The sequence below is a fragment of the Hyperoodon ampullatus genome (genome assembly GCF_949752795.1).
Source record: "Hyperoodon ampullatus genome assembly, chromosome: 13".
In the NCBI taxonomy this organism is placed as follows: Eukaryota; Metazoa; Chordata; class Mammalia; order Artiodactyla; family Ziphiidae; genus Hyperoodon; species Hyperoodon ampullatus.
In genome coordinates, this window is record NC_136926.1 from 26588526 (window position 1) to 26658544 (window position 70019).

The window sequence follows — 70019 nt, forward strand, 5'->3', positions numbered from 1 at the left end:
CCCTGGGGCTCCACAGCCTGGGGAAGTATCCATATTGTTGGCCCCCCTATCCTGGGAAGCCCAGGGCACAGTTACAGGGTGCAATGCCCCAGGGGCCAGAGGAGGGGGAGATAACAGAATCACTTGGTTGCACTAAGCGAGCGGGGAGCAGGTTTCTGCCCCACTTGCCCATGGCCCTGGAGCTCTGTTGGTGCTCTGAGGCTGTGGTCACGTGTGCCACAGTAATAAGTAGCCTCGTCCTTGGGCTGGAGACTGGAGATGGTCAAGGAGGCTGTGCTGTTGGACCTGGAGCCTTAGAAGTGGGGAGGGACCCCTGCGGGCTGACTGCTATCTGAGAAGACCACCAGCGTGGGGTCCCCGCCCAGCACCTGCTGGAGCCACCTGGCATAGTTCCTGCCAAGGTTGTTGTTGCCCCCAGAGCACTGGATGGTGACCGTCTGTCGCAGAGTCCCCGAAATCGACGCTGGCTGGGTCAGCACTGACTGCGACCAGGACCATGGAAGGAGAGAGACAGAAAGCAGTCACCCTGAGCTGAGAGCCGGCACTGAACCCAGGAGGAAGGCAGGAGAGGAGCCCACGTGCCCTGCCGGGCTGTGACCTGAGACCGCATCAGCCGGTCACCTGGGAAAAGGGTGAGGAGGGTGAGGGGGAGCAGAGTGGTCCAGGCCATGGTGGAGGGGCCCACGGAGCTCCAGTTCTGAGACCACAGCGGAGGCTGGGTTCCCGGGTCCCTCTAATACCTGCTGACACCTTCGTGGGGGCAGAGATGCAGGAGGATGCTGCTTCCTGATTGGCCCCCTGCCGGCCCAGGGCCCTGCTCTGGGCATTGACTGCATGGGGTTGGGGAGTGCTGGCCTCCTGCAGCCGCCTCTCTGGGGAGGAGGGGCGCCTGGTCCCATCGGGACCCCGCGGGTCCTGGCAGAGCACGGCTGCGGTCAGTCACACCCGGGTGAAGGCCCTGTTGGCGCAACTACCTTAGAGTCCCCTTGGGGGTTCGCTGTTGGGAGGTCCCCACCAGCTGTCCCTTTCGGACAGCTCCACGGTGCCCCCTGCCGGCTGCAGATGCGCGAGCCCCAGCACAGGGCTGAACTTGGGGGCGATAAAATATATATCGTTATTACAGCTGACCTCTAAAATTCATCATTTCCTTCATTTGTGAATACAGGCAAAAAACCTCCACAGTACTGGCCATACCTGTTTGTCACCAACAGAAATAGCAGCTCTTTTCAGATCACCAACCTCCAAATACAGTTTACACTTATCACTGCATCCAAATTCTGGTAGCTATTAGATCAAACCTGCTGCTACACTATCATAGATTTGTTCATTCTACCATCGTGATGAGTGTGCTTCAGGACAATTGGATTTGTTTGTAATCCTGTGCATTTGTCAGTATTCTCCAGACAAAGACATCCAGGACACACCTGCAGGCAAGTGAGGTTGGGTTTCTGGATTCACTGCACTGTGGGAGCCGTGGGGTGTCTCTGTAGGAGGGTGTTAGGAAAGAATTATTAGGGGATTTGGACTTGTGTTAAGGAATTTCAGGGAAGGTACAAGGAAGCGAGGCTTTGCTGGTGGTTGGATGCTGTCAGGAAGCCGGGTGATCCTATCACTGGGTACTGTCCTCCTTCTAACACCAGAGGAGGGAGCCCAGAGGAGGAAGCCCAGAAGGGGGCCGAAGCTGTAGCTGGGAGAAAAGTAGCACTCACTCACAAGAGCCAGCATGGGGGGATGTTTGGTCATTTTGTGGTTTGAACAATGCTCATGTTTTCCTGTGTTCATATACGACTGTGGAGTGGTCTTATTTTGTCTTGATCCAGCAGGGTCCCAGACTGGCCTTGTCTGAGGCTGGCTTTCTGTGAAATTATGCATGTTCAGAGGAGCTGTAGGGGCCAGGCCAGCTCCCAGCAACCCAAGACCTGGCTGCTCAGACCGGCTGGCTCCCAGCTGTCAAACGCCATCTTCCCTCTCTCACATACATATCTTAAGAAAATGATAGTGGTTTTATGAGTATTTTTTTAACATGCATCAGTCTAATTGTTCTGCAGTGCCCAAACTATTCCTCACTTTCTTTTGCTTTATAACATGTGTGGAGATCTCTGTGTTTACAGCTGCATACTACTCCATCACCTGCATGACACAATTTGCTTATTAATTCCTGACTGTCTTGGTTTCCAAACTTGGTTGCCATTAGAATCACCTGGATGCCTGGGTCTCACCCATACCTATGAAACCATAACATTGGGGGCAGAGCGTCAGAGCCAGGAATCAGTGCTTTTTTAAAGATTCCAGGTGGTTCCAATATGCTGCCAAGTTTGGAAACCCCTGCTCTTTGCAATAGTTCTGGAAATCTTGCTGCTTGTTAGAATCACCTGTGGGGCTCTTTCTGTTGTCCAAGAAGTGGAACATTGTTTTGTGTTCTATTTCTTTATCTGGGTGTTAGTCACCCAAGAGTGTTTGCCTTGTGAAAACTCATCAAGCTGTATGCTTGTGGTTTGTGCACTTCTCTGTACATTAAACCTTCTCTGTCCCCTCTGAAGATGTCAGCACAACACATGCTACACCTGAAGACTTTTTTTTTTAATTCTATTTTATTTATTTTTTTATATAGCAGGTTCTTATTAGTTATCCATTTTACACGTATTAGCGTATATATGTCAATCCCAATCTCCCAATTCATCACACCACCACCACCATCCCACCACCACCACCATCCCACCACTTTCCCCCCTTGGTGTCCATACATTTGTTCTCTACATCTGTGTCTCTATTTCTGCCCCGCAAACCCATTCATCTGTACCATTTTTCTAGGTTCCACATATATACACCTGAAGACTTCTGACACTGGATTTTCTTCAGTGTAGGGGAGGGGATTGGAGTTCTGGGCAAGAGCCATGGTCAGAGGAGGGTGCAGTTAGCCTCATGCTACAAATTCGGAGGTCACCACAGGCTGCTTCCTGCAGTCCATGGAAGTTTCATCTCTTCTGCAGAGAGTAGGAGGATAGTACTCAGAAAGGGTCCCTCTGTATCTTCACCCAAGGTGTTTCTTGCACCTTAAAGTCTAAACATTTACTATTTCTGTGGCCTGACATGCTACGGTTGGCACTCTGTTGAGCTCCGTGGGAAAAGGGATGTTAACTTTGAAATAGAGTGATTCAGGATCTCTGAGGCCAGCAAGAAACCAAAATGAAACCCAGAGTTGCCTGGGCACATATCTGCAAAAGATAAAAACTCTAATTTCAAGAGATACATGCAACCCAGTGTTCATAGTAGCAGTATTTACAATATCCAAGACATGGAAGCAACCTAAATGTTCATCGACAGATGAAGGGATAAATAAGATGTGATACACACACACACACACACAAATATTACTCAGCCATAAAAAAGAATGAAATAGAGGCACAAGAGAGAGGGGTCCCTGCCACAGCTGCCAGTGCAGGAGCGGGGGCCCTGGTCCTGAGACCCAGATCCAATGAGTAGCCTGATCCTAGACCCTGAGAAGAGGGAGGAACATTCCTGAGACCTCACAGATGTGTGAATGGGGTGGCGGTACCCCACTGCCTTTTCGCCCTTGCTCAGGATAGGGGAGGGGTTTTCATGTCAATCATCTCCCTGATCCTTGACTGCAGTCCTGCCTCAGGCCCAGGCCTGGGAACCCTGAAACCCAAGGCCCACAGCCACCTTCGTGCCCGCGCTGCGAAGGCCACCGCTGGGGAGAGTGGGTAAAGGGAAAACCCCCGCTCACGTTCCCGTGGCGAGGCGCGCCCCGCCCTGCCGCCCACGTGATCTCCCCTGAGAGCAGCAGGCCCCGCCCATCTGCCGCGCGCAAGGCGAGGGGCTTCTCTCGTCCACGTGAATCACTGAGCTCTTCGCGCTCGGCCTCGTATGTGAAGCACGGAGAGTCGTGCAGTCGCGCGGGCCTCAGGAGGCCTTGGGCTGCTCCGGTCAGGGCCTGTCCTCCTTCCCCGAGGTTTCTTCCCTCAGCTGCCCCGCAGGGTCTGGGGGCGTTCAGGCCTGAGGCCTGGCGCGGCCGAGGCCTCAGAGCGTGGCCCCGGCTTCCTGTGCTCCCGGTCGGCCCTGACTGGGGCCCAGAGAGGTTCTGAAAGGAAAGCTGGAAGCGCGGCGTGGGTGAGTGAGGACGCCGGGCGGCTAGACCTCGTCGAGCTCAGGCACGGGCCATCGTTACGCCCTTGCGCGCCCACCCTCCTCAGGCCGCGGACGGTGCTGGGGACGCCGTCGGCTGGGCTGCAGCAAAGGCCCGAGGAGACGCAGGCAGGCTCTCCGGGGCAGCGGGGGAGCGCGGGCCGGGGCCGGACCCCCGAGCAGCAGGTCTGAAGGCGGTGGACTCCCCCCGCCCGCCTGGGCCCCGAATAATCTGAAATCCGCGTTCTCCGTCGGGCTTCGAGGCCCCACTCAGAGCTGGGCGCCCTTCCTTGAACGCCCTGCCGAGGCTGCTCGCCTTCCTCGCGCTCCCGCAGTTGCCCTCCAGGCCTCTGACTGGGCTTATCCCGGCAGCGCTGGCAGCGCGCGGTGGCTGTGCTCAGGCTGGGGGTGGGGGGGTTGGGGAGGCATTGCGCCCCGAAGATGCTGCCGGGCCTGGCCAGGAGTTGCCCGTTGGGGGGCGTGGGGGGCTGCGGTATGAGGGTGCTCCGCGAAGGGGCCCAGACGTTGAGATTGGGGGGTGGATTTGCTGATGTGTGGGCATCCTTCAGAGGTAGAATGTTGACCATCCTGTCAGGGACCTAAACAAGTATAAGTGAACTTGCTACAAGGATGGCTTCTGGAAGTGTGCAAAGAGCAACAGCCAGTGCTAAGTGAGGTGGAAACTCCAGGATTGTTGGGACAGGTGGCAGCGGAAGGGGAAGGGGCTCACGGGAGGTGGCAGGCTGGCAAAGACACACTTTCTGCGTAACATCAGAAAAACCAACCAAATGGTTATGCTGCACGGGAAGCCCCAGCAAACACACCAGTTACCAAGGCCCTCGGAATATGCCGATGACAGGGCCAGCAGCCTCACTTGACAGCTCGGTGATGGTGCTCCTCTGTAGGCCAGGGCTGACAGACGCAAAGAGCGGCTGTTACAGGATTAGACTCACTAATAAAAATGGGGATGATAGGACCCTGAAGCAGTTGGGGTCAGGTGATGGCATTTCACATCAGAAGCTGGGTGGACTCAGTTACTGTAATGAGCCATATGGTTGGAGTGGCAGCCAAGGCACCTGACCCACAAAGGGTTATGGACATAGTTTAAAGAGCACAGCGTCCTGTGCATCAGAACGAAGAGTAGGCCCCGCTCACAGCAACTAGAGAAAGCCCGCACGCAGCAACAAAGACCCAACGCAGCCAAAATAAAAAAATAGAATAGTGTCCTTAAGTGCAAGATATCAATAGAAGGACCGCCACCAAGAGTAATACTCTTACTATCAAAAGAAATCAAGGATGGATGATCGGGTGGCTGAGGGCAGTCAGCCCAACAAAAAGGCATACTCCCTTGCCAAGTTTCTAGATCTGAGTCAGTTTTCAGGCCTGAAACCCTTTGGTTGAAGAAAGGGACTAGTAATTTCCTCAAAGGAATCTACATACATTTATTCAGCGTATTAGTTACCTGTTTCTGTACAACAAATTACCCCAAAACTCAGCAGTGTAGTTTGCTATTATCTCGTATGGTTTCCAAAAGTCAAGAATTTGGTTTCAGCTTAGCTGGATGGTGCTGGCTCACAGTTTCTCATAAGGATGAAGTCAAGATGTCGTCTGGGGCTGGAGTGTACGCTTCCAAGGTAGCTACTCTCATGCCTGGCAAGTTTTTGACAAGAAGCTTCAGTTGTTTGCCACATGGACCTTTCCGTAGGGCTGCTTGGGTGTCTCCATGACACCAAAGGAAATGATCCAAGAGAGAACAAAGTGGAAGTCACAGTATCTTTTATGACCTAACTTTGGAAGTCACACCCTGTAATTTCCACCACCTCCTATTGGTTAGCACAGACCTGGCTTATTCATTGTGGCAGGGGACTTCACAGAGCATGAATACCAGGAGGCAAGAATCATTGCAGCCATTTTGGAGGCTGGCTACCACACTCGGGTAAGTGTAAATAAGGGGAATTGGAATATACAAGCAATTTGAGGATTGGACCAGGGAAAGGGGAATATACAAACAATTTGAATATTGCTGGACATAGTGTCAGAGTTGACGCTGATATCTGGAGATCCAAAACATCATTGTGGCCCACTGTTAGAATGGAGAGCCAGGTAATAAATAGAATCCTGGCCGAGATCAGCTCACAATGGGTATACTGTGTCATTACCCAGTTTGCAAATATGTAATTGGAATAGAACATTTGGAAGTTGATGCTATACTCACATTGGGTCTTTCATCTGTGGGGTAAGAACTATTGTGATGGGGAAGGCCAAATGGAGGCCTCTGTAATTGTTCCCACTCCTGGTCAAGATAGTAAATAAAAAGCAGTACCACATCCTAAGAGGAATGATGGAAAATTGTGCCACTCTTAGGATGTAAAGGACTCATGGGTGGTGGTCCTTGTCATAGTTCCATATAATTCACCAATCTGTCCTTGCAGAAACCAGATTCATCCTGGAGGTTGGCTGAGACTTCTATAAACGTACCCAACTAGAAGCCCCAGTTGAACTGATGTGCCAGATGTGCTCCCTTTCCTTGAGCTCCCTTTCCTTTAGTTAGAAGCATTGTTATAGGAAGTTGTTTATTCTTTTTCTTTGCATCATCAAACAAATCTTGCAGTGGTTATAGGCATGTTGCTATCCTTGGAAAGACACGGAGACTTCATTCCATCGAAGGACACTGCTCGAGGATCATATTCACTTGTGCCCGTTGGAAAAACTGCAGCAAATTTTCCAAGTGTCCAAGGTGATGGCTCTGCCTCCTCTAATCTTCTGCATCATCATCATCTATGTGGGATTTTAGCAGATCTTCGCATTCCTTGTTGGTAAGGGTTTCTCTGTGCTCTTCCACATGTTCCTCAACATTGTCCTTGATCATGTCAGAGAAGCCTCCCCTACCAACTTCCCTTGCACCATTCAAGATATGCTTGACTTCCGTATCAGTAATGGGGAATCCCCTGAGATGGTTGATTTACCTTTCTCCATCATGGATCGCAACATGCATTGGCTGTCTTGGCCTTCAAGACGTCTGCAGCCTCTGCAGTAAGCACAGTTGTGGAGCTCTTCCATAAATCCATGATGCTGCAGGACTTTCCTGGTGGTCCAGTGGGTAAGACTCTGCTCCCAACGCAGAGCTCCCAATGTTATATCTTCTTCTTGGATTGATCCTTTGATCATTATGTAGTGTCCCTCATCTCTCTTAACAGTCTTTATTTTAAAGTCTATTTTATCTGATATGAGTATTGCTACTCCAGCTTTCTTTTGATTTCCATTTGCATGTAATATCTTTTTCCATCCCTTCACTTTCAGTCTGTATGTGTCCCTAGGTCTGAAGTGTGTCTCTTGTAGACAGCATATATATGGGTCTTGTTTTTGTATCCATTCAGCCAGTCTGTGTCTTTTGGCTGGGGCATTTAATCCATTTACATTCAAGGTTATTATCAATATGTATGTTCCTATTACCATTTTCTTTCTTGTTTTGGGTTTGTTTTTGTGGGTCTTCTTCTTCTCTTGTGTTTCCTGCTTAGAGAAATTCCTTTAGCATTTGTTGTAAAGCTGGTTTGGTGGTGCTGAACTCTCTTAGCTTTTGTTTGTCTGAAAAGCTTTTGATTTCTCCATCGAATATGAATGAGATCCTTGCTGGCTAGAGTAATCTTGGTTGTAGATTTTTCTCTTTCATCACTTTAAGTATATCCTGCCACTCCCTTCTGGCCTGCAGAGTTTCCACTGAAAAATAAGCTGATAACTTTATGGGGATTCCTTTGTATGTTAATTTTTGTTTTTCCTTTGCTGCTTTTAATATTTTTTCTTTGAATTTAATTTTTGTTAGTTTGATTAATATGTGTCTTGGTGTGTTTTTCCTAGGGTTTATCCTGTATGGGACTCTCTGTGCTTCCTAGACTTGGGTGATTACTTCCTTTCCCATGTTAGGGAAGTTTTCAACTATAATCTCTTCAAATATTTTTTCAGACCCTTTCTTTTTCTCTTCTTCTCCTGGGACCCCTATAATTCGAATGTTGGTGCGTTTAGTGTTGTCCCAGAGGTCTCTGAGATTGTCTTCAATTCTTTTCATTCTCTTTTCTTTATTCTGCTCCTCAGCAGTCATTTCCACCATTTTGTTTTCCAGCTCACTTATTTGTTCTTCTGCCTCAGTTATTCTGTTATTGATTCCTTCTCGTGTATTTTTCAGTTCAGTTATGTGTTGTTCATCTTTGTTTGTTCTTTAGTTCTTCTAGATCTTTGTTAAACATTTCTTGTATTTTCTGAATCTGTGCTTCCATTCTATTTCCGAGATTCTGGATCATCTTTACTGTCATTACTCTGAATTCTTTTTCAGGTAGATTGCCTATTTCCTCTTCATTTATTTGGTCTTGTAGGTTTTTACCTTGCTCCTTCATCTGTGACATATTTTTTTGCCATATCACTTTTTTTTTTTTTTTTTTTATGAGCAGGATTGTGTTCCTGCTTTACTGGTTGTTTGGCCTGATGCTTCCAACACTGGAGTTTGTAGGCTATTGGGTAGAGCTGGGTCTTGGTGGTGAGAGGAGGACCTCCATGAGACCTCACTCCAATGAATAGTCCCTGGGGTCCGAGGTTCTCTGTTAGTCCAGTGGTTTGGACTCAGGGCTCCCACCGCAGGAGCTTTGGCCCAACCCCAGGCTCAGGAACCAAGATCCCGAAAGCCGCGTGGGGTGGCAAAAAAACAAAACAAAACAAAGTAAAAAATAAAATAAGACTGGGAAACTAACAGATATGTTAAAAAGAACGTAAAAATAAAAATAGAGGTGAATCAACAACCGGAAGGTACATCAGTACCACAATAGTAAAAAAGAGGAGGAGGGAAAAGGAAAAAAAAAAAAAGAAAGGGGGGGAAAGGCCTTGGCTGTGGAGGGCGGGGCCTAAGCAAGGGCGAGGTTTGGGTGGTTGGCAGGGCCAATACTCAGGACCCACAGGGCTGGAAAAGGCCCTGGGAGCTGTGGGGGGTGGGGCTTAGGCTCAAGGAACAGAAGGGGCCCAGGCGTGCCTCCCAACCCTGGTCTCAGAGGGCAGAGGGCCTCACCTGGGAGCCCAGCAGGCTTCCTGGACTCGAGTGGGAGGGACAAACGCCCTCCTCTACTCTCCTGCTCCTCTGGTCTGGGGTCTGGGAGGGCCCCTCCTGATCTCCCTGGCCTCAGGGGCGCTGATCCTGCCTGGCCTTCACTTCTCCTCCCCCCTCAGCGCCCTTACGTCCTACTGGTTCACTCTGGGGTTCTTCCCGTCTCCTTGGGCGTCAGGGTCCCCCACCAGCAGCCAGCAGGTGCCCTAGTTGTGGGGAGACGCTAACTCCGCATCTTCCCATACTGCCATCTTGACTCTGCCTTCCCTTTATTTCTGATAAAATAATTTGTCTCTCTGTTCTTTGGGGTGTGGAATCCGTGTCCTCCCCTCCCCCACCCCCTGCATCACCAGGGGGCCTGAGATATTGGCAGACAGGAAACCTGGGGGCTGGTTGATCAGGCCCCAGGGACAGCCCCACCAGGCCCCTGCTGCCCCAGGGCATGGGCCTGGACTCTGCCACTGTTCTGCCCCAGGCCCATGCCACCCCATAGAATAACACCCAGTGACATTCTCAGACGGAAATGGACAGTTGGGTTGGAAATGGGAAAAGATGGAGAACAACCCAGTCCAGGGGAGAGTGAGACTTAAAGGAATAACATTAATAAATTTACACCCATAAAATTGACCACAAAGATGAAATAGACAAATTCCTTGGAAATCAGTTTCCCAAAAGTAACAGAAGAATACATAGTAAATCTAAAATGTCCTATATCTGCTAAAGAAACAGAATCTCTGGGACTTCCCTGGTGGCGCAGTGGTTAAGAATCTGCCTGCCAATGCAGGGGACATGGGTTCCAGCCCTGATCTGGGAAGATCCCACATGCTGCGGCGGAACTAAGTTCATGGGCCACAACTACTGAGCCTGTGCTCTAGAGCCTGCTAGCCACAACTACTGAAGCCTGCGCACCTAGAGCCTGTGCTCCACAACAAGAGAAGTCACCGCAATGAGAAGCCCATGCATCACAACAAAGATTAGCCCCCCGCCCGCCGCAACTAGGGAAAGCACACGTGCAGCAACGAAGACGCAATGCAGCCAAAAATAAGTAAGTAAATAAACGAGAAATATTTTTTAAAAAAAGAAATAGAATCTCTAAATTTTTCAGTTTTCCCCCCAAGAAAACCCCATGTCTAGATGGCTTCCCTGTGAATTTCCCTAAGCATTTAAAGCCCTAGCACTAGGCCTACTGAGGCCCCACTGCTAGAGGTGAGCAGCCCGGCTCACCTGCCCCCCCAGTGAAGAGGGGAGGTCCTCTCTGTGCAGATCAGCTCCCCTCCTTAGCGCCGGGCCCACCCTCCCTGCGTTCTGTCAAGATGGCCCCGCGAAGGGTGACCTGGGAAGGCACTGGAAGGCAGCCTTGGGTTCCTGGGGCACTGAGCATCGGGAGGCAGGAGTTGGTGCCCCTGTGCAACAGCCTCCGCGTCTCTCAGGGACGTGCCCACAGCGCCCCCTGATGCTTACGAAAAGGTATTACAGGCACTCCAGCCTTCCCTGACCCTGAATACACACACACACACACACACACACACACACACACACACACACACACACACACACACACACACACACACACACACACACACACACACACACACACACACACACACACACACACACACACGGCAAATTCAACCCAGTAGCGTTTAGGAGAGAGTACCTATTAGAAATCACACACACACACACACACACACACACACACACACACACACACGGCAAATTCAACCCAGTAGCGTTTAGGAGAGAGTACCTATTAGAAATGTTCCTTGTCGGAGGGATAAATTAGGAGTTTGGGATTAACATATATACAGTACTATATATAAAATAGATAAATGACAAGGACCTACTGCATAGCACAGGGAACTATATTCAGTATCTTGTAATAACCTAAAATGGAAAAGAATCTGAAAAAGAATATATATAGGTCCAGCCAAACTGACTTCCAAGTATAAAAGTCACAGTGGTTTATGGTATATCAATATACCATAGTTAGCCACGGAGGCAGACATGCATGTGGAGCTGACATTAGTAAGATGTGAGCACAAGAAACAGGAAAATGCCTTCTGGGATTCAGCTGCCTAGTTTTGAAACTTGGCTCTGTCATTTACACCTGTGTGACCTGTTTCCTCATAAAATCAAGATAATAACAATATCTAGTCCCTAATGTTGCAACGAGAATCAAATGCGTTAAAAATAGAGATGTGCCTAGAACAGAGTAAGCATGGGGTGGTGTTGACTTTTTTTTTTTTTTTGACTGCGCTGTGATCCTAGTTCCCCCACCAGGGATCGAACCTGCGCCGCCCACGTTGGAAGCACAGAGTCTTAACTACTGGACTGCCAGGGAAGTCCTGGTGTAGACTATTAACAGAACTATGAAGATCATGGCCCAGCCTGTGTCCAATTGGAGAGAAGAAAGACCCAGGAGCTCTCAGCCATATCATCCACCACACCCAGCACCCATGCATAAGTGAGGAGGGTCTAAGGGTCCCTCTGACTCTGACTCATTTGTCCATGTAAAGGTCACCAGGACAGCCTGACGGCAGCTCCCTGGGAGGTCTGTGGGGAGGACTCAGCTGCAGGGCTGCCCAGGCACAGAGCACAGGCCAGCTGCAGTTTCTCAGAGCTGATGGAGACCCCCAGGCTTCCAGAGCTGACCACTCAGGGCCCCCTGTGGGTCCAGGCCTCAAGTCCTTCCCCCTGCTCTGCAGAATGAACCCCTGAGCTGGGTTAAATTATGGAGCTCTGGTTTTGCCTTTCTGCCAACTGGTGGCACCCGGGATCCAACATTAGCCCTGGACTCCCTAAGTGGGGGCTGTGTGGAGACAGACTGTAAGGTGGCAGGGTCGGGGCCAGGAGAGAGGTGGATCAGGATGGTGGCAGCCAAGGCAGGAATGATTGATAGGATCTCAAATATATTTTGAACATAGTGATAGATAAGGGGTGAGAAAAAGAGAGGAATCCAGGATGCCTGCAGGCACTGGGCTTGAGCAACCAGGACGATGGGGTTGCCATTTTGGAGATGGAGAACCTGCCAAGGAATGGGTTTGCACCAGGAGTTCTGTTTTGAAAGTGAAATCTCAATTTTTGAGACTCAATTTTTTGGCATTTCTCAATCTTAATTTGTAGAATTTTTCTTTTTCCAGACTATAAGGTCTAGTCTTCCAATAAAGGCAAGTTGGGGGAAATGTCTAAGGTAGCAAAGGAATTGTGTGCACGCTATTATTTAAAAGATATTAAAATAAAGCCATGAGGGCTTCCCTGGTGGTGCAGTGGTTGGGGGTCCGCCTGCCGATGCAGGGGACGCGGGTTCGTGCCCCGGTCCGGGAAGATCCCACATGCCGCGGAGCGGCTGGGCCCATGAGCCATGGCCGCTGAGCCTGCGCATCAGAGCCTGTGCTCCGCAATGGGAGAGGCCACAGCGGTGAGAGGCCCGCATACCGCAAAAAATAAATAAATAAAGCCACGAAAATTACTTTAAACCTTCCACAAACCTATTGCTATAACACAAAAAATTACTTTTATTTTCCAATTCATCTTCCAGATATGTTTTACATAGTTCATTCACTCATTCCACAAATGTTTATAGCATTGAAAGAAGCCTGCTATACACACATCTGTAGTTTTTAGTTTAATTATTAGCAGTATATATGTTTTCATGCTTAACATCCAGTTTTCATCTTTGTAGGTAATTATTATTGCCTCCCCGCGGCGAGGAAGAACGGGGTGGAGGGCTTGGGGACCCCGGCCAGGGTGGGGTTTGGGGACCTCTGGGGACCCAGGCGGGGAGGGGTCAGGTGGGGTTTGGGGAGCTGTGTGGGCCCCGCGTGCTAGGGCCGACTGGAGGAAGTGCCCCGGAACGCGCGAGCCTCGGAACCTGTGGACGCGGGTGTGCGGCGCCGGAGGGCAGAGGGGGACGCCGTCCGCAGACGGACACGGAAGCAGGTCGCCTCCGGCCGCCGGGAGCGGGAGGCGGAGCGGAACGGGACCCGGGACGCGGGTGAGCGGCGGGCGGCGGGCGGCTCGGGGTGTGGGCCCAGCCCCGCCGCTGGGAGCTGGTACCGGCCGGGCTCTGCATTCTCGGCGCCTCCCCCCGGGCCAGTGGGCTCGGGGAGTGACCGGAGGGAGCAGGCGCTGCGGCTGGAGCCCCTCCGCGCCGAGTCCCCCGCAGCCCCCCAAGGCGGGGTCCGCGTCGCAGGCGGGGACAGAGGCCGCGCCGCGTCGGGCAGGGTCGGGGTCCAGGCGTCGTCCGCCGCCCCCGGCCCGGTCCGGTCTGGAGGGCGCCGGGGTGTGTTTCTCTTGAGTAGTTGGTGTAGACGCGGGGGGTGGGGCGCAGAGGGCACTTTTGTGGACAAATTAGCTGGAATCCTGGGAAGTATTTTCTTACAGTGGCCTCGTCTTCCTTCTTTGTCGCTCAGCCTGTGAGAACAGGACGTGAGAAAGTCACCCCAACGCGGGCTTGGTGGCCAGGGAGCCATGGAGTCCCTAGAGACTTGCCAAAGATCACTGACACTAGTCTGTATTGTTCTGAACCTTAGTCTACTCATAGTTTAAAAAGTTACAGCACAGGCTTCGTAGGGTTGCTAGAAAGATTAAACAAAGTAGCGTTTACAGCTGTAGCGTGCCTGCAAGGGAGGAGCTTAAGAAAGGGTTCTTTCCCTGACTCCATAGGTGTTTGCTAAAGTCACTAAGGTGGGAAATCCTAGGCCTGTAAATGCTGTGCGGACCACTGCTAGGCCTCCACTCCCAAGCTGAATCCACCTGTGTATAAGACACTGACATGGAAGGACTTTATCCACTGTGTCTCCCAAGGATACGTACCATTGTGGTATTGCTGGTGAGTTGATAGGCTAACCTCTACTCTCCTTGACTTTCAGCCCTCTTAATTACAGCCCTAATTTGGGGTGTTTGCTGTCAACATCCTCTTAGCACTTGCTAATCTCCCTTTTTGAAATAAGGGGACAAACTTCAGGCTCCGAGCTTTGGCAGGCAACAAGCTCAAACTTGACAGACCATGTAGGTTACTGGAAAGAATCTAGTTCTGGTTATTGATTACAGGCTTTCAGCTCCTAAGAGGCTATGAAATTTCCCTTTTTTATATATTTAAGCTTTTTCTTCAAGGCAGAAACTTAAGTGAATAATAATGTTGGTAAGGCAGAGGTATTAAGATGGTGTATAAATGAAGTTTGCAAGCCACTGCACTCAGCTTCTGTTCTCATTGGCTTCCATTTTGAAATTGGAGATGTGCCTTAATGGAAAAATAGGGAGGCCCCAAGATTATCACAGGCAGTTAATCAGTTAAGACTGCCAAAATCTTTTAAAATGTGGAACCTGGTGCAGTTTAAAAAGAAAAAAGAAAAAAAAAAAAAAGTACCTGGCTGGAAGTAAGGAAGCATGAGTTTCAGCCCCAACTTGGTAAATTTCCCAGCTTACCTTTGGAAAATCGCTTTCTCTGGGTCTTTGTTCTCTCTTGAGATGGTTGTACTGGATCATCACCAAGACTCCTTCCCCCAGGATTCCAGGATTCCATGATTCCATATCCTTAAAGTGATTTTTCCCCCTAATAAAGCAGTGGTACTCAGGAGGTTACAAAGTACTCATGCAGTAGTGGAGTATAAACTGTTAAACCAGAAGCCCTGTTTCTTTAGAGCCAGAGCTGCTGGAGACAGGCCACATATCAACTGTGGAATAGCAACTACACAGTGACAGGTGGACAGGTGCTCTGAACTTGGGACTGATGCTGATATGACTTCTGTGACTGTCCAATTGTATCCCTTGTCCTGGATAAATGAGGTAATCCCTTTGAAGATGCTAGGGCAAAATGTCTCTAAAGGGATCTTTACAGAAGAATATGTTAATTATTTACTGGAAGAGTATTTAGGATCCTTAGGTATGAAGGGGAGTAGTGAAGATGTAAAACTTCCAGAAACACCATGGAAAAAAGAACACTGAGGGGCTTCCCTGGTGGCGCAGTGGTTAGGAATCCACTTGCCAATGCAGGGGACACGGGTTCAAGCCCTGGTCAGGGAAGTTCCCACATGCCGTGGAGCAACTAAGCCCAAGCGCCACAACTACTGAGCCTGCACTCTAGAGCCCGCGAGCCACAACTACTGAGCCTGCGTGCCACAACTACTGAAGCCTGTGCGCCTAGAGTCCATGCTCCATGACAGAAGCCACCGCAGTGAGAAGCCCGCGCACCGCAACGAAGAGTAGCCCCCGCTCACTGCAACTAGAGAAAGCCTGCACTTAGCAACGAAGACCCAATGCAGCCAAAAATAAATAATTTTTTTAAGAAAAGAAAAAAGAACATTGAGTAGATGAAATGTTTGCAATACTCTTACAGATTTAAAGTCAGTTTTTCAATTTTAGACATTAAAGAAAGTATTTTTCTTATTCACTTTGCAGGTAAAATTGCTCTTTTATTTATTCAGTCAGTATTTGCTCATCGTCTGTTACTTGTCATTAGAGTAACAGCCTGTCCTCTTGGAGTTTACGTACGTTCTAGGAACTGTGAGACAAAAAAATAAATACGTAGCTGGAGAGGCTCTCAGGTATAGTGGTCGGTGCTGTAGGGAAGCAAAGCAGGGCTGCCACTCCGCCCAGGGTGCTCACAGAGGCTGGACAGGATGAGGGCTGCGCATGTGTAAGTCCTGCCGCTTGATCTCTGGTCTTCCTGACCCTACGATTCCTGCCGTGGGGCAGCACAGCACCGCCACCGAGGGCACTGGCAGGACAATTACACCATAATTGCTGGCTGCTCTTGTGATGCAGAAGTGAGAAAACCTAAGGGAACGTTTTAGGATAAGTCCTTCCTACTTTGGAAGGGATGGGAAACTCCCTTTGCTGCCAGTTTCCCCTTCTGGCCTCTGGCTTCTGTGGGCGAGAGAAGGGGAGACCCTGGGCCACCTTGAAACTCTGCCCCCGGACACTGCACAGCTCATGCCTGCCCTGTGCCACCCCTGCTCTGCTCTGCCCCTCATGGCACAGGGCGACACACTGAGCGTGCAGTGGGTGCTCTGTAAATCACGTGGGATCCCTGAGCTCGTCCCTGGATGTGGGACTGCTATGGCCACATGCTCGTAGTTTTGAGAGATGTCATCAAGTCGCTCCGGTCAAGTTCCACCAGCCACGTCCGGGTCTGCCTGCCCCCCAGCCCCACCACCTGCAACCCTTGCTGGTGACATAAATACAGGCCTGTTCTAGCTGTACTTTGCTTGGGGGAATGTTGTGGACATCAGGTCATACCGTAAAGAGCTAATTTCCTCATTATCTAAACGACTCCTAAAATAAGACAGCAACTCTCTTGGAAAAAATGGGTACAAATATGAATAAACAGCTCACAGAAAAGGATCCATCCTGTCTTTCCCTAAAAGAGGGAGAATCCTTTAAAGAAGAGTTAGTGCCTGAGCTGGGCCTTTGACAGTAGAGCTGCCTTCCCCAGGATCCGTGGAACATTCCAGGCAAACAGATGTCTTTTTTTCTTTAGACGACAATGTCCAATTTAACCGGCCAGACCCTGGCCTGCAAAGTGAGAGGTGGGGCAGGGCAAGTGGGGAGGTAGGTCAGAGCCTTTTGCGAAGGGTCTCTCGAGCTCTGCTGGGGGCTGGATCTCCTGGCCCGTGGGTCTCAGCCCAGTCGGGAGTCAGGAGGACATGGGTGTCCAGCCTGGGCATCTGCATTGGGTAAAGTGCCCAGGGCACCCTCATGTTCAGCCAAGGTGAAGATGCCGTCTCAGCCCTGGGGGTAAACGACGGCTCCACGGGAGGGGGGGCCAGGCCCAAAGGCCCCCAGGGCTTCCTAGCGTGGATTTGGGGACAAAATCTGTCTGGGGTCATGGGGCCACCTCATCTTTTCAAGCAAAGCTGTGGTCCCGATCCAGTTCAGTTGCCCTAGGCAGTTGTCTGTCAGGTGCCTTCAGGTTTCCCTGAGTTTCTTTTTCTTGCCTCAGGTTTGTTTTGTTCTTTAAAGTGAGAGGTTCCACTGGAAGCATCGTTGTTTTCTGCATGTCTTTTCTCTTAGGAGTTGGCATGGCAGCAGCATGATGCTGCCCTAGGGCAGTGTGTGAGCTGTTTCACTGCCATTTCCCTGAGAGCGGAGTGAAGCAGGGTGCTGGCAGCCTGAGACGAGATGAAGACGGTGCTCATGGTGGCTGAGAAGCCGTCCTTGGCCCAGTCCATCGCCAGAATCCTTTCTCGAGGTAGGAGGGCAGCCCCAGCGCTCTCAACGGCTTTGATCTGTGAGCATGGGCGTTCCTGCTCTGCAGGTCAATCCTTTCTTCTTCCTAAGCAACCCCAGCCTGCTGGAGTCAAGTCTGTTCAGGACAGCAGGCGTGGATGAAGCCCTCGGTCACTAAGTCACTTAGTCCCTGTGGGGTACGATTACTGCCATGCTGAGTGTGAGCCGGGGCTCCCACAAGGTGCAGGCGCAGCTGGCAGCACGTGGCAGGCAGGCCACTGGGTGAGTGCTGTGCCGGGCAGGGTGGTCAGTCACGAGCAGCAGAAATGAGCCCTGCTGACTTGCACAGAAAGAGTCCACTGGAAGGACCCCACCCGGCCTAGTCTGCTGAGGCCATGCCGTGGGTGTCGGCACCACCGCCCTGTGGACGCCCTGCTGCAGCTGCACCCACGCCCCACACGCCACTTGATGGTGCCACGAGGCTGAGCCGTGCCCCTGAGACCCCAGGGCACTGGGAAAGAGAACACCTGCCCTTGCCTCACCCCAGCCCCTGGGTGATTAGTGGGTGCTGGGGACCCAGAGATGGCAGGTGTCCACCTTGACCTCCCCTCAGTCCAGTGGCTGAAGGAAGAGGAGACCCCAGGGCAGCAGGCTGAGAAGTCATCTGAAGAGGAGGGGAGACCCTGGAAGTGCCCAGTCCCCAGAGGCCAAGAAAGTTCAGGGAAGGGGCCATTGGTTGGGAGTGGAGAGGTCACGCTGGAGTTCGATAGTTAGGGGGTCTCTGGGGAACCTCTGAGTAGGGTTTGAAAGGGGCAGAAATCAGATTCAGGAGTGAACACAGAAATGCAGAGAACGACCCGAGAGTGTTTGCTCTTGAGCGTCCAGAGGGGGCGCTCTCGGCCCCCACACACACAGCCAGCTCTGCGTGTTTCCCCTGAGAGCCGCTAGATCTCTCAGCACCCGGTGACTGCTGCGGCCTGAGGAATGTTGTCACTGACCGCTGTGGGGAGGGGACCCCGGCCCTCCAAGAGGCAGCGTCAGGACCCCGGGTCCCCGCATGGCTGTGCTTCTCCTGCAGGGAGCATGTCCTCACGCAAAGGGCTGAACGGGACGTGCTCAGTGCACGAGTACACCGGGACCTTCACTGGCCAGCTGGTCCGCTTCAAGATGACGTCTGTCTGTGGTCATGTGATGACCCTGGACTTCCTGGGTGAGCCCCTGCCCCCCTGCCCACCTTCCATTGCACTGAGGAGCCCTGCCTTGTGCTGCCCAGGGTCCAGTTGGAGCCCAGGGCAGGCTCCGGGCAGAGAGGTTTGTCCAGAACCCATGAGTCCTGAGGCCAGCAGACTGTGGAGAGCTGACCTGGGGTCCCTGTCCCAGTGGTGCCCCTTGGTCACTGCGAGCCCTGCACCTTCCTGTGCAGAGTGGAGGCAGTGGTCCCCACCTGAGCAGGGGCCTGGCCCGTGCAGGCATTCCACAGAGGGCTGCTGCCCCTCCGAGTATGACCTTTGTCCTGCAGTCCATCAGTGGTGATTGGAAGACCAGCATCAGTGACCCAGTGGGGCTGGGTGCAGGGTCGCAGTTGATGTGGGTCTGACCTGGGCTCTGACCCTCGCTCCACCAGAGCTGGGCCTCCGTGCATTTCTGCTTCTCGTGTGTGAAGGGTCTGAGATCAGTGCCATCGCCTCCCAGGACTGTTTGAGGCCCCAGTGGGGCGGGAGGTGCAGCACTGAGCGCGGGCCACTCACAGCAGAGCCTCGGCAGTTCTTGCTCCCCTTGGGGCAGGGCATTCGGACCCTGAAGTCAGGGAGCTGGGGCTTGAACTTGGCTGTGTCTGACCAGCGACGCCTAGAAGGAAGCCTACAGGCTGGGCATTTGAGGCCCGAACGCCAAGTAGAGAAGTGTGGGGGATGCGCTGGACGGGGGGCCTGAGGACACTGAGGCCCCCCAGGATCTGCTGAGCACCTGTCGGGGGCCGGCCAAGTGCTGGGTGGGGAGAGGGTACAGAAACCAGCTGGAGGAGGAGACAGCGCATGAGTGGCAGTGAGACCACCAGGAGTGGTGCCCCCAGCCATGGAGAACATCCGGGAGCAGCTCCCACACGGGGCTCAAGTGTGTTGCCGGCTCACAGCTCAGGCGAAGGGAGGCCCTGCTCTGGGCAAAGGGTTCTCCGAGCCTCCCCCTCCCCACCCTCCTCCTGGGGTCCAAGTCCCAGGAAGCGTGAAGTGTGATCTGGACGTCCAATGCCTGTGTTTGTAGGAAAGTACAACAAGTGGGACAAGGTGGACCCCGCCGAGCTGTTCAGCCAAGCCCCAACGGAGAAGAAGGAGGCCAACCCCAAGCTGAACATGGTGAAGTTCCTGCAGGTGCGTCCTGAGTGTGAGGGAGCACCCCCAGCCCGCCCCCCGAGGTGCCCTTAGGCCCACTCCTCCCCCACAGTCAGCCTGGGCTCCCCGGCGCCCGGGGCAACATCCTGCTTTTAAAATAGTTTGGTGGGGGTGATTTCCTAATTTTAAAACAAGTGCATATGTGTGATGAAAATTAGAAAATACAAGTAAGTAAAAAGAAGAAAAATTAATTATAATCTCACTATCCAAGACAACTACTGTTAATACTTAGTTATTTCATTTTAGCTTTTTTTTAAATGCAGTTTTGGAGGTTAAGATCACGTGGCATTTATAACTTTTTTGTCCAAAAAACAGCAGTTCTGAACTAAATTCTTTGCTGAGAGGCTAAGCCAGCCTGACTGTAGCCAGCTCCTTGGCTCAGCCTGGGCCCTGCCCTGGGCTCCAGGGCTCAGGGTGATCGGGGCCGGGCTCTGCTCCGCCAGCCGGGCGGGGGCACCATGGGCAGGCACTGGGGGCCGAGGCAGATGTGATTCCCCATGTGCTATGCTCAGGTGGAGGGCAAAGGCTGTGATTACATCGTACTGTGGCTGGACTGCGACAAGGAGGGAGAGAACATCTGCTTCGAGGTGAGGGGGCTGGGGGTCCATACATCGGCCTTCCCGCCGCTGTCATGCCACTCCTGGGGCTGATGCTGCCAGGGGAACCACGGCACAGGCTTAAATTCTGCTGATTCTGTAGATATTTTAAGATGCACGGGCTCTACCCAGGGGAGGGAGTGTCCCTTTGCCTGAGGGGCACATTGTGAGGAAGCCACGGGGCAGGATTTCCTAGATGGAGGACTGCCTGGAGGAGAGGGTGGGTTCTGAGCATCGCACCCTCCCAGAGCCATGCAGGGACCTTCAGCCAGTGCTGCTTGACACCCTTTCACCTACCTCCTCCTTCTCCCCCTGCCCCCCAAGCTGTGCCCTCCCGCCTCCCGTCTCTGCCAGCCCCCAGGCGCCCCCCCTCAGGCTGGAAGCAGGTGGCAGCTCCCAGGCCTGCCTCCCACAGGAGCCCCTCAGGCTGGAACACCCCAGCTCTCACCTGGGACCTGGCACCTCAGGGAACTGTTCCCAGACACCCCTTTCCTGACCCCTCCCCTGCAGGGCTGCTCCTCCCCAGGGACCTTTGCGTCTGGGGTGGAGAATGTTGGCAGCTCACGGGCTTTCTCCCCTCAGAAACGGAGCCACTCCCTCCCCATAAGGAAGCTGCATGGCCAGGCTCCAGCGGCGACTCCCCTCCCGCTGCACGGCCTTCACTAACTCTTAGTGAGTCTGGGCTCCAGGCCCCCCACGTCCCCCACCCTGCTCTAGCCCTGAGATGCACCGGCCCCCACTCCTATCCACTGCGTTTTCTTCTTTTCCCTTCTCTGTCTTTCCTCCAGTCCCTGGAAAGTCTCCCAAATCCCCTCGGCCCTCCCAGCACTCCCTCCTCTAGAAGGCGGGAAAGTGGGTGGAGCGGGGTGGACTTGGAGGCTAGGGTCCCTTGTGTCCCCTGCAGTAGCGCCTCCTGGTTTGGGGGTGGAAACAACTGTAGGAAGAGAGAGGGTAGCAGTAGGAAGGGGGTTTGAACACAGCGGTGGACAGAAGGAAAGGAAGCGCATGGCAGGGGGCCCGTGGAGACTGAGGCTCCGGGAGGAGAGGGCAGTGGAGGGGGCCTGGCACCCAGGTGAGGTGAGGTGTGGGCATTACAGCCGGCCGCCTCCCCAGGTCCTGGACGCGGTGCTGCCCGTCATGAATCAGGCCCACAGTGGCGAGAAGACAGTGTTCCGGGCCCGGTTCAGCTCCATCACGGACACAGACATCTGCACTGCCATGGTCCGCCTGGGTGAGCCCGACCACAACGAGGCACTCTCAGTTGATGCGCGGCAGGAGCTGGACCTGCGCATCGGCTGCGCCTTCACCAGGTGCCACCCACCCCCTGGCCAGGCCACTGCCTCGCCTGGCTCCCGGCCTCCCCCCAGGCCTGGTCGGCAACAGGAGATTGTCAGCATTTTTAAATCCCCAAGAAAACTGTCTCTTTAGCTGACGCAGACCACAGAGGTCCCTTCTCGACAAGCAGGGTGGGCAGGTCTTGAGGGGGTGGAGGGGTACGGAATAAAATAGGGCTTCCGGCCAGGGTGGACAGAGCCTCTGCTCTTCCCTTTCCATCTTTTGAGCAGGGAGCTGTTGCCTTGGCCTCCTCCCACACCGACCAGGCAGCCTCCTGCCCCACTCCCACGGGCAGCTAATGATGGTATTTGAGTGAATGTGTGACCAAAATGTCCTCCTCTCCCCCCAACCCCCTTTATAGGTTTCAGACTAAATACTTCCAGGGGAAATACGGCAACCTAGACAGCTCGCTCATCTCCTTCGGGCCATGCCAGACCCCCACGCTGGGCTTCTGTGTGGAGAGACATGATAAAATCCAGTCCTTCAAACCGGAGACCTACTGGGTGCTGCAGGCCAAGGTTCACTTCCTTTTCCTGTTCATGCTGGGTCTTTCCGGGTTTGGATATGGATTCTGAGAGCCTCCATCATCATTGTCATAGTCCCCAGGCCAAGGGCACAGCTGTGGGTGGCTGTCCCACCAGGAAGTGGTTGCAGGTGCCCAGGGAAGGGCCCCCAGCCTTCGTGGAGGCCGCAGGACAAGGCCAGGCCTGGATGCTCTGGCAGCTCAGGGTGAGGTCACCCGCCAGGCCCACGGTTGGGGTGGTCAGGTCCAAGGACTGGACTGAGGGCCACAGGCTGCTGACTTTTGAGCTTCTAAGAAGTCTTGGAACCCCTGCTCCAAGTAAAAAGGAAGGTTTTTCTAAGATTTAGAGCATAATACAGAGCTGCTTCAGTCAACACAGGGCTGGGGTCTCCTAGGTGGGGCCACATCTAGTGCCAGCGGGGCTTAGGGGATGAGAGGTGGGGGCTCCGATGCTCCCTAAGGACACCTCAGCCTCGGCTTGAGGCTCCCCTCCTGAGGCCGTCTGGCTGATCTCAGCAAGGAGGCTTTGTGTCAGAGCAGCCTCCACTTGGGGAGGGGCTGGGCCTCAACCTGCACACCTGCGGCTGTGCACCTGAACAGGTACAGCCGAGAGACTTTAGCGGCAGGGCCCAGGCGAGGACCAGCTCGCTCTGCCCCAATTCTCCCTGCTGGCGCTGGCTCACCTGGATGCTTTCTCTCCCGGCTCTCCTGTTCCCCTCCTGCAGGTGGATGCCGATAAGGACCGATCCCTCCTTTTGGACTGGGACCGAGTGCGTGTGTTCGATCGGGAGATCGCACAGATGTTCCTGAACATGACCAAGCTGGAGAAGGAGGCCCAGGTGGGCTGCTCCACCCACATCAGTCCCATCTGCCTTGGGGGGAGCCTCAGAAGACTCTGCTGACCTAGGCTTATATCTTTCTCTGCCTTTCTGGAACACAGACACTTTTTAGACAGAAGAATGGTTACTCACGACACGCTCCCCCTAAGAAACTCCTGCCCAGGCCGTAGCTGCCGTGCACCACTGCTCTGAGCCCTCCATGTGCCCTGTGGGCATTACCTCCTTTGGGAGGATTCCACCCATATGTCCCTTTTCTGTGACACCTCAGGCTAACAACTAGAGGCCCCTACGCACATCAAGAATCCGCCCAGGTCCCACAGCCAGCACGGGCATCTCTGGGTCATCAGCTTTCGTGGCCTTGATGTGCTACGCTTCTTACTCAGGTTTTCACAAATTGGAAAGCATGGGCTGCGTGGCTGTTAGGAAGAGGTTGATGCCACCTGGCAACTGGCTGGCCGCATGGGTGGGGGCATGTCTGTGGCTGTGGCAGCTTATGCCTTGCAGTCGTGACGGCCCCTGTGGTCACTGAGGCTTGCCTGGCCTCCTTCAGCCGCCTTCTCTTGTCCTTCCTGAACCTTCCTGGGCGTCCCCTTGCCCAGGGCAGTTGACTCAGGCTCCAGAGCTTCCCCTAAAGCTGCCCCGTGCTTCTACCCACAATGGCCACCCCGTCTGAGTGCCCCCTCCCCGCGCCGGTGATCCAAGCTGCCCCTGCTGCACAGACACCACTTGGCCTCAGTGTTAGCCCCACATCTGTCCGGAATTCAGGGGGCACAGCCCTGGCCAGGTCCACGTGAGGTTGGCAGGGGCGAGGGGTGGCATTTGAGAGGTTTGGATTGTTTTTGCCACAGACAAAGCGATCATCTCTTCTGACAGCAGCTCAGCCCAGAGGCTGACGGTGATTACTGACCACCGTTTTCCTTAAAGTGCGTGGTATTTACCAAGTTCCAAAGTGGTTACCCACTTTCAGAAGTTAGGAGATTTCACATAAAAAATCCCAATTTCCAGCTTCTCCTGATAAATTGGCAGGTGTAGCAACACTAGTGGGCGTAGTGAGGGGTAAGCAGCTGCCCCTGTGACGAGCCCTCACCCCACGGCCCCCTGGGCGCTCCGCCAGCCCCGCAGCCTGGCAGACGCTGGCTCCTGTTGGGTTTCAAATATGCAGCCCCTTCTCCTGACTCTTCCCCTTTTCTCCAGGTTGTCTGTTTTCCCTGGAACAAAATTTTCTTTCATTTTCCCTTCCTGGGCCTGAACAAATGTTCATTCAAGTCCTGAGTCCTCTATGAAGAGAACTGGAGAAGCTGGGAGGGTAAAAGAGTCTAGACCCTTGGCCACATGTCCTGAGCCTGTCATGGCGTCTCCCTGCACCCATGTGTGAATCTATTCTGTCCCCCAGGTGGAGGCCACGAGCAGGAAGGAGAAGGCCAAGCAGAGGCCGCTGGCCCTGAACACCGTGGAGATGCTGCGTGTAGCCAGCTCTTCCCTGGGTGAGTGTGGACGTTGCCTCAAAGCCCCCAGGAGACTTCTTGGGGCAGGCACATGGTGTCTTGACAATAGCGATTGTGACGATGGCTGCTACCTGAGGGGGACAGCTGCAGTGGCGTCCCTGGTGCAGGGAGAGGCCAGGTGTGGGCGGGGCACTTGACAGGTGTGACAGCTGTGACGTGGCCCTGAGCCTCGTTTCTACCATAGCGAGGAGGTTGTGCTAGAAGGTTGGTCTGGAGCTGGCAGCCTCCAGGCATTGGTGGCCCCTCTGCAGCCTCAGGAAACCGTGGGCACCATCCTCTCAGGGCAGCACCTCCAGGATGCTCGAGAGGCAGCGATGACATGGAGTGACCGCTCGCTGAGGCCAGCTTCTGCAGGTTGGGGAGGAGCAGGAGCACGAACCCCATCAGTGCCCTGCAGCGCTGTGAGCGCGGACGCACCCGGGGGCTCAGGACGGAGGGCGCGTGTGGACCATAGGGCATGGGTGTGACCCCAGGCCGAGTAGGACACAGGCGCTCTGAAGGCCACGTTCAGCAGTACGGCTACCAGCGTCTCGAGGGTGACCCGTGGTGTCCCTGCCCTGGTGGGGGAGCTTGGCCTTGGATCGGGCCGTGTGGCCCCCACCTCCCAGGAGCCTGGGCACCTGGCCCGGGGGTGCCTGCTGTCCCGGCGTCCAGGCTGCTGAGCCTGCATGTCCGGCAGGGATGGGCCCACAGCACGCCATGCAGACCGCAGAGCGGCTCTACACGCAGGGCTACATCAGCTACCCGCGCACCGAGACCACCCACTACCCCGAGAGCTTCGACCTGAAGGGGCCTCTGCGGCAACAGGCCAACCACCCCTACTGGGCCGACACGGTGAGGCCAGGACCCCACGGGCCAGGCCAGGATGGGCAGCCGCTCCTCCCGTGTGGGTTGGCAGCCTTGCTAGGCTCATGCCTTGCTCTGGGCTTTCCCCTCAGGTGAAGCGTCTGTTAGCGGAAGGTATCAACCGCCCACGGAAAGGCCACGACGCTGGCGACCATCCCCCCATCACCCCCATGAAGTCTGCCACGGAAGCTGAATTAGGTATGGGGGCTCCCCCCAGAAGTTTGCGCACACATGAACACACACATGCACGCACACGCGTGCATTTCAAGCTTCCCAGGAGGGCCAGGTGAGGAGCTTTGGCTACATGGCACCTTTGGACGGGGTCAGGCCCCATCAGCATTGTGGGCCCCCACCGGCCCCGGCTGCAGTGAAGGGGCCACCTGAAGGTTGTGCTCTGTCGCCATGGACGGGACAGGAGTGAAGTGGTGGCGGCAGGTGTGTGATGTGCAGGCAGGCGCTGGAGCAGGCCAGGTAGGAGACCACAGATGGAGTGGGATGAGACCGGGGCAGGGTGACAGGCTCAACCATGGGGCGCCCTTACTTCCCACCCTCGAGGCCCTGCTGGTGGCCTGCGTGCTGGGAGAAGGCAGGAGAGGGAGACAGGAGCCCCTGTGCACAGCCCCAGTCTGAAGCGATGGTGGCAGGTCACTTATGGGGTAGTGTGCCTTGAAGCACAGTCCCACCCAGAAGCAGGGCCTGAAAGAGCCACCGAGGCCTGGAGACACTTGCGGTCCTTCCTGTTGTCCCCTCCCCCTTCGAGGGCTTAGAGCAGGCCAGCCCTGGCGCCCAGGCCCTGCTGCTGGAGCACAAGTGCCGGGGCTGCTTGGAGCCAGAGCCCGGCACTGAGCAGCCGTGCCATTTGCAGGCGGCGAGGCCTGGCGGCTGTACGAGTACATCACCAGGCACTTCATTGCTACGGTCAGCCATGACTGCAAGTACCTGCAGAGCACCATCTCCTTCCGGATCGGGCCTGAGCGCTTCACCTGCACAGGCAAGACCGTCATCTCCCCAGGTAGGTGGAACCAGGCGGGCGCCTCTCCCACCTCCGCGGACATGGCCACCGGCCCTGAGTGTCAGTGCCTGGTCTCCACAGGTTTCACGGAGATCATGCCTTGGCAGAGTGTGCCCCTGGAGGAGAGCCTGCCCACCTGCCAGAGGGGCGACACCTTCGCCGTGGCTGAGGTCAAGATGCTGGAGAAGCAGACGAGCCCCCCTGACTACCTGACGGAGGCTGAGCTCATCACGCTCATGGAGAAACACGGCATCGGTGGGTCCGGGCCCAGGGCTCCCATCCCAGGGCTGGGGCCCAGTGTGGCCAGCTGAGCCTGCAGGGTGGCCGCGGGCAGGCCCTTGCCGAGGCCTCCACCTCAGGACCTGGCCTTGCCTGTAAAGGCCAACACACACCCTTACAGGCACTAACTACCACCCCCAGAGCTGAGTGTTGGCCCAGGTTGCCAGTGACTCACCCACAGGGAGGACACAAAACTCAGACAAATCCACAAGGCGACAGGAAAGCCAAGTTCCCACGGCACTGCTTCCCTGCGCGGGGAGTGGACGTGCCCCACCAGGGAGCTTGTGAGCTCAAAACTGGGGTCGCTGATGCACATGTCTCACGGGTGAGGGTCTCTCCCAGTCCCCAGGCCCAGGGGCTGTGACCTGAGGCCTCACACCCCGGGGGATGGCCTTGTGCCGGTGCTGCCTCCCCAGGTGGTGCTTGCTCCGACGGGCGCTGCCTGTTCCCTGATGGGCTGCCCCAGCTCACCGGGCCCCTCACAGTTGACAGGCTCTGGAGGACTGTGGACAACCAGGCCACAGTATCTGGACTCTGTTCCATCACTAACAGTCCTGCGGGTGCCTTGCCAGGGAGCCTCTTACCTGTGCCCGGGGTCCTGGTGACAGCGGTGGCCTTACCAGGAGAGCTGGGCTGCTGCTTCTAGGGGCCTGGGTGCCTGCAGTGGGTCCTGGTGGTCCTCAGCCTGCTGCGGGTGTGGGCGCCGCTCACCCAGCACCCTCTGTCCCTTCTCGTTGACGGGACGTCCGTGGCTTCTCGTGGCCGCACACTAGACAGTGTCACGGACCCCCCGACAGCAGTCAAGGGCGGCCCTGTTGACCAGGGGCCCCGGGGCTGTGCTGAGTGCAGGAGGTGCCGCGGGAGTGTGCGGTGCAGCACTGCAGAGCTGCATGGGGCTCAGAGCCTGGCCCACCTCATCCTGCCAGCCATGGACCTCGGGGAGCAGTAAAGGCAGCATCTGGCAGTGCCAGATGACCTTGATGTCTTTGGGGCAGGTGCACCCCGCAGCTGGGAGCCTGCCCTGGGGGCTGATCACGAGGGACCGGGAGCCAGCAAGTGGGCAAACCCGGGCAGGTTTTGGAGGGACAATTTGTCAGGGAGGCTCCTCTGCATTTGGGGGGCTGGGGCCTTGGTTCTGGAAAGGTGTGGGTGCCACAGGGTCAAGACAGGGAGAGGCCAAGGAGGGCACATTTCCAAATGTGGGGAGCAGGCGACCGAGCTCTGTGACTTTGGCGGAGTTCCTTAGTCTCTCTGAGCTGGGAACATCGACGCTGGGTTCACAGGACAGCCCAGAAAAGGCCTGTGGTGTGGTGCCCAGGGGCAGGGCTGAGAACCGGGGGCCACGAGGCAGGCGGGGGTGAAGGGGGAGCCAAGTCTGACAGGGCCCTGCTGTGTCTCAGGGACGGATGCCAGCATCCCCGTACACATCAACAACATCTGCCAGCGTAACTACGTGGTTGTGGAGAGTGGGCGCCGGCTCAAGCCCACCAACCTTGGTATTGTACTGGTGCACGGCTACTACAAGATTGGTGAGTCCAGCTGCCGGGCGCCTCCCCTCACAGACCCGGCCCTGCAGTGAGCCCACAGCTCCCACCGCAAGGAGGCCGCTCTGGCCATGCCCAGGACCTGCCGTAGCAGGGCTGGTGGACACGTGGGTGTGTGTAGGGTCCAAAAGGGGGGACGTGGGCTCTTCCCTGCAGACTGGGCCCTGGGGTCCTTGCTGCGGTGCCGTCTGTCTGTCCTGAGGAGTCCTGAGGGGCCCATGGGAGATGGAGTACAGACCCCACCCAAGCAGCTTCGTCCTGTGACACTGTCCTGGAGGCGGGGTGTCCTGGCCACTCCACACGGGGTGCCGGGGGAGATCACAGGTGGGGGCAGCCCTGGCCCCGTGGCACGAGGGCTCACAGTGCGTCCCCTGCTCCGCAGATGTGGAGCTGGTGCTCCCCACCATTCGCAGTGCAGTGGAGAAGCAGCTGAACCTGATCGCCCAGGGTAAAGCCGACTACCGCCAGGTCCTGGGCCACACCCTGGACGTCTTCAAGAGGAAGTTCCACTACTTCGTGGACTCCATCGCGGGTGAGGCCCGCCTCTTCCCTGCTCCTGGGCCAGAGGACCCTGGTCAGGGCTGCCGCCTCCGGCAGCGATACCAGCTCCCAGATCAAGGCTCTGGGCTCCAGGCCATTGTCGGGATTACAGAGCGAGTGTAGTGACAGCACATGCAGCACACGCGGCTCGTGTGACAAACAGGGCTGCCGCTTGCCGTTCAGTTACTGACGCAAAGACCCCCACCCTCAGGGGTGACCGTATTTACCCTCAGACTCTTGGCCACGTGCAGTAGCTCCTTCAAGCCTGCCCAGTATACCGGATGTCGTAGAGGTGGGCACCCTGGGGTCGGGGTGTGAGTCCCACCCTGCTCACTTTCAGGCATGGATGAGCTGATGGAGGTGTCCTTCTCGCCCCTGGCGGCCACCGGCAAGCCCCTTTCCCGCTGTGGGAAGTGCCACCGGTTCATGAAGTACATACAGGTAGGGGGGAGGGGCCGGGGCGCACGGGGCAGGTGTGCACAGATGGGCAGTCTTGCCACCCCGTGGGTCTTGCTCCAGCTGCCTTTACACGGAGTGACGGGGCGGGGGGGCCTGGGCAGCTTTGCCAACAAACCCCCACCGCTGCCCCCAGACCCCAGCAGCACGTAAGCCATTAGGCCACTGAAACACGCACTGTCCATGTTCTCTTGACAACATGTTCCTTGCTGTCACGGATACTAATGTACGTGCAGGGATTTTAGCACTGCCTTTGTGTACGTGTGGAGCAAGTGTTCTGAGATTCAGTGACCAGGGATCCTTGCCTGAGGTCCTGGTGATATTCCATACTATGTGCTACCTACACATGTTATGCATTAGCATCATGCGCTATGTGTTATGTGTTATAGGTGTTACACATTATGTTTTACATGTTACGTATCCTATGTCTCAGGGAGAATGAGGGTGGGCAGGAGAGTCGGCAGCCCCAGCAAACCTGTGACCAACCCCCCGACTTTGCCACAGGCCAAGCCAAGCCGCCTGCACTGCTCCCACTGTGATGAGACCTACACCCTCCCCCAGAACGGCACCATCAAGCTCTACAAGGAGCTCCGGTGCCCGCTGGATGACTTCGAGCTGGTTCTGTGGTCATCAGGCTCGCGGGGCAAGAGCTACCCGCTGTGCCCATATTGCTCCAACCACCCACCCTTCCGAGACATGAAGAAAGGTGAGCTGTTCCCTCCCTAGCCAGCTCACCTGTCTCCCGGGCACCTGTGGTCCCTCCTCAGCACCAGCCCTGCTCATGCCATGCTGGACTCTGAGGGGACCCCACGCCTACCATTCCTGAGCTCCCTGCACAGGGCCCCAAGGACCCAGGTGTGCTCGGGCACTGCTCAGGGCCCAGCCGGCCAGTCTGCCGCTCTCTGCCTAGTCGCAATTGGATGGTTGACCATAGTCAGATCACTTGTGATCTGGGCAGTGGGCATGCTCCTGGGCTGGGGGGAGTGAGAGGATGCAGTGGGAGGGAGCCGCCCCCGGCAAGGGGTGAGCCCTCAGTCACCACCTTTCTCAGGGAGACCCATCCCTGCCCTCCAGCAGTTTACAGGACAGCAGATGGCCCCACCTGGGCCACAGAGAGCAAAGTAAAGGCGGGGTGGACTTGGCTGGAGGCCGTCCGGAAGCTGTCTGGAAACCTCAGAGTGGGGGGGACGTCAAAGGTCAAGGAGGTCTCAGAGAAGAAGAGCCCAGGGCCGGCATGCACGGGGCGAGAGGAGCGCAGTGTGCTGGGATGAGGGTTGGGGTGGAGGTCCCAAGGGTAGGTGGGCGGGCAGGTGGGTGTGCATAATGGTACCCCCTGCACTCCCCCAGGCACAGGCTGCAACGAGTGCACACACCCCACCTGCCAGCACTCGCTGAGCATGCTGGGCATTGGCCAGTGCGTGGAGTGCGAGAGCGGTGTGCTGGTGCTCGACCCCACCTCAGGCCCCAAGTGGCGGGTGGCCTGCAACAGGTGCAATGTGGTGGCACACTGCTTCGAGAATGCCTACCGCGTGCGTGTGTCTGCCGACACCTGCGGCACCTGCGAGGCCGCCCTGCTGGACGTCGACTTCAACAAAGCCAGGTCCCCACTGCCGGGCGATGGCACGCAGCACACGGGCTGCGTCTTCTGCGACCCTGTCTTCCAGGAGCTGGTGGAGCTGAAGCACGCAGCCTCCTGCCACCCCATGCACCGAGGGCCTGGGAGGAGGCAGGGCCGGGGCCGGGGCCGGGGCCGGAGGCCAGCGGGGAAGCCAGGCACCAGGAGACCCAAGGACAAGATGTCGGCCCTGGCTGCCTACTTCGTGTGACGGCCCTGCCCAGGCTCTGCATGGCGTCCTCTGGGTCACAAAAATCATTAAACACATTGTCTTCTCCAGAACGAGCAGCTCGTGGGACCTTGCCTGCTGTCAGAGGGTTGTGCCTGTCCCCCATTGGCCCTCCGGCCCCGTCCGCTCGCCTCTCCCTCGTCCTGCACACGCCCACTTTAGTGCCCGCTCTGCCCGCGTCCTGCAGGGAGGCCACCACACACGGAACGGGGAGCAGACCCAGTCCGAGGCTCCTGTCACGTTCTAGCGCATGTGAGACATGGCACAGTAACTGTGTGCATGCCTCGGGGGTAGCCCAGGCGCCTGGAAGGCAGGAAGCCACCAGCTGCCCACCACCAGCTGTCCTAGGTGGAAGGAGGCGGCTGGGAGAAGCCTCCCTGGATGTTGGCCCTCACTCCCACCCACTGCCCCGGGCCAGACCCCCGCTCCCCACTTGGTGTCTGGGAGCGGGTCTGAGCATGGGGCCTGCACCCTTAGGGCCCATTCCCATTTCAGTTCTAAAACACCCGTCCTCTCAGAGGCAGGCAGCAGTTTACATGAGGGAATCGCCCACGTGCCAGGTGGAGAAAGTACCCCACAAGCCACACCGCCCTGCGGGCTGCCTGCCATCTGCCCCCTTCCCAAGCCTGCTCTACCCGAGGGGCACTCAATGTCAGGCCTCCACACTTTGGGATTTCACCCCCTGCCCAGGCTCCACCGCAAGAAGAGGCTCCATGAAACGCCTCTCATAGCCTGTGCAAGGGGCAGTCAGAACCGTGCTGCCCACACACGGACCACTACCTCAGTTGTAGATTCACCCTAGAGGCTGGAACGCAGGGGCCGGGTGGGCTGGGTGACATGGGGAGGCTCCTTTCCCAAGAGCAGGAGCGGAGCCGGGAGCTGAGGCGGGATGGAATGTAGCGGGGAGGGATTGACAGAAGCCACAGGGCACCAGCCTGTCCTTGGCCCAGCACCCACCAGTAGGAGGCAAGCTCTTGGCCAAGCGGCGGTGTCTCGCTTCCCCATCATCTCCCAGCACCAGCCTTGAATGGAATCAGTGCTCTGAGGAGTCTAGTGTGGGCCCCGCTGAGGAAGCCCATGGGTATGTCAGCGTTCATGGGCTTTGCAATATGGAGTCCTGTCTCACGACTGCCTCACCCACACTGTGGTTCTCAGACTTCACCCTTTACTCATTCTGATGCAAGTGGTCCTGGGCACACTGAGAAACACTGAGGCAGGGTCACACAACAGCCCTAGGAGATAGGTTGGTTGCTATCGTCCCTGTTTTTCTGTTAAAGAAACTGGGCACAGGGCAGCTAAGGAACATGTTCAAGGTCACAGGTCCTAAGAAGTAGCCGCGGGCCTTAGTGGGGTCACCATGGTGATGGACAGGTTACAGGATCTAGGAAGGTGTGAGGAGGAGAATGGGATGAGCAGCACCTGCTCCACCCTGCTTCCTCTGCCCAGGCACCCCCTGCCTTCCACACCCACCCCTTCCCCAGACAGTGTCCTTTCAAATCTGCCAACTGCTTGTTCTCCAGACCCTCCTGTTAGTAAACCTTAGTTCCTGGGATGGACAAAAACCATGTGTGGGCCTGGAGGTCAGGTGGGCAGGGCCCCAGTGGGGCTTCTGAGAGCTCTTCCTCCATAAAAAGTTTAAATTATGCTTTACAACTGCATTGATATAAAGATGAATATATTAATATTATATACTAAGACATTTTCTTTGACCTAAAAGTTCATTTATCTTTTCTGGCATTAAAACATTTTCTGGGAATTCCCTAGCGGTCCAGTGGTTAGGACTCTGTGTCTCCACTGCAGGGGGCATGGGTTTGATCCCTCATTGGGGAACTAAGATCTCACAAGCCACGTGGTGCAGCCAAAAAAAATTTTTTTTCCCCTGGGCTTCTAAGGTGGCAGAAAAATGACCCCCAAAGATGTCCAGGACCTTGTCCCTGGAACTGTGCTGTTAGATGACGTGGTGGAGGGGAATCGGGGCTGCAGGTGGGATTAAGGTTGCTCATCTGACTTTAAAACAGATTATCCTGGGGTCATCTGGGTGGCCCAAGGTTATCACAAGGGTCTTTTCGGTCCTGGGTTTGAAGGTGGGAGGGGCCATGAGCCAAGGGGTAGGGCAGTTAGAAGCTGAAAAAGGAGGGAGAACGTTCTCCCCTAGAGCCCCCAGAAAGGAAGGCACCCTGATGACTCTTGAACTAGCCCATTGAGACCTTACGGGCTTCTGATCTCCAGACCTGTAGATATTAAATGTGTGTGAGTTTGTGGCCATTGGAAGCTAACCGTCCCTAAAAGTGTCGTGGGCCCTGGGCAGTGTGGGCTCGCATCCCTGTTCTGCTGCTAACCGTCTGTTGACTGCGCAAGTTGCCTAACTTCTGGGCACCGCCCCATCTACACAGCCACCACAGGTAGAGACCTGCCGCAATGGCCGGGATACAGGCCGCAGGTGCGCTTGCCCTGCGGGTGGGCCCGCCGGCGCGCGCAGCGGGCCGCCAGGGGGCAGCAGAGGCCGGCCCCGCCCGCCTGGGCCCGGCTGCGCCTGCGCGGCGCCCGTGGCGGCCGGACGGGAAGTGGGCGGGGTCGGCTGCAGCGGCTAGAGGGCGCCGGGCGGCCGAGTGGCAGGTGAGCACTGTGGGGACCTGGGGTGCCGCGGGGCGCTGACGGCGCCCGGGGAGGCTCCGGCGGCGCCGCCAGGGGTGCAGGGGCGGGTTGGGGAGCTGGGGAGGCCGAGATGGGGAGCCGCGAGGGGCTGGGAGCCGAGTGGGGGCTGAAGAGCGGGGGCGGCAGCCGGGACCCGGGGAGCCCAGGGCAGGCCTGGGGGCTGCGCGCCCAGGGTGCAGCGGTGGGGGTTGGGCCCGCGGGGGTGTGGCCGAGCCGGGAGGCCGAGGGCCGTGAAGCAGGATGCGGTGCTGAGGGTTGACGTGCCCCCAGTGCTTGGGGTTCCTCCTTCCCCTCCGCCCCCACGGGAGCATCTGGCCGGGCCCCTGCGCAGACCTCTACCCCAGAAGCCCCCGCACCTTTGTCGGACTGCAGCTCTGCCCCAGCGCCTCCACCCCTGGCCTGCCCCAACCCGGCCCTCCCCCAAGCGTATTTAAGGTGTTTTAGTTAAAGCCAGTGCTTGGGCTACAGCAGCTTTAGCGAGACGCGTATGAGATTGAACCTCCGGTAGGGAGGCCATGGCTCCAGCAGTGCAGCTGTGTGACTTCAGGCAAGCCCCTTAGCCTCTCTGTGCAACAGGGAGATATGGCAGCTGATTGTAGGGATTTTAGTGTAGGGCTTAACATAGTGGGGCCTAGTCAATGGTGATGGACTCCTCCCCGCAGCCTTCCGCTCAGCTGGACACATGTCTTGGGTGACACGTCCTGAGTGACACATCCTAATGACATTCCCTGGCGCGAGTTCTGTGGGTTAGCTGTGCTCCCACCATGGGAGATAGAACATGAAGCTCACTGCTGGCTTTTGTGCCATATCCGGCCTATTGTCACAGTTCACTCTTCCTCCTGCAACTGAGCTGGAAATGACAAAGGCGTGGGAAGACCCCACCTGATTCCGGCTTTGCCATTTCCTGCCTGTGTGGCCTCAGGTTGCTGACCTTCCCTGAGTCTGTTTCTTCATTGCAACCTGACTGAGTCCAACAGCGTGTACTCAGCATAGTTGTGAGAGGTAAACAGGATGCAGACCACTCTGCAAACCTCCACACGTTCATTCCTAGAATTCCTTTGTGATATGGCCTGAAGCCAGCCCTGCCCTTAGGACCTGTTTGCTGCCCACCACATTTAGTAGAGTGTCTTTGCTTCCTCTTTCAAGGGGCCAGGCCTCACGCTGCACCTCCCAGCCCACACCATCCGCAGGGGGGTGTTGGGAGGAGGCCGACACCTTCCCTCTGCCCACACATGCCAGCAGCCGTGCACAAAGGGCCTTGCACGGAGGGCCGTGGTACAGCCGAGAGACCGGGTGTGGGAGTACAGCTTATAATCTTGTGAGAAGTCAAGCCTGTAAAAACTGGCATTTGCACGACAATGTGAACGTGCTTAATGCAGCAGAACTGTACACTTAAAAGGGTAGAATGATAAATTGTATGTTATATATAGTTTACCATAAGTGTTTTAAAAAGAAAAAAATACATATGTGGGAAAGTATCTGGAAGGGTTTCTGCCATACTCTTCCCAGGGTTTGTTTATGAACGAAGGAATAAGGCTCTATACTTGCAGAAAAATGTTTAACTGTGAATAGATACTTTTGTAACAGTGATGCAGTTTCCCTTCCTAAAGATTGCTGTTTCTCTTTTCACTCCTGTTCTGAAATCAAACAGGACTTGACAAGTATCTTGTCCATACCGCCGAGAAAAACACAGTTGTACAAACACATTGGTTGAGCTTTGAAGTCAAAACGGTTAAACTGGAGGATAATAAATATTCTAAACGGAAAAAAAAAAAAAATGGGCTTTTACAAGTCAGATGCGAGCAGAAGTGCTATAGAGCCGTGAAGACGGCTGTGCCCCAGGTGTGGGGATTTCAGCAGAGGCAGGGCCGGAGCTCTCAGGGCTGCACCTGGGCGATGGGCGCAGAAATGAAAGAGGGGCCTGGGAGTGGCCAGCCCCAGGGTCGGCGGCCCATGAGGGGTGGGCGGGGTTCCATCCAGTTAGCAGCCGGGCTCTGCAGTCCCACCTTGGCCTGACTGGGACCCTGGCTGGGTAACTTGGCCCTTTCACTGACGCCTCGCCTGAAAGGTGAGGATAATAACACGGGGTATTGGGGGGGCGGTGTAAGAAGAGATGGCAGGGGAAGTGCGCTCAGAGGGTGGCGGCCCTGCAGTCCCCTGGCGGGTATTAGCCGCAGCACCGTTATTCCTGCTGATGAGCAGTGCAGAGGGGCGTCATTCCAGGAGCTGGAGGACCTGGCCTCGGGCCACATTTGGCCAGACCGGTGGAGCAGGTGGCAGTGGGGGCTGGCGGCCCAGTGTCCCTCTCACGCCCCCCGCCAGGTCCTCATGCAGCAGTCTCCCCCCCACCCCCACCCCAGCCTCTCACCAGCTCCCTGGTCAGGACCCCCACACCAGGCCCAGCCCCGCCGCATCCCCCCATCCCACTGCCTGCCTGCTGGCCTCCATCCTTCTTGACCGGCTCCTCAGTTGGTCCTGGGAGAGCTCAGGGCTATGGTCCTGCCCTTGCCCCTCCTGACCCTCCCAGGGCTGCCTCTAGGCCCCTTTGGGCAGGAATTTCTCCCTCCTGCTGTCATCTTGGGCCCCGGGCGCATATCAGCTGGGGTAAGTCACAGATCCAGGAGCTGGTTGAGAAGAAGATGGCAAGGAAGGAAGTTACTTTTGTCCCTTACCCCAGCTGGCCCCAGAGAAGGAAGCCATGTCCCAGCTCATTTCCTGGCCCTTTGCTCTGCCAGGCTATGCGAAAACAAGCCTGGTAGGTCCTGGTGATGCCCACCTGTCAGCAGAGGCGGGGCTGGGCCAGGCCATGAGAGTAGCAGCCCGCATCCCTCAGGTGCAGTCATGCCTGGGCATGGGGCGGTGGGCACAGGAGCACAGCGGAGACCAGGCCTTGGTGCTGCAGAGGGGAGGGGCTCCCAACCCCCAGAGAAACAGACTCGGGGGACTGGGGTACAGGCCCAAGGAACAGCATCCCAAGGCTGGGAGGCAAGAAGGAGGCCCCTGCATCCCAAAAAAACCCCACCACCATCAGCGAGGTTGAAGGTGAAGGGCCTGAATTCGGTGCTTTGCTTTCGGCTGTGGGCCCTCCCATGCGCCCTGGGAGGTCAGTGAGCACCATTTGACCCTAATCACATATCTGATGAGCATGCTTTGGGCCACCAGCGATTTCAGGGCCTCTATTTGTTTGGACTCAGAATTGCAGGGGAGCTGGGGCCAGTGTTGCCTGGGGCAGCTCTGCATCACTCACATTTCTCTCCTCTATGCGACAGGCCAGAGCATTTCACAGGCAGAAGAGGCAGCTTGGCCTCTTTCCCTGCCCAAGGGTGTCCGAGCTTCCTGGGAAGTTCACGCCACCTTCCACCTTCCTGTTGTTTATCGTTGGCTCAGGCCGGCCTGGCTACCTCCTCCCTGCCCTTACCACCCCCACGGCGCCCGGCCTGGCCCCCCATTTCACAGTCTCGGACCCTTGTGTTTATAACGCAGTGTCTAGCTTGCTCTCACCTGATTGTTCTTTATCTTACGTCCTTCATTTGTTTCCCTGTTTGTTTTTTGCGCCCTGGAGCTGTGTTGTGTCACTCGTGAGCAGACAGGAGGGATGGCCATGAGTGGGAGCCTGTCCCCAGAACCTTCCATCACAAGCGCCCCAGTTTCTGTGTTATTCATGTGTGTCTACTTCAAGAAATTAACTTCCAATTCTCCTTGCTGGTAGATGAGAGAGGTTTTGTGTTTCTTTCTTTCTTTGGCCGTGCCACGTGGCTTGTGGGATCTTAGTTCCCCGACCAGGGGTCGAACCCAGGCCCCAGCAGTGAAAGCGCCGACTCCTAACCACTGGACTTCCAGGGAATTCCCTGTTTCTTAATTCACCTCCCTTTAAGCTTCACCCTTTGCCCTCCAGACCCTCCACTGATGACACATCTTGCTTCCCCTTCCCCCTCGCCCCCATGCCTGCTTGTCTGCTGTGTCCCATCTCTGTTCTTCCAGGAGACTTGTGCTGACGTAGGAGCTCTGATCCTCAGTGGGCAGTGAGCCCCCTGTATCCCCCATCCTCCAGCCCATTTGAAGCCCAGGACGGTCGGGGTGTTTGTGGACGTGGACAAACCTTTTAATCTCAGGAGACCTGGGACTCCTCCTGAGAGGACTTATAAGGCTTGACCATGTCCCAAAGGCCCTGACTCTCCTGGGTTAACCCTCTGCTTCCCTCCTGCCCACACGCCCTCTGTACGATGTCCCTGCCACCGTGCCGTCAGGTAGCCCTGCCCCCCTCTGGGCATGACTTCCAGGCTCCCAGGCCCAGTGGCATCACCTCCTCACCTCCCTGCTGCCCGGGTCCGGGGTCAGGTGGAACCCCTGTTCTGGCCGTGTCCACCTGCCTGCATGGCCTGGCCCTGGGTCCCTCTCCTGCCTGCCTCTGGCCACACCGGCCGTCCTCTGCCAGGAACATGCCTTCCTTCTCCTTCAGGACATCCCTCTGCCCCCGGGCTCTGTCTCCTGAAGCCACTTCTCTGGGCTCCCCCAGGTCCCCTCTCAGGGTTGTCCCTCCCACGTGGGCCCCGGAACTGTGTGTGAGGCCCGGTAGCCCCGCCTTTCTGCCTGGAGCCCCGGGCTTGGTGCGGCGCCTGCCCCTCCATGCTTCAAGAGGAAGCAAAGAAAGTGAGGCACTCAGCGCTGTAGGGAGCCGGTCGACTGTATTCTTGCCAACCCTCACGTCTCTCCCCAGAATGAAGACCAGCGACCCGGCAGCAGCCCCCCAGGATGCTCTGGGCATGGCCTCGGGAACCCCACAGCAGAACAGCCAGAAGGCAGAGGAGAACCCCAGCTTCCTGGATGTGTTCCTCCGCGACTTCCCAGCCCCGCTGGGCCCGGAGAGCCCTTTGCCATGGAAGGTCCCAGGGACGATGCTGAGCCAGGAGGAGGTGGAAGGCGAGCTGGCTGAGCTGGCCACGGGCTTCCTGAGCAGCAGGTGAGCGGCGTGGGTGCCGGGACAGGGGCCCAGGATGGAAGGGGGAGGGGAGCACAGGGCACGACCCTGACCCTGGCTGCCTTCACCCCCTGCTTTCCGCTCCTGTTGTCTACGGTCTGCGCAGAACTCCCCTGCCAGCCCCGTGGGTTTCCCAGGGCTGCCACCACCAAGCGCCACAGACCACGCAGCTTAGAGCAATAGAAGTGCCCCGTCTCATTGTCCTGGGGGCCGGAAGTCAGGGCCGCTCCAGGCCTTCCTCTTAGCTTCTGGTGTCGCCTGGTCCTGAGTGTGCCCTGGCCTGTAGACACATCACCCCAGACTGGCTGTTGTTGTCACCAGGCATCCTCCTTGTCTGTCTGTGTCTCTCATCTTCTTGTAAGGACACCAGTCCTGTTGGATTAGGGGCCCTGCTCCTGTGTGACCTCATCTTATACCTGCCAAGAGCCTAATCCCAAACTAGGTCACGTCCTGAGCCATTGGGTTAGGACTTTAGGGGACCTTTCCGGGGGACACAGTTCAACCCCTGATGGGTGCTAGCAGTAGGTCCCATTTCTATCCTGCCTTGCAGTCAGGGAGGCAGAGACTAAGAGACTGGCCTGAGGCCTGGCGGTCCCCTGGCCACCAAGACCTGAGAGGTGGTGGCACTGTCCCCGTTTCACAGGCCGTGAAGACAATGTTCAGAGAGGGACACGACCAGCTTGGCAGGTGTCGGGGGAGCCGTGCGCCACCAGCAGCCACAAGGGAGGCTCGTGGGTGAGGGCTGGTGGGTCATTCGTCCCCTGTGAACCTCATCCCTCCCCAGGGGCCGCACCCACCAGCCCTAGTCACTGGGTTACCCCTTGTGCTGGGACACGCCCCGGCCTCTGCGGTGGTGTTCCGTGTCCCCGAGTGCTCTTTCTTCATGGCAGGTAGGCCCCACCCTCTCGCACCCCCGGGGCACCTGCTTGGTGGGATCCGAGGCCCCGTAACAGTCAGCAATAGGAACGTAAAGGCTGCGGGCCCGCTCCAGAGCCGCGTCCATGGAGCTCAGGGGAAATGCCGGTGACCTGTCCCTCGGTGTGGTGTGTGCGGAGGGCGATGCGGGCTGCTTTGTTTTGCTTTGGGAAAATATTTCAGAGGCAGGTGCCGTAAAGCAGATCAGTGGAGCCGAGCGGGCCTGGGGCCTGACGAGGCCACATTGGCGGTCTGGGTGCTGGATGTGGGAGAGACAAGGGGCTGGGAGCGCAGAGGAGGGAGGGCCTGGCGCCCACCAGGCACCACAGTGGCACTTGGGGGGCAGAAAGAACGTTGAGGGGCCCTGAATCCCCAGCAGCCACTGGGCAGGGCTGGTGCCCCTGCCAGGCATGAGGAGGGCGAGAGGACCTTCTTGCGGGCAGGGCCTTGGGGGGTGAGTTTAGTTATGGGGGAGGGCGGGTGCCTCAAGTTTCCCCCTCAAGTAGGGGGAAACTCTGAAGGTGGAGCAGGGCCCTTCAAGGCCGAGCAGCGGGCGAGGCTGCGGGCGTGGGGAGAGTGCCAGGCCCTGAGCACAGGGGGTGAATGAGCTCCCGTTAATTAGCAGATGACATAGCAGGCCTGAGACTATCGGTGATCGGCAAGAGGCCAGGGTTCACAGCCCCAGACCCTGAGGCTGGCAGGGGTGGTGCAGGTGGGCTCCCATGGCCCCTATAGACCCCCCATGAATCCACCTTGAAGGATTTTTTTTTTCTTTTGGTTCCGCCGCACGGCTTGCGGATCTTAGTTCCCTGACCAGGAATCGAACCTGGGCCCTCGGCAGTGCAAGCGCAGTCTTAACTAGCCAGGGAATTCCCAACCTTGAAGGATGTTAAAACGTAGTATTTTAAAGTCTCATATTTTCCAGCCATTTTAATGGATTTATTTTTGTCCTTCCCTAGTATTTCTTTACTGTGTAGACACAGATGTCACACGTCTACATACGTCTGGCGGTCGGGGCCCCTACCTGCATGTCCCAGCAGCTCGTGTGCAGGCTCTTGGCTATCCAGGCCCGAGTGTGTTGGTCCGCAGGGTTTTTCAGGTTGTAAATGGAATCCTGCGTGAGACTGTCCAGGAGTCAGATCACGAGGTCGGGACTGTGGTGATTTACCTCCAGTCCTCCCCTTGTGGTCAGTGGTCACCTCTCAGGTCCCTAAGTGGTGCGTCCCTGACACTGTAGCCACTGATGTGCGTTTTCATTTCTGCTTCTAGACTGGAGGCTCCTTGGAAACCCCGAGGTGGCCAGATAAGAACAGTTCTTATTTCTTGGGTAGCTGGTCCCGGTCTCCGAGGCATCGCTGTTATCTTTAGGGGCCTCAGGGCGCCGGGCAAGACCCCTGGATGAGATGGGAGGACGGCCAGGAAGCCAGGCTGGGGCCCACATCCAGGCATTGTCCGCTCCCCGTGGCCGGAAGCCGCCTCACTGCCCCCAGCGCCGGGAGCAGAGGTGTACTTCTCCCCGCCCTGAAAAAGGAAAGCCCAGAGGCTGGCAGGAAATCCCCACACGGCAGAGGAACGCACTTCTCATGCTTTGGCTGGTTGTTTTTCTTTTTTTTTCTTAATTAATTAACTTTTTTTTTTTTTTTTTTTTTTTTTGGCGGTATGCGGGCCTCTCACTGCTGTGGCCACTCCCGCTGTGGAGCACAGGCCCCGGATGCACAGGCTCAGCGGCCACGGCCCACGGGCCCAGCCGCTCCGCGGCATGTGGGATCCTCCCGGACTGGGGCACAAACCCGCGTCCCCTGCATCGGCAGGCGGACTCTCAACCACTGCGCCACCAGGGAAGCTTAACTTATTTTTATTTTTGGCTGTTTTGGGTCTTTGTTGCTGCGCGCGGGCTTTGTCTAGTTCCGGCAAGCAGGGGCTACTCTTCGTTGTGGTGCTGGGGCTTCTCATTGTGGTTGCTTTCTTGTTGCGGAGCACGGGCTCTAGGCATGTGGGCTTCAGTAGTTGTGGCACGTGGGCTCAGTAGTTGTGGCACGTGGGCTCAGTAGTTGTGGTTCACAGGCTCTAGAGCACAGGCTCAGTAGTTGTGGCGCACGGGCTTAGTTGCTCTGCGGCATGTGGGATCTTCCCGGGCCAGGGCTCGAACCTGTGTCCCCTGCATTGGCAGGTGGATTCTTAACCACTGTGCCACCAGGGAAGTCCATGGCTGTTTGTTTTTTAAAGGCAGGTCCAGAGGCTGCTCCCCTGAGTCACTATCTCATTTTTAAAAATGACAGATTCATCCCAGTAGATCCCTAAGGCCATCTGTAGACACACACCGCGACGCCCAGAGGGGTGTGCCCACCCACCTGGCCCAGCCTTCCGGGACAGGTCAGGATGCAAGATGAGTCCTAGAGGCTGCAGAGACAGCTGGGGGATGGAGCCACCCCTTATACTTGGGGAGCTAGGGGTCTTTGTGGCTGGACTGGGCCCCCGAGGCTGGGGGCTAGGCGGGCAGGCCCTGGAGCCTGTGGAAAGAATTTCCTATAGTGCTTCCCACTGGCCTCGGTCTCTCCACCCCCCCACCTCCCAGAGCTGCCTAGTGTCCCTCTTGTCCCGTACTGGAGGCTTCCCATCCCCCTTGTTTGCTTTCCCGCTCCTGCCTGCACTGACCCTCAGCTCTGCTCTGCGCAGGCTGTCTGACCTTGGTAGCAGCCAGAGAGGTCTTGCTTCCCAGACTCGGCCCCAGGTGGCACCCCTGGCGTCACCCAACTTCTCCAGCTGCTCCGGCGCTCTCTGCCCCACCCCTTTCATCCACCCAGACCACGTGCCCACTGGTCACAGGCCTCTTGACCTCAGTGGAACCTGAGACTCACTGCGGACCCACCCGGTCCCCTGCCCAATGCCTGCTCTGTCCACTCCCATCCACTGCCAGGCCCACCCTCCAAGATGAGGCCAGGAGGTCTAAAAAAACCCAATTGCAAGACAGGAATAAAGATGCAGAACTACTAGAGAATGGACTTGAGGACACGGGGAGGGGGAAGGGTAAGCTGGGACAAAGTGAGAGAGTGTCATGGACATGCATACACTACCAAACGTAAAATAGATAGCTAGTGGGAAGCAGCCGCATAGCACAGGGAGATCAGCTCGGTGCTTTGTGACCACCTAGAGGGGTGGGATAGGGAGGGTGAGAGGGAGGGAGACGCAAGAGGGAAGAGATGGGGACATATGTATATGTATAACTGATTCACTTTGTTATAAAGCAGAAGCTGACACACCACTGTAAAGCAATTATACTCCAATAAAGATGTTAAAAAAATGCAGTGTATGCAAAGTGCAATAAAGCAAAGCACAATAATCAAAGTGCAAAAAAATTAAATAAAAAAATAAAATAAAAATTAAAAAGCCCAATTGGATCATATCATGTCTCTCTTCGAGCCACACCAAGGTCATGCTGCCTCCCCAGGTTCCGCTTCACCAGCTGTCCCAACAGCCTGCCTTGCCCAGGGACGCCCTGGGCTGCACACAGCCTGATCTTCCAGACACTGCCCATGGGTCCCACGCTCCCTGGATTCCTTTCCTGGGGCGTACGTGACAGAGCACCACGGGCTGGGCAGCTTAAACAACAGAACCCTATTGTCTCAGGATTCTGGAGGCTGGAGGTCCCAGAGCAGGATGTCGGCTGGGCTGGTCCCTCTGGCGGTTGCTGGCGGTCCTCGGCTATAGGCTCAGCTCACCAGTCTTCACCTTCACAGGGCATCTTCCTGTGGGTCTCTGTCTGAAGTTCCCCTTTCGATAAGGACACCAGCATTACTGCATTAGGGGCCCAGCCTACTCCAGTGGGACCTCATTTTAACTCATTGTATCTGCAGCGACCCCGTTTCCAAGTAAGGTCACATTCTGAAGCACTGGGGGTTAGAACTGTAACATACACATTTTGGGAGAGACAGTTCAACTTATAGGACTCCCCAACCCCGAAGGGTCCCCAGCTGGTATTGGGGACCAGAAGCTGGTATAAGGCTGGACGTCGGGCAGTTTGGCCTGGCCACTGAGGCCAGCAGAGAGGCAGCTCGCACATCTGTGACTCCCCCTCCCCACCAGCCCCAGTGAGGGCCCCGTAAATGGTACTGCGTGGATGGCCGTCCAGCTGCACGAGGACCAGAGGCCGACCTGCCTGTTGTGGGTGCACGTGGAGTGTGAGTGGTCACCGCTTCCTCTGGAAAGGCCTCCGGGAGCAGAAAGGGGCTGGGGGTCTCTGCCTGGAGTGTGGGGCAGGCTCTGGGGTGCTGGCTTCTGCTGAGGAGCCAGCCCCTCACTCCGGGTTCGTGCCCCCAGGAGCGCTCCGCCACCACTTGCTGCCTGCCTGGCCCACGAGGCAGTTTCCCAGCTGCTGCAGACGGACCTTTCTGAGTTCAGGAAGTTGCTGGAGCAGGAGGAGGAGGAGGCCCCTGTGACCCGTGAGTCTCCCTCTTGGGGCCCTGGGCTTATTGGGCAACACTCTCCAGCCAGATGGGGGCCAGGCTGCAGGGGCGCATCAGGGCTCACCTGGCCCCCCTTTCCTTTCCCATTTTGCTGGCGGACAGGGAGGTTGTGGGCAGCGCTGGGCTCATGTGCTCACGACAGGGTGGCAGACCCCAGATGCCGGGAGAGACCTCCCCAGCTTGGAGCCAGCGGGGTGAGCGCCGCAGCCCGGGAGACAAACAGCCCTGTCCCAGGTCACACAGGAGGAGCCCGAGTTGCCATCGGGCCTCACCCACACGCTCTTCCACTTCAACGGGTGACAAGTGGGTGGTGATGCGGGAGCCGGTCCCGGAGTCCAGTGGTAGAAAACCCAGAGCTCGGGCCGTGTCTCAGCTGATCCAGGTTGGGACCCTTGTCAGGTGAAGACTCGAGGGTCCCTGAGAGCCTGGGGAGGCGCCACAGAGGCCTGTGTCCTGTTCCTGGGACAGCAGTCAGCGGCCAGAGGAGCCCAGGATGGGAATGAGCCTCGGATCAGGCAGGGCCCTTGTTTTGCAGGCCTTTCTGTCCCTTTCCTAGTAGTTCCTTCCAACTGTATTCCACCCAAAAGTCGGTTCACGTTGGACCAGAACTGCAGAGAGCGAGGGCCTGCGGGCCAGGCCCTGGTAGAGTGTTGGGTGAGCCCCGCCTGAGCAGAGTCTCAGTTCCTCCACACCTGCTGGAGAAGATGCGGGACTGTGGGCCAGTTGGGATGCAGAGAAGCAGGGTGGGTCCTGGGGTCCAGCCCTGGGGTGGGGGTGGGCAGGGGCAGTCGGAGCCTCAGCAGATTTCCCCTCCTTTGCCATTTCTTATTGGACTGTGTTGCTTTATTATTGTTTGTTTTTTAATTGAGACATAATTGACTTGTAACTAATTTAAGTGCACAATGTGTCGATTCGGTCCATTTATGCATTGCAGATGGTTACCTGACACCTCCACCACTCACATAATTACTATCCAGCTATGTCCCTTTAAACTCGGCATTAATGCCACATGGAGGGCAGAACCAGGAGGGGGGGACACACGTGGCCTTGCCCCCCACCCTGTTCTCTGGCTCCCCGCCCCGGCTGCGTTCCAGCCCAGCCCAGCCCAGCCCAGCTCCGAGTTCCTGCCCTGAGGCTGTGCGGGTGACAAGACCGCCTTTGTCCTCTGCAGAGCCTGCTGCCCACAATGGGGCGCCCTGCCAGCCCCGCCCACGTCCAGCGGGAAGTCAGCGCCACCTGCTGGCGGGAAGGAACTGCGCAGCTGACACCCTAGAGCCAGGCCTGGGGGCCCTGCGGGCTGGGGAAGGGGAAGGACATCTCGGCCGGCCCTGCCCTCCAAGCAGGCCTGGGCCTGCTGCCCTCAACAGCTCACCCCTGTCATGGGAGTAGAACACAGTCAAATCAGTCTGTCTATCGAAGCCATTCTTGCAAAACTGGCATCACTCGGGTGTTATAATAATCACTGCCCTGGGACTTCCCTGGTGGTCCAGTGGTAAAGAATCTGCCTTCCAATGTAGGGGACGCAGGTTCGATCCCTGGTCGGGGAACTAAGATCCCACATGCCGCGGGGCAACTAAACCCATGCGCCACAACTACTGAGCTCATGCGCCTCAGTGAGAGAGCCCGCGTGCCGCAAACTATAGAGCCCACACGCCCTGGAGCCCATGCACCACATCTAGAGAGAAACCTGCGCACCGCAACAGAAGATCCCGCATGCCGCAACTAAGGCCCAACACACATAAAAATTAATTAATTTTTTTAAAAAAGAATCAACTCCTGAGGGCGGAGGTGTGACTGAGACCTCTGTGTGGCTGGGCAGGTGGAGCCTCCAGCCGCCCCGCCCTGCCCCAGCAAGCAGTTCCCTTGAGCGGCCTCGGGAGTCTGTGGGCTGAGGTCCTCCTTCCTGTCCTCAAGGGGAGGGGATTAGGCCCCATTCTCGAAGGGAGAAGTAGCAAAGCATTTATGGATGAATTTTAAAACCAGCTCCTGGTTATAGTGGAATATGGGAAAAGCACAAAAAAGTGTCCTTAAGGAAAAGCCTCAGCCGCGGACCCAGCCCGGCGGATGCCCACTGCTGACCTTATGGGGTTTATGCCTTTCCCTCCTCTTACCTTCTGGGTCCAGGCGGGTCGAAGGCTTTTCACGCTCTCATGATCAAACCATATGTGTAATTTCCTCTCTTTTTTTCACATTTTTTCTTAATATCAAATTTTTTTAATGTCGTGACATGAGCATCTCATATGCTTGCAAAGTCTATTTCTGTTTCACTCTTTTAACTTTTTAAAATTAAACTCAGGTAACCATAGCCTTGCATGCGGTTGTGAGAAATAACAGTGAGGGACCCCCTGCATCTTTATCCTGTTGTCCCCAATGGTAACATCTCGAAAACTAGTGAAATATCACGACTAGGATCATGATGTAATCTCATCCCACAAGGATGTCATGTTACCTTTATGGCTACCGTAATACCCCCTCCCCACCCTAACCCCTGACAGCCTCCCATCTCTATAATCTTGTCGTTTCAAGTATGCGTATAAATGGAATCACATGGGATTGGCTCTTTTCACTGAGTGTGGTTCCCTGAGATTCGCCCAGGTCTGTGTGTGTCAGTAGCTCTTTCCTTCCTTCCTGTGAGCACTGTTTGGGGTGCGATGTTTGGGAGTTTATCGTTCACCTGTTAAAGGATGTCTGCGCTGATTCCAGCTTTTGGCTGTTGCAGATAACACTTCTGGGACCACCGGGCGCATGTCTCATGTGAACTAATCTCCATTTCTCTGGGATTCGATCCCCAGGGTGCAATTGCTGGACCGAATGGCAGTTACGTGTTTAGTTGTGAAAAATAGCAGCTTAATTCGTCGCCGGGAGAACAGACCATAATTTACTCTGTTGTTGGGTGTATATTATTTCTAATTAATGCACAATTATAAATGATTCTGTACTTGTTCTTAAATTATCTTTGCATATCCGGCTCTTTCCTTGGGGTGGGCTCCCGTGAGGGGTGTGGCCTCGCCATGTTGAGGTGGGGAGGTGCTCCTTGTGTGTGTTGCCAAACCAGACACTTCTCATGCTGATGACACGGGCTGTCCGCGCGGTTTCTTAGGCTGCTGTGCTCAGGAGGCCCTGGGCGGCAACGGGCTACAGGGGCCACGGGAAGCGGGCGGAGAGTAGGGAGCCCCCGAGGGCCTGCGGTGGCGCTTCCCTAACAGCCCCCTGTCCTGCCCCTTAGTGCTGGACGCTGCGGGCCTGGCACGGAGCCTCTTTGACCGGCTCTGGGAAGTGTGCAGCCAGTGGCAGAAGCAGATGCCCGTGGCTGCCAGGGTCCCGCAGCGGCAGTGGCTGGTCTCCGTGCATGCCATCCGCAACGCCCGCCGCAGGATGGAGGACCGGCACGTGTGCCTCCCTGCCTTCAACCTGCTCTTTGGCCTATCGGTGAGTGCTCTGCCTGGGTGGGGAGGGCCGGGCGGGAAGTGGGAGGTTGCAAGGTCGAGGGAGGACCCAGGGGGGTGCGGAGCGGGGCTGCCGGCTGGAGCCGAGACAGGAGGGATGACCACGGCTGCTGTCAGGGGGCCAGGTCCCAGCGCTCCTGGGCCTGGGCAGCCCCCAGCCCCTGGCTTTCCCGGCTGAGGGCCTAAGGAACGGGAGGCCCCAGCACCACATGCACCTGGACCCCTGCTTGCTGAGCCTGCTCTCCCCACCCACGGGGAGCCACCTGGCACCTCTCCCCTCATCCCATGCTCCCCCCAGCTGGGCCCAGAGCAGAAGTTGAGGCTCCCGAGGGTCATCCTCTCCCAGACCCCCCGACGTAGCCTGTCCAGTGGTGGAAACCGTGCTGTCCTGCCACACCCTGTCCCAGAAGTGCCCATCTCCACCCCCAGACCAGAGTCTCTGGCTAGGTTGCGGCCTCAGTCAGGCCCAGGGCTGGCAGGACTGTGACCCCCACCACACTCCCCCCCGCAGGACTCTGTGGACCGTGCCTACTTTGCCGTGTTCGATGGGCATGGAGGGGTGGATGCTGCGAGGTATGCATCTGTGCACGTGCACGCTGTCGCTGCCCACCGACCAGAGCTGCCCACTGACCCCGCGGGGGCCCTGCAAGCAGCCTTCCGCTGCACCGATGAGATGTTCCTTTGGAAAGCCAGGAGAGAGGTGAGAACCGTGGTGGGGCCAGAGGGGCCAGGCCTCGCAGAGGGAAGGAAGCCGAAGTGGCTGGTGCTGGAAGAAGGCCCTTGCTCAGCCCTGCTGGCAGTCGTGTCCTTTCACTTGTGCCTGGAAGGGGGCTTGAATAGAAGCAGTGTGAGGCTGCCCCCACTCCAGCAGAGGGTGTGAGGGCCTCACGGGGAAGGGCAGCTTGTCTTAAAATGCACCCAGGATTTCCTCCTAATCAGGTACAGTGGGATGACAGATGCAGAGGCATCTGCCTTATGGTTCCCAAGAGGAGATGCCACCCCATGCAGGGCCACACGGGGAGCACCAGGGTCAGCCAGGAGGCAGAGAGAGAGGAAAGCGTGGCCCCAAGGCTTCAGTGTGATCTCCGTAGGCAGGCACGTCACAAGCTGAGGACCAGATAGTTTGAATAAGCCTGACAGGCTCTGGGCTACGGGGTGGTCCCCAGCCATCCAGGTCAGGGAGATGTTGGCCTGGCAAGGGACCCTGGCTGAGGATATGGGCTCAGACCACCTGGCTTGTGCAGAAAAGGCACGCTCCCTGGGGAGACATTTGCTCTCTTTAGGAATTAGCCCTGGGAGGGGTACTTTCTTCAGGATTCAGAAGGTCCTTGATTTGTCTAAACATTGTAAAGTATAGAAAACAAAACACAGCACTGATACAGGCAGACCTCAGATCTTGCGGGTTTGGTTCCAGAGCACCTCTGTAACGTGCATATTGGGATAAAGCGAGTCACATGAATGTTTTGGTTTCCCAGTGCAGATAAAAGCTATGTTTACACTGTACCCTCATCTATAAGCATGCAGCAGAATTACGTCTAAAACAACACACGTACCGTAAAAAACACCTTATTGCTAAAAAATGTTAGCCATCATCTGAGCCTTCGAGTCGTGATCTTTTTGCAGTAGGAACATCAAAGATGACTGATCACAGATCACCATGACAGAGGATAATAATAATGAAAAAGTTTGAAATATCTCAGGAGTTACCAAAATGTGGCACAGAGACAGGAAGTGAGCAAATGCTGTTGGAAAAATGGTGACAATAAACTTGCTCGAGGCAGGGTTGCCACAAACCTTCAATTTGTGAAAAACGCACCATCGGCGAAGGGCAATAACAGGAAGCAGCAACACGTCCACCTGATACTCCCCACCCCCCAAACACCTCCCCCCGGGCAGGTCTCCCTAGGCTGCTGGTGTCAGCAGTTACCGCGATGAGGCGTTTGTTTCTGAAAGAAGAAAGGACGCATCCGGTCCCTCTGTGACCTTACTGCCCACTGAACCTCACCTTGGAACCTCAGGGGTCCTCCTAGCAGGGTGGATCCTAAGATCGTGTCCCTTTCTGAGATCGAGAAACAGGCCCAGAGAGCTCAGGCCTGGCCCCTTTGACAAGGCTGAGGAGACGTGGTGGGGGCAGGAGGCACTGTCATCAGATGCTCTGAGCACAGACCTCACCAGAATCAACAAGGCTGGATTTTAATCTAAACAGAAAACCTTCCAGGTCTAAGACTGTGAGGTGGGAGCCCCGCGAGCCGGGAGCTCAGGGCTGCTGCTCTAGTCAAGAAAGGAGTCTCTGAAGCAGAGCTGTTTAGTTTAGGCTGTGTTATTAAAAGCACCTTTGCCGAGACGTAATTAACATGTAAGAGACTCCACTTGTCCAAAGAGTACCGTCTGGTAGGTTTGGGCATGTGTCTATGCCCGTGTGCCCGTCACCATGGTAACAGATGTATTCATTACCCCCAAAGTTTCTTCTGTCTTTGGTCATCCCCGCCCCTGCCCCCCAGCTCCCCAGGCACCCACCTGTCTGCTTTCTGACACCGTGAAACGGCAGTCTGCTCTGCTGACTTGATGTAAATGCCCCTTTCCTGCTGCCTGCTCCCTGCGTGCATCAGTCTGTTCCTGTTTCCCGCTGAGCGCTGTTCTGGGGTTGGTGTCTGGCCAGCGTGGGGCATGTGCCTGTGGCGGCCTCGCCATCCTCACCCACGTGCGTCCTCTCCCTGCAGCGGCTGCAGAGCGGCACTACAGGGGTGTGCGCGCTTATCGCCGGGAACACCCTGCACGTGGCCTGGCTCGGGGACTCCCAGGTGGTCCTGGTGCAGCAGGGGCAGGTGGTGAAGCTGATGGAGCCACACAGACCTGAGCGGCAGGTAAGGGGCCCCCGGGCAGGCAGGTGGTCAGGGGGACTAGGATGTAAAGGGGCCCTGGACCATCTTCCCAGGAAACTCCTGGTGCTCCTCCAGGGCAGGGCTCCCTGCCTGACTCGAGTGGCTGGGGGTCCCTTAAAGCTTGGGGCTTTAGCTGCCAGGAATCCTGCGTGAGCCCTTCCTGTCACAGCAACATGGAGCCCAGAGCTGCGGGGGAGAGCTGGTCCCTCTGCCCAGCAGGCGGCGCAGTAAGTGGAGTTAACGGGCAGGGTCCTCTCCTGCAGACAGGTGGGGAGTGGTCAGGCACCTGGGCTGTGGGGGAGGAGGGCTTCAGGGAGGAGGTGGCGCTGAGTCGGAGCTGGAAGGGACCAGACTTGGGGCTGAGAGCTGCAGGGCATGGACAAGCTGCTGGGAGATGCGGAAATGAGAGGGAAGGAGGCAGAGCCGGATCCCAAGGCAGGTGTGGGCCCGGCAGGCCAGGCCTGGGGTCCAGGAGAGAGCAGGTTAAGCCAGGACCGGCCACTGAGGCACTCACGGCTGCTGCTCCTGGGGCAGGAGGCACTTTGTAAGGAATCTGGTGGCTTCTGGAATCATCAGACCAGCGGAGGGCAAGCTGAGGCCTGGGTCACAAAGATGCCACTGTAGTCGCCGGCCAGCTGTGGGGAGGACCTGCCTGTCAAGTCAGGAGGGACAGAGAAGAGGGAGGCCAGGCTTTGGGATGGGGAGCCAGAGAGGCCTTGGGCCTCTGAGAGGGTGGTGATGCCTTTGGTCTGAGGGCCGGGGAGCTCGGGGTGGGATGTTCCCTGGGAGTGCAGGGGCTGGTGGGACACCCTGTGAAGACTGGAGGGGCTGGGGATATGGGCCCGGGGGCCACGCGTGGAGCTGCAGGGTCTGCAGTGGGGAGGGTGTGGCAGGAGATTGGGCAAGTCCCATCAGAGGTAGGGGGGAAGCAGGAGAACGCAGCCCTGTGGCAGGGAGCATAGGAGGAACAGCCACCTGCCTGGGCGCGCACAGGTGAGCCACTCAGCCCCTCAGCCCTGGGCGAATGGGCAGGAGGTGGGGCCGGTGAGAGGAAGCAGTGGGCAGGGAGCCTTGCTGAGCCAAGCCGCTGGGAACCCACCCACCGGCCACCAGCTCTGGACTTGGCCTTGGGGAAGCTGTTTCGGGCAGGTGGGAAGGATGAGGTGAGAGGGCAGCCGAGGTGGTGGGTGTCCCAGGAGACAAGAGGTGAAGATAGGGGTGCCCCGAGCCCCAGGATGCCCCAGCCTTGTACCAGGTGAGGTAACAGAGGTGGGAGCCACAGGGGAGGGCACGGGGCAATGGGGTTTTGCTCCAGCACAGACACTGTGTTACCGCCCTTCAGGCAGCAGGCTCACGTCTGGGAAACCTCTCCTTCAGGGGAGTTTATAGGACCGAAACGGTTTTTAGGACTCGTGGCTAGACCAGGCCTCTGTGCTGTCCTCCTAACGCCTGGAGCACCGTCGTCCTCTGTGGAGCCGGACAGCGCCTGGATGGGGGTAGGGGTGGAGTGAGAAGGACAAGAACGCAGGGGCACAGGGCTCGTCCAGGGCCTGATTCAGGTTTCATCTAGCCCTGCAGAGTGGCCGTAGGTACACATGCTTGGTCCATTGAGGGAGGCACAGCATCCCCACCTGGACCCCGGGGCTCTGGCTCTTTCTGCTGCCGTGAGCATTTCCTGGACCCCAAAAGGCTGCTCGGGGACTGGCCATCCGTCTTCGTTGGCACCGTCACCTGCTTAGCAATTCCTGCATCTTTGGGATAATTTAGGTGGTTCATCATTTCTCACTGCCTCACTAAGGCTTCCCTTGGGCGTTGATCAAAGCCGCAGCTCCCAGTGCTGCCTTGGAACCAGCTGGTCTCCCCTTGGGCAGCGCGGGCATGCCATCGGCACACGCCGCCTACCCGGCCCACCCTGGCTGTCTCCGCAGGACGAGAAGGACCGCATCGAGGCACTGGGTGGCTTTGTGTCCCACATGGACTGCTGGAGGGTCAACGGGACCCTGGCTGTCTCCAGAGCCATCGGTAAGGAGGTGAGGGGGGTGGGAGGGGGCCCCAGGGCCCGGGAATGTGCTCACCGGGTGGTCTGGGAATGCAGCCTCACCTGCTCATCAGTCAGATTGCAAAAGGGCTCTGGTGAATCCAGAGCACAGGTGTAGCCACCTTGGAAACTTGTATCCTGCACAGATAATTGCAGCTTAAGTTATATTCATTAAAACAGTTTCTCAGAAAGATCTAGGAGGAAACCCTTGGCAGTTAGTGTATGTGCTAAAGGTAATTTTTAATGGACAGTCTATAAATGAGGCTCACCCTCCCCTACCCACCTTTCACGCCGATGATTCTTTTTTCTATCTTAAAAAAAAGTGAGAAAAACGGCACCCCCTCCCCCACCCTGTCTTCTCCTGTGGCTGCCAGGCCTTGGTCTGGGGCTCAGACCTCCCTCCAGGGCTGAGAAATTTCTCCCTTCCTGCTCCCCCACCACACCCTGAGATGTGGCCCTGGTCCCTCCAAGCGTCCTGAAATGTTCTGTGCTTCTTGACACACATGGTGCCTTCCTTACAGCTGGACCCCGGGAGGTGGCCCACATGGAGGCCAGGAGGGGTCAGGCTCCTTCCAAGGGGACCGGGACTGGAGAGAGGACCACTGGGCGGCTCCGTGTCAGGGAGCAACATATCTGGCTCGTGCCCTGGGGAGAAGTGAACGTCAGGGCCACAGCGGGGGAGGAGGACCAGCGGGAAGCCCTCAGGGGAGGCCTGAGCAGGAGAGAAGCCCAGGGCAGGATCGGGCGGAGGCTGTGCCCTGTTCTCTACTGTGATAGGGGGTTAGGAGAGGGTGCATGGGAGGCAGAGCCAGCCTCCCGACTCGGCTGAGGTGCCCGTTGGGTGCGCAGGGAGCCGCAGGGGCTGGGGAGGGCCAGGGCCACATCCGGACAGCATCCTCGGCCTGTGTCCCCTCTGAAGTGAGACAGCTCTTGTAGGGAGCTGCCCTTGGCCCTGCTGGGTTCTGACTCTGCCCGCGGGGACACAGGGCAAGTCTGTCGCATCGCCCTGCTCTGTTCCTTTGGAGCACTTGGCACCCTGTGAAGCTACTTTTCACCCTGTATTGGAGGCGGGGTGGCCACAGGCAGGCCGGGGCCTGGGGAGGGGACAGCAGCAGCGGCATGGCCTTCACGATTCTCTCCCATGCCCAGGGGACGTCTTCCAGAAGCCCTACGTGTCTGGGGAGGCAGACACGGCCTCGCGGGCGCTGACGGGCTCCGAGGACTACCTGCTGCTGGCCTGCGATGGCTTCTTCGACGTGGTCCCCCACCAGGAGGTGGCCGGCCTCGTGCAGAGCCACCTGGTCGGGCAGCAGGGCAGCGGGCTGCGTGTGGCTGAGGAGCTGGTGGCTGCTGCCCGGGAGCGGGGCTCCCACGACAACATCACGGTCATGGTGGTCTTCCTCCGGGACCCCCGAGACCTGCTGGAGCCAGAGACCGATGCTGTGCCGAGAAGCTAGGAGGTCCGGGCCCCCTGCCCCCGTGATCCTCCCCCGCGGATGCCTTAGGACACGGCAGGAGGTGGGCAGGTGACGCCACCCACGGCCTCTGGCCTTGCTTGCGTCACCCCATCCTGGTGGTTGCCAGGGGCATTGCCTGCTCACAGCAGATGGGGTGACAGTGGGCTGCTGGGATGTCCAAAGGAAGTCCAAGAAGGAGACCTCACGGAGGAGAAGGGGCCCAGGAAGTGGCTCTGGGCCCCATCGGGCAGGGGTGGGACCAGAGGCTACAGGCTGCGGCCACAGCCAAACCAAAGACACTGGGCATGCTCGCAGGGTAGCAGGACTCTGTGTGTGGGACCTTCGGGCAGAGCCAGGAGCCGCAGACATTTTCCAGTGCCCTGGGTGTCCAGCAAAGTCTTCCCATCTGCCCCTCACTGCCCGTCACTGGGAGGGCTTGTATGGACCGATGTTCCTGTCTGGTCCTGGTGCCCAGCAGGTCCTGGCCAAGCCAAGTGGCTTCCCAAGTGGGGAGGGTGGCCTCATGGGGAAGGGGGTGTGTGCCAGGGGTCTGATCTGCAGTGCCCACCAGTGACCTCCCTGGTTCCCGCTCACCCCTCGTGCACCAGGGAGGGAACGCTCAGACAAAGACACGTGTGTCTTGTTGGTGGTTTTTTTTTCCAGGGAAAGTCTAATTCAGAAGCAGTATTTCCGGTTTTGTCCTTGTTCTGTCAGTGTCAATAGGACCCGTTGTGTCATAATAACTTAAGCAGAGCTCAGCACTTATTTTATTCCTTAGAAAACTTAAGAATTGCTTTTTTTTTTTTTTTTTTTTTTTGAGAAACTTCTTTTGCAGTATTACTGGATTTTTTCTCCTAAATCAGGATTGAAACACACTTTTCCAGGTGGTGTAAATAAGCCATTCAAGTGCCTTAAACAGCTTTAGGCAAGGCTGGAACTGCCGGGCCTGTGTTGGGTTCCGATAGCACGTTTCAGTTTTTTCAAAAGCAGGATTTGTTTTGTTAGAATGTTATAATTTTGGCCAGAATTCTTCCCGGAAGAGTTCTTTCTGCCTTTGTGATGTGCCGATGAGAACGTGGGCTGGGCCTTGGGGCTCCAGAGTCAGGGTGACTGTGGCCCTGCCTCTCACGTCTCTGACTGGACCCCAGGCTGAGGGACTGAGCTCCGCCAGTGGGCGGGTCCTTGCTGCTGTTTGGAATGTTCCAGAGGTCTTGTGTGTTGGTAGTTGAATTGGTTTCAACAGGAAACACACCTAAGGGGCTCTGCAAGGCCGAGGCAGCTTGAGGGTCTCCGGCTGTGTTTGGAGGCAGGGGGGTTGCCACTGGGAGTCTGTCCTTCTCTGCCTGTGGGTGGCGGCCTCTGCTGCCTTGCTTTGCCCGAAGCCCACCTGCCTGCTGGCTCCCACTGAGTGGGTATAGGGTTGGAAGCGCAAGGCCGGGCAGGGGCTCCAGGCAGAGGTCAGGGCCCAGGGAGAGGGGTACCTAGTGGGAGGACCTGGGCTCCCTGTGGTGGGCAGGCTGCCACAGGCAGAGGCCGGCAGGTCTGGGAAGGGCAGTGGGTGGCTTAGCTGAGGCGTTAGAGGATGTCACTGAGGGGGCTTGGTGCCGGGTCCCTGGCTGCGGGGTCCCATGGAGGCGGTCAGAGCCCACCTGCAGTAGGAGGGCCCAGGACAGGCTGTGCAGGGCGCACCCTGATCCCGGCTGCACTGAGGCAGCCTCTGCCCCGGCCTCACCCAGGGAAGGGAGGGCGGTGAGAGCCCCTCCTAAGGCCAGTCCCCAGGAAGCAGGAGGACGCCACCTGCAGGCTCAGCGTTTCCCGCCCCCGTCCCAGCAGGGATGAAGCCGCTGAGACCACGTGCTCAGGGGCTCCTGGTAGAAAGCATTTTTAGCATGGTCACAATTCAGAGAGCAGCTTTGGTGGCCCAGTGAGCAGCTGTTGCTCTGGCTAACCTGAATGCCCTGCCTTCTGGGAGCCAGAGGCCCCCTCGTCGGCCCCTCCCAGGACAGGGATCAGCCAGCCCTCAGGTTGGGGTGGGGGCCCGAGGGAGCCCTGCCTCGTGCAACACCTGGGCACTGAGCCATCCTCCCCTCTGGACTGGGCACCTTCAGCCTCTGCGAGTCCTGGCCCACTTCCTCTTCAGGTCACAGTCCCAAGAGGGCCACTAGCCAGGGACACTGGTCTGGAAACCTCGGTCGCCTCCTCAAGCTCCAGCTTTGTCACTCAGTCATGATCTTTGTGCATCCCTGGGCCTCAGTGTCCCCTCTGTACTGAGTCTGTTGCACTGAGTCTGTGCAGCTGCCACTGGAATTCTGGAGGTGCTGGGCAAGCCGGGGCGTCTTGAGGTGATGCTGCCAGGGCTAAGGGTCCCTCCCCCTGCCAGCAGGGAGGGGTGATTAAGTATTATTAGTATCTATTCTTAACAGTAAGTGGGCTGGGGAAGAATCAAGCTACTGATGCCAGCGCCTTCCTTATATGGAAAACAAAAGCCAGAGCTATTGAGCCCTGCTTTCACAGGTGGGGCAGCTCCCAGGCAGCAGGGGTGGGGGAGGCCCAGGAGAGGGGCCAGCGCCAGTGCCGAAATCCCAGGGGGAAATACAGCCTCCCTGACCCAGCCCATCCTCGGCATCTAGGACTAGGAACTGCTGTGTTTCAGGGGGAAGAGCGACGGGGGGCAGGCCTCACAGGAGAAGCACAGGCTGCCTGGGATCCTGGGTCACCTTCTAGGGACCCCTGTCCTCCTTGGGCCATCACGCGGCCCCCCCATTGCCCCTTCCCCTGCAGCTAGAGTTCCACCGTGGACTCAGGTGTCCTGGCCACGTCTGCAGCATTCAGAGGGTGGGGGTACAGCTGTGCTGCTCCTGAGCCTGACCCCGACCCGAGCCAAATGGAGACCAAGTGGGCCTTTGCAGAATGAGCTCTTGGGTTTGATTCTGGCTGCAGCCCCAAGCGGGCAGCCCTGGAGGCCTGCGCTCTTCCCCAAGGCTCCACAGCTTTGCCAAATGCACCTGCAGCCTTGCCGAGGGTTTATCCATGCACATCTTGGTGCGCTTCCTGGAAGTGGTGTTCTGTGCGAGGAGGTCTTGTTCCCAGACAGGGTGGCTGTTTCCCCATCCAAGGGACAAGTCCCAGGGGCCTCTGTGCTCGTGTCAATAAACCACAAGCTCTGAACCCCACCCCCGAGTCCCGAGTCTTGCCTCCTTCTCTGGCCTCCTCGCTCCTGGTCCCTGGCGACCAGGGTGTGTTTGGAAGCTGCTGGGGGATCATCTACCAATCTCGCAAAGCAAGCAGATGATTCGGGAGAGTGCTGCCGGCCTGGAGCCCCCCTGGCCCACCAGCCAGCCTGGTTCCCGTCCCTGGGAGTCCGCCAGCACTAGCAGCAGGAAAGCTGTTCACTGCGAGCCTCTTCCAGGGGTGACAAGAGGGGGGTCAGGGGACTTCCCTGGTGGTCCAGTGGTTAAGAATCCTCCTTCCAACGCAGGGGACATGGGTTCAATCCCTGGTTGGGAAAATAAGACCCCACATGCCGTGGGGCAACTAAGCCTACGCACTCTAGAGCCCGCGTACCACAACTAGAGAGAAGCCCGCGTGCTGCAACTAAGACCTGACGCAGCCAAAAATACTTTTTTTTAGAAAAGTTGGGAGGGGGGGATCTGGCCCCTGGGAAGCCTGCAGGAGTCCTCAGAGGCCCAGGGACTCTGAGGATGGAGACCCTCCCCCATCACACTCAGACAGGAGGTCCCATGTGCTCTGGCCGAGCTCAGATCTCAAGGGAACGTGGGAAACATCAAAAATGCCTGCACGCGGGGACTGCTGAGCCACGGCGCCGAAATGCTGCCTGAACTCCCCAAGACGGGGGCAGGAGGTGGTGCTGGTGCTTTCAGGGCAGTTGGGCCAGCCAGCCAGGATGGCTTTGACACCGCCACCTCCACCCCTGCCCCCGTGCTGAGCCTTTGTCCCCTGCTCCACTCGCCTGCGTGCCCCCTCTCGCCTACTGTGGGCCTTGCGTGTTGCTCCGAAGTCACCCCTGAGGGCTTTCAGTGCCCCTCTGGCTCCAGGTGGCTTGGGGCAGTGGTCTCCCACCCTCCGGCCCCGCAGCAAGGGAGGCAGCTTTATCTAGCTGCAGCCTGCCACCACAGGAGACGGGGGCTCCCAACCAGGCCCTGGGCCCGCCCAGCCCCACCTACTTACCTGTCTGTGTCCCCCTGCCTGCCCCCTCTGCCTCCTCCAAAGCTCCCAGCAGAATCTGCCCGGCAGAACTTCATTCTTAAGTGTATGCTGTCTTGATTGTTCCCTAGTGAGCTGCCCACGTGTCTGAATCTGCGCTGCAGGCAGATAGTGGCACCCCCCACACTCACACACAGTCACACAGCTTGGAACCTGTGGGTGGAGCTGAGTGACCCCTGGTGCAGCTGGACCTTATTCACCTGCTGGACCTGGACCAGGACCAGGCCAGCGTGATAGCAGCTGGGAGTGGGGGCTGCAGCAGGGGATGAACCTGCACCCAGAGGCCAAGTCCGGCACAGACAGCTGAGGGCACAAGGTATGCCTTGGTGGGGCTGGGGGTGGGAGGGGACTGGGTCTCGTGCCCACCAGGTGGGGGTTCTAGCCTGGGGGAGCCACCAACAGCCAGCAGAGCCAGGGAGACAGGCAGGAAGCCAGCTGGGAGGGCTGCTGATTAGCCGGCCCCCCAGTTCCCTTCAGAGGGTCCCAGGGCTTCTAGCTGCCCGCCCTGGTTCTGGACCAGTCAAGGACAGACCCTCCGCCAGCCCCACCCATGAAGCTGCACTTCATCCTGGGTCTGCTTCTGGGGACTTGAGCCTGGACATCTGGGCGCCCAAGGCCAAGGGGTATGTGCAGCCTCCTCAGAGCAGCCTGGGGACCACTCCAGCCCCGGCAGAGGGTACCCCCAGGTGCCAGGCCCGGGCCCAGGGCGGCCCCTCCTCAGACCACTGTCTCCGCCACTCCTTATGGCTGTGGCTGGGGAGACCACCTCCTCCTCCTCCCTTTTCTCCCCCTCCCCTCCCTCTCCTTTCTTAAATTATAAAAGTAATATGACTGTGACAAAACTTGGAAAAGAGAGAAGAGGAAAAACAAGATTTGATTTTGGGTGTGGAACAAAATAGCCAAGTTAAGTGTTCAGAAACAAAACAAAAAGCCTCTAGAAGTGAAAGGCACCTTTTTGCCTAGAAAGAAACAATATAAAGTTGCTGAAGATGAAAAAGATTAAATATAAGAGCCATAGGGACTTCCCTGGTGGCGAAGTGGTTAAGAATCTGCCTGCCAATGCAGGGGACACGGGTTCGAGCCCTGGTCTGGGAAGATCCCACATGCCACGGAGCAACTAAGCCCATGTGCCACAGCTACTGAGCCTGCGCTCTCGAGCCTGCGAGCCACAATACTGAGCCCACGCGCCGCAACTACTGAAGCCCGTGTGCCTAGAGCCTGTGCTCTGCAACAAGAGAAACCACTGCAATGAGAAGCCTATGCACCGCAACAAAGAGTAGCCCAGCTCACCACAACTAGAGAAAGCCCGCGCACAGCAACATAGATCCAACGCAGCCAAAAATAAATACATAAAAGAGCCATAAATTTGAGCCTGAACTGCATGTACATATTTCATTGGCAAAAACGGGCTGCAACTTGGTCCATTTAAGGCCTGTTGGTGTCGTCATGTTCTGCGTGAATTCAGGCCTCATGGATGAAGCTGGTTCTCAGCAGCTGCCTCTCCCGTCCAGCCTGGGTGGCCTCGCCGTGAACAGTCCCTTGTCACGACTGCCTCTCCCAGCTTGGGCAGTTCTTCCATCAAGTGTTTGACATAAACACACCAAGAAGCGATGTCATAGATAGGATGTAACTGATGATAATCAGCTACATCGTGCATCTCCTGACACGTTAGTTCGTCTTGCTTGTCTTTTCTGAAAATGGGACTGTGCTGGCTGCATTCTTCTGCATGCCTTGTCACTCAGCATCCTGTTTCTCAGATTCATCCATGTGGTGTGAGTTTCTGGCTTTTTGCAGAAACGGAGCTGCTGTGCACATTCTCAACGGGTGTCCTAGTGCCCATATACCAGGAGTGTCACGTGGACCTTTTTTTTTTTTTTTTTTTGCGGTACGCGGGCCTCTCACTGCTGTGGCCTCTCCCGTAGTGGAGCACAGGCTCCGGACGCGCAGGCTCAGCGGCCATGGCTCACGGGCTCAGCCGCTCCGCGGCATGTGGGATCTTCCCGGACTGGGGCACGAACCCGCGTCCCCTGCATCGGCAGGCAGACTCTCAACCACTGCGCCACCAGGGAAGCCCACGTGGACACTTCTGACCAAACATTTCCGAAACCCACTGCCCTTTCCCCCAGCTCCACCTCAGTTCAGGGATTGTGTCACCATCCTCCACACTGGTCCCCAGAACCTGAGAGTGGCCTCTGCCCACCCTCATCTCCAGGTGCCTCCTAGCCCCCTGAAGGAGGTCCATTGGACCTATTGTCCACATGGGGACGCCGCTGAGAGCAAGCGAGTGACTATTAATGACAGCTGGGACAACAGCAAACACCAGGATGTCTGATTGCTGTGCATGGGAGGCGTGGACAGTGACTAGTGGGTGACCAGGGTCCTCACTGCCACTGTAGCCAGATATGGAACACAGCCTAGAGCTCCACCAGTTGGAGTTGTTCACAGAGTGGACTCTTAGCGTTTGAAAATGCTGTTCCCAAATAATTTTAGTAAGATGAAATGGGGCAAAAAGGAAATCTAAATAATTAGAAAAATGTAAAGATTAGGGCAAAAACTTAGGTGATGTTAAATGACAAAAGCAAAATACAAAGTGTACTGAAAGCATGTATCTGATCACCTATGTAAATGGACAAATGTACAAGGAGACATATCCAGTCTCCACACAGAGGAAAGGCTGAAAGCCATCACACTATGATTGCAATCGTGATTACCTACCTCTAGGTAGTCAGATTTCTATTTTGGCTTTTGTATTACTATTTTTGTAATATTTTCCAAATTTTTGATAAGTATGTTTTACTTTTAAAATCAAAGCGGGGGGCTTCCCTGGTGGCGCAGTGGTTGGGAGTCCGCCTGCCGATGCAGGGGACGCGGGTTCGTGCCCCGGTCCGGGAGGATCCCACATGCCGCGGAGCGGCTGGGCCCGTGGGCCATGGCCGCTGAGCCTGTGCGTCCGGAGCCTGTGCTCCGCAGCGGGAGAGGCCACAACAGTGAGAGGCCCGCGTACAGGGAAAAAAAAAAAAAAAAATCAAAGCGGGAGTGGGGGAGTTTTAACGCTATGTAAAGAGACAGAAACGGTTCATTCCTTCACAATTGCTTGCTGGTCTAGACTTGGGGTGGAGAATGGAACGGAGGCCCCGCCTGGGCAGGCTCTGCTGTGGGCAGGGGCCCGAGGACCAAGCAGGTGGGCAAATGCCAGGAGGCCTGGCTATTTGACGACACCTCCCCATCCGAGGAGGCAGGCTCAAGGAGCTCTGGAGATGGGGCAGTGGGAGAGTCGTGAGCTCGGGAACAAGGGCCTGGTGGCCAGTGACATTCTGAGTGCGCCTGGAGGCTGCTAGGCCATGCAATTGGCATTGAGCCTGTGGCTAAGACCTGAGACAGACACACAAACTCACGCGTGGGTCAAAGCAAGGGGTAGGGGCCGTGGTAGAAGCGCTTAACCACTTGCAAAGAGGAAAGGGAGGAACAGCACTCAGGGCGGAAGGAAGAGCAAGCCTGCGGCCAGCCCGGGGAGGAAGAGTTTGCTGCCCCTGTGTTCTCTTGTGGTTTAGACACTACGTCTCCAGCAGCCCCCTCTCAACAGGGCCTATGCATCTGTGCCTCTGATGCCCTGGTAGCTCCTTGGCCTCCTCCTACCAGCCCACAAAGGGCCACGACACTCAGAGAGCACCAGGCCCCACCGCGGAGAAGCCTGGGGCAGTCCACTGGGGATTCCAAGATTGGGCAGTGCTAATCTGTGTTCCTAGAAGCCAAAATGGCTGGTTGCCTCTGGGTGAAGGATTGGCCGGAAAGGGGCCCCAGGAGGGGTTCTAGGTGATGGAAATAGTCTCCATTTTTATTTGGGTCTTGGTGACACAGATGAACACTTTTGTCCAAATTCAATAGACCACGTATTTAAGATCGGGACAGTTCGCTGTATGTAAATTACACCTGGATACAAAATAAAAAGGCTCAGGCCAGACTCTGGGTAACCCAGGCAGCGTGCTTGGGGGAGTCATGGAAGGTGGGAGGGAAGGCCTGCCGGGGGAGGTGCCAGGCAGCAGGGCTATGGACGGAGCTCTAAGACGGCCACACGAGCAGGTGGACAGTGACAGTCAAAAGGCCAGTGGCCCAGGGTGCCGCGGTGGTTAGACCATGGCCGTGCTGAGGGACGACCACTGGGCCCAGAAAGCCAGCCACAAGGGAACCTGGGTGAACCCTCCAGGAGTTGGGGAGAGTCAGCACTTACTGTGCACCTACTGTGTGCCAGACCCTGGGCTGGAGAGGCGCGGCTCACTCAGTTACGCTGCGGCCCTGAAGGTCACTTGATCCCTGAGCAGAGGAGGAGCTCGAGGCTTAGGGCTGCAGCTGGCGTGAGGCAGAGCCCAGGCCACCTTCTTCCAGAGTCAGAACTGAGCTTCCCACCTCTGGTTGCACGGGCTGTGGCTGGGACCCTACGGGACAGAGAGCTGCCTGGCTGCCCGTGGGGCTGGGTGAGAACAGAGTCAGCCTGTTAGAAACCAGAACTGTGTGCGCCGGCAATTAGTCCTAAATATGCTGTGCTGAAGTCTCAGGTCTCAAGAACTTTTAGAAGGTCAAACACAGGTGGCAAAGGTGGAGCACGTGGGGCCTGGGGTGACGGGTGCGGGCCAGGGGCCTGGGACGCCGCACTGGGGTTTGTCTCGTGTCCTTCGGCAACAACAAGCCCCCTGTGGTCTCTGCAACTGCATTTGCGGTGTGAAGAGCCCTCCGCGGTGGGTGGTGCTGCCTGGAAGGGGGCGTGACCGCTTCGCCCACTGGCCAAGGGACACAAGTGTTTGCCCCACGTGTGCATGGAGGCTCCCGCGGCAGGGGAATCTGAGCTCCGCTCTGCACGCAGGGAGCCAGCGAATAAACCCTCTTCTTCCCCCTCCAGGCTCCTGCCAGCCTCCCCTTGCCAAGCCCGGTCCAAAGCTGCCAGCGGATGCAGTGCAGGGTTTTGAGGCAGCCGGTGGCTGGGAAGGGCATCATCACACATGACAGTCACCCTTGAAAACGGGATCTGGAGGTAAAAGGATAAGTTATGGTACATTTTTATAATGGATTCCGATGTGTCTGGTTAGAAGATTGTGGTAGATTTATTAGGAAAAAAGCAATGAAAATATACAAAACTATCCCATTCGAATGTTTATTTATTTAACATTTTTAATTATGTAAATATGCAAGTATGTTCTTAAAAGCACAGGAAAGAAGGGCAGGTACCTCTTGGAGGTGGAGTGGAGGGGCTTCTCTGCTCTGGCCCTCATGCCTTGTTTTACACGCTTTGCATGGTTTGAACTTGCAAAAATGAGCATGAATTTTTATTTTTATTTTTTCCAGCTGCGGGGCATGTGGCATCTTAGTTACCTAGACCATGGATCTAACCCGTGCCCCTTGCAGTGGAAGCACGGAGTCTTAACCACTAGAAGACCAGGGAAGTCTGAAATATTTTTATAATTTAAAAAAATTATAAAATTGAAAGGAAAGAAACCCTTTTGGAAGCCAGGAGTGAAGGGGCTGAGGAAGAGGCTGAGGCAGGGAGAGCTGGGAGGGCTACTTGCCACAGAGAAGCAGGGCAGGCAGTGGGGAGGGAGTGGAGGGCTGGACTGCAAAGTGTTCAAGACCCTCCTGCTCCATTTTCCTCTCCTGCCTTGCCTCCCCTTGGAGGTGGCAGCATGGCTGGAAGCCAAGGAGGCAGCTGGCGTGGTCGGAAAATCAGTTACATGCAAGGGAACTGAGCAAATGTATGGGTGCCAGGTTTTTCTCACTGTTGAGAAGAGAATTGCAAATATGGAAAGGGGGGAGGCTGGAAAGAGCCCTGAGCAATTGGAGATGTCAGTGTGAAATATATAAGTTTAGGTACATATTTGTATGTATATGTATATATTTACACACACACACACACGTATGCATATATTTTTTTCCCTAGCTCTCTCCGCTGAGAGCACCTAGAAGCAATGTCATCCCGTTAGCAACAAGCACACCAGACACCCAGATCTTGGTTTCTAAACACCATCCTACACCAAAAAGAATTAGGGCTCCTTGAAGAAATGGCTGATTCCAGGGCTGGGCCACCTGGAAATTAACAAAGTTCAAAGAATGATGGTGACATGTCACAGGATATAGGGGTCAGCTGGAGGAGCTCCTACTGACCAAATCTGGGGCAACTGGAAATCAAAATAAAATAAAATAACTAAATTACACAGGAACCCATGAAAAGGAGAAAGAAAAGCTCTTCCTTACAGTACAAAGCCAACTAATGGAATTCCTAGCTGTGCAATAAGGCAAGAAAAAGATGTAAAAAGAATACAGATCAGAAAGAAAGAAACTGTTTCTCTTTGCAGATGATGTGATTATCTATGTAGAAAGTCCCCCAAAATCTATTCTCCTAAAAACACTGTTAAAACTAACCAGTTAGTTTAGCAAGGTTGCAGGATACAAGTTCAATACAGGAAAATCAATAACGTTTCTACTGATTTTGGAAACAGAAGCTTTTAAAAAAAACTACCATCTAGGGACTTCCCTGGCAGTCCAGTGGTTAAGACTCTGCACTTCCACTGCACGGGGTGCGGGTTCCATCCCTGGTCCAGGAACTAAGATCCTGCATGACGAGCAGTGCGGCAAAAACAAACAAATAAAAACAAAACAAAAACAACAGGTAAGAGCAAAATTTTTTTTTAAGTAAAAATAAAAATAAAAAAAACTACCGGGCGTCCCTAGTGGCACAGTGGTTGAGAGTCCGCCTGCCGATGCAGGGGACACAGGTTTGTGCCCCGGTCCGGGAAGATCCCACATGCCACGGAGCGGCTGGGCCCGTGAGCCATGGCCTCTGAGCCTGCGCGTCTGGAGCCTGTGTTCCGCAACGGGAGAGGCCACAACAGTGAGAGGCCCGCGTACCGCAAAAAACAAACAAACAAACAAAAAACTACCATTTACAATAGCTCCAAAACACATGAAATACTTGCTATAAATCTAACAAAATATGAACAGGAACTCTATGCTGAAAACTACAAAATTCTGATGAAATAAATCAGAGAAGATCTAAATACATAGACAGGCTATGCTCATGGCTTGGAATAGTCAAAATAGTAAAGATGCCAATTCTCCCCAAACTGATCTACAACTTCAATGTTATTACAATAAAAATTCCAGTGGCAGAATTTAAAAAATAGATATAGACAAGCTGACTGTAAAATTTATATGGGAAGTCAAAGGAACTAAAACCATTCAAACAATTTAGAAAAATATGAATAAAGTTGGAGGACTCACAGAACCTGATTTAAGACTTACTGTATAGTTGCAGTAATCAAGACAGTCTGGTACTGCCATAAGGGTAGACAGATAGATCAATGGAACTGGAAAAAATCCAGAAATCAGCTATCACAAATGTAGCTAACTGATTTTTTGGTGATAAAATATATCTAACATAAAATTTGCTGCTCTAACCATTTTTTAAAAATAAATTTATTTATTTATTTGTGGCTGCATTCGGTCTTCGTTGCAGTGTGCGGGCTTCTCATTGCTGTGGCTTCTCTTGTTGCAGAGCACAGGCTCTAGGCATGCGGGCTTCAGTAGTTGTGGCTCGCGGGCTCTACAGCTCAGGCTCAGTAGTTGTGGCGCGCGGGCTTAGTTGCTCCAAGGCATGTGGGATCTTCCCGGACCAGGGCTCGAACCTGTGTCCCTGCATTGGCAGGCAGATTCTTAACCACTGCGCCTCCAGGGAAGTCCCCTAACCATTTTTAAATTGTGGTTAAATATACATAACAGAATTTAGCACCTTGATCATTTAAGTGTACAATTCAGTGGTATTAAGCACATTCACAATGTTGTGCAGCCATCAGCACTATCTATTTTCAAAACATTTTCATCACCCCAAGTAGAAGGTCGACCCATTAAGTAATAACTCCCCAGTCTCCACCCTACCTCCAACCCCTGGAACCTCTAATCTACTTTCTGTCACTACTAAATACTCATATAAGTGGAATCATAAATATTTGTCCTTTCGTATCTGGCTTATTTCACTTAGCATAATGTGTTAAAGGCTCATCCATGTTGTGCAATATATGAGAACTTCATTTTTATGGTTGAATAACATTCCATTGTATGTATGTACACATTTTGTTTATCCATTCATGGATAAACGTGAACAAACATGACATTTATGTTGTTTCCACACGTTGCCTATGGTAAATAATGCTGCTATGAACATTGAGTTCCTGTTATCAAATCTTTGGGGTATGTATCAATAGCTAGGAGTGGAATTGCTGATGGTATGGTTATTGTATCTTTCACCTTTTGGGGAACTATCAAACTGTCTTCTACAGCAGCTGCACCATTTTATATTCCCACCAGTAAGGTACAGGGTTCCAATATCCACCATGTTTGCCAACTCTTATTTTCTGTTTGTTTGTTTGTTTTTAATCATAGCCATCCTAGTAGGTATGAAGCGATATCTCATTGTGGTTTGATTTGCATTTCCCTAATGATGTTGAATATCTTTTATTTATTTATTTATTTATTTATTTATTTATTATTATTTTTGGCCACACAGCTTGTGAGACCTTAGTTCCCCGTTCAGGGATCAAACCCGGGCCCTGGCAGTGAGAGCACTGAGTCCTAACCACTGGACCTCCAGATAATTCCCTTGAGCATCTTTTAATGTGCTTATTTGCCATTTGTGTATCTTCTTTGGAGAAATGTCTATTCAAGTCCTTTTTCCTTTTTTAATTGGGTTGTCTGTTTGTTGTTGAGTTGTAGGAGTTTTTTTTTTTAATTGAGGTATAATTGACATACAACATTATATTAGTTTCAGGTGTACTACATAAAGATTCAATATTTGTATTCATTGCAAATTGATCACCATGATAAATCTTAACATCCGTCACCATACCCAGTTACAGATTTTTTTCTTGTGATGAGAACTTTTAAGATTTATGCTCTTAGCAACTTCAAATATGCAATACAGTATTATTAACTATAATCACCGTACTGTACATTACATCCCCATGACTTATTTATTTTATAACTGGATGTTTGTACCTTAAAAAAAATCTAGAATGAATTATTATTTTTTTCTTCCAACTTTATTGAGATATAATTGACATACAGCACTGTGTAAGTTTAAGGTGTACATCATAATGATCTGACTTACACACATCATGGAATGATTGTCACAGTAAGGTTAGTGAACATCCATCATCTCATATAGATACAAAATTAAAGGAATAGAAAAAAATTTTTCCTTGTAATGAGAACTCTTAGGATTTACTCTCTTATCAACTTTCATATATAACATGCAACAATGTTAATCCTATTTATTATGTTGTACATTACACCCCAGTACTTATTCATCCTATAATTGGAAGTTTGTACCTTTTGACTGCCTTTATCCAATTCCCCTCCCCTCCCCCCACCTCTTGTAACCACAAATCTGATCTTTTTTTCTATGAGTTTGTTCGAAGTGTAATTGACCTACAACACTATGTTAATTCCTGGTTCACAACGTATAGATCCTATATTTCCATACATCTAAAAATGATCACCATGGGGCTTCACTGGTGGCGCAGTGGTTGGGGGTCCGCCTGCCGATGCAGGAGACGCGGGTTTGTGCCCCGGTCCGGGAGGATCCCACATGCCGCGGAGCGGCTGGGCCAGTGAGCCATGGCCGCTGGGCCTGCGCGTCCGGAGCCTGTGCTCCGCAGCGGGAGGGGCCCCAGCAGTGAGAGGCCGGCGTACCGCAAAAAAAAAAAAAAAAAAAAAAGATCACCAAGATAAGTCTAGTTACCGTCTGTCTACTGTCTGTCGCCACACAAATATATTACATAATTATTGACTACGTTCCCCACACTGTATATTTCATATCTGTGACTTGTTTATTTTGCAACTGGAAGTTTGTACCTCTTAATCTCCTTCTCCTATTCCTCTCCCCTCCCACCCCCTTCCCTCTGGCAACCACCTGTTTGTTCTCTGTATCTATGACTCTGTTTCTGTTTTGTTCTGTTGGTTCATTTGTTTTGTTTTTTTAGATTCCACATATAAGTGAAATCATACAGTATTTGTCTTTCTCTGTCTGACTTATTTCCTTTAGCATAATACCCTCTAGGTCCATCCATGCTGTCCCAAATGATAAGATTTCATTCTTTTTTATTTCTGAGTAATATTCTGTTGTATATATATACCACATCTTCATTATCCATTCATCTATTGATGGGCACTTAGGTTGCTTCCATATCTTGGGTATTGTAAATAATGCTGCAGTGAACATAGGGGTGCATATATCTTTTATAATTAGCGTTTTTGATTTCTTCAGTTAAATACCCAGGAGTGGAATTGCTGGATCATATGATGTGGTAATTCTATTTTTAATCTTCAAGGAACTGCCATACTTTTTTCACCAATGCTGCACCATTTTACTGCCCGACCAACAGTGCACAATGGTTCCAGTTTCTCCACATCCTTCCAACACTTGTTATTTTCCATTTGTTTTTATTTTTTTTTATTATTATTATTATTATTTGTGGTACGCAGGCCTCTCACTGTTGTGGCCTCTCCCATTGCGGAGCACAGGCTCCGGACGCGCAGGCTCAGCGGCCATGGCTCACGGGCCCAGCCGCTCCGCGGCATGTGGGATCCTCCTGGACCGGGGCACGAACCCATGTCCCCTGCATCAGCAGGCGGACTCTCAACCACTGTGCCACCAGGGAAGCCCTGTTTTTATTTTTAATAGTAGCTATACTAATGGCTGTGTGGTGATATCTCATTGCGGTTTTGATTTTCATTTCCCTAATGATTAGTGATTAGTGGTGTGCTTATTGGACAACTGTATATCTTCTTTGGAGAAATTTCTATTCAGGTCTTTTGCCTATTTTTTAATTGGGTTGTTTGTCTTTTTGTTGTTCAGTTGTAGGAGTTCTATATATATTCTGGATATAATCCCTTATCAGATATATGATTTGCAAATATTTTCTCCCATTCTGTGGGTTGCCTTTTTACTTTAGTGATAGTGTTCTTTGATGCACAAAGGTTTTAATTCTGATGAAACACAATCTTTTTTGTTGTTATGTGTGCTTTTAGTGTCATATCCAAAAACTCTTTGCCAAATCGTAAGCCATGAAGCTTCTCCCTACCTTTTTTTTTTTTTTTTTTTTTTGGCTGCACTGGGTCTTTGTTGCTGCACACAGGCTTTCTCTAGTTGCAGCAAGTGGAAGCTACTCTTCGCTGTGGTGCGGGCTTCTCATTGTGGTGGCTTCTCTTGTTGCAGAGCACGGGCTCTAGGCGCACAAGCTTCAGTAGTTGCAGCATGCGGGCTCAGTAGTTGTGGCTTGTGGGCTCTAGAGCAGAGGCTCAGTAATTGTGGCACACAGGCTTAGTTGCTCCGTGGCATGTGGGATCTTCCCAGACCAGGGCTTGAACCCATGTCCCCTGCATTGGCAGGCAGATCCTTAACCACTGCACCACCAGGGAAGTTCCAGCATTGGCATCTTAACAATATTGTCTTCCAGTCCATGAACTGGGGATGTCTTTCCATTTATTTGTGTCTTCTTTAATTTCTTTCAGCAATGTTTCATGGTTTTCAGTATACAAATCTTTGGTCTCCTTGGTTAAGTTTACCCCTATCTTATTCTTTTCGATGCTATTATAGTGTTTTCTTAATATCCTTTCTGGATTATTCATTGTTAGTGTGTAAAAATGCAACTGATTTTTGTGTGTCGATTTTATATCCTGTAACTTTATTCAATTCATTTATTAGTTCTAGCAGTATTTTGTATAATCTTTAGGGTCTTGTACATGTAAGATCATGTCGTGTGCAAACACAGGTAATTTTACCTTCCTTTTCAATTCAGATGACTTTTATTTC

General features: G+C 55.3%; 2 protein-coding genes across 2 annotated transcripts; both read left to right on the forward strand.

Annotated features, from left to right (window-relative positions):
- Nucleotides 1-17353: 17353 nt before the first annotated feature.
- Nucleotides 17354-31163, forward strand: TOP3B (DNA topoisomerase III beta; the record flags this gene model as incomplete). The annotated part of the gene is made up of 17 exons (XM_079717549.1): nt 17354-17423; nt 18480-18611; nt 19661-19767; nt 20301-20375; nt 21498-21694; nt 22081-22237; nt 22968-23081; nt 24475-24565; nt 25266-25420; nt 25525-25630; nt 26298-26444; nt 26526-26699; nt 28124-28252; nt 28650-28799; nt 29148-29248; nt 29768-29969; nt 30611-31163. 17 exons carry the CDS (start codon nt 17354-17356, stop codon nt 31087-31089), a joined length of 2586 nt encoding a protein of 861 aa, XP_079573675.1. The 3' UTR covers nt 31090-31163.
- A 7317-nt stretch (nt 31164-38480) lies between these two features.
- Nucleotides 38481-53941, forward strand: PPM1F (protein phosphatase, Mg2+/Mn2+ dependent 1F; the record flags this gene model as incomplete). The annotated part of the gene is made up of 7 exons (XM_079717611.1): nt 38481-38722; nt 43973-44094; nt 47345-47547; nt 48076-48264; nt 50285-50451; nt 52275-52468; nt 53634-53941. 7 exons carry the CDS (start codon nt 38481-38483, stop codon nt 53939-53941), a joined length of 1425 nt encoding a protein of 474 aa, XP_079573737.1.
- Between the last annotated feature and the right edge of the window lie 16078 nt (nt 53942-70019).